At 36.3% G+C, this 72,089-nt stretch overlaps 3 protein-coding genes, 2 long non-coding RNA genes and 1 pseudogene across 5 annotated transcripts; 1 reads left to right on the top strand and 5 right to left on the bottom strand.

The window, feature by feature from the left end:
• The first annotated feature begins 18,687 nt into the window (after positions 1-18,687).
• LOC115228619 (tigger transposable element-derived protein 6-like) lies at positions 18,688-19,266 on the top strand. The gene has a single exon (XM_029799175.1). It carries the CDS (start codon positions 18,688-18,690, stop codon positions 19,264-19,266), a length of 579 nt encoding a protein of 192 aa, XP_029655035.1.
• A 12,884-nt stretch (positions 19,267-32,150) lies between these two features.
• On the bottom strand, positions 32,151-32,710 carry LOC115228618 (cingulin-like protein 1). The gene is made up of 2 exons (XM_029799174.1): positions 32,577-32,710; positions 32,151-32,546 (listed from the first exon to the last, which is right to left on the bottom strand). The coding sequence occupies exons 1-2, from the start codon at positions 32,577-32,579 to the stop codon at positions 32,151-32,153; spliced, it is 399 nt and encodes a 132-aa protein (XP_029655034.1). The 5' UTR covers positions 32,580-32,710.
• Positions 32,711-35,085: 2,375 nt separating this feature from the next.
• Positions 35,086-35,596, bottom strand: LOC115228624. Its single transcript, XR_003883231.1, has 3 exons — positions 35,321-35,596; positions 35,192-35,268; positions 35,086-35,161 (listed from the first exon to the last, which is right to left on the bottom strand). It is a non-coding gene; the product is annotated as an uncharacterized LOC115228624 (long non-coding RNA).
• Positions 35,597-36,488: 892 nt separating this feature from the next.
• On the bottom strand, positions 36,489-44,628 carry LOC118761224 (annotated as a pseudogene).
• A 7,545-nt stretch (positions 44,629-52,173) lies between these two features.
• LOC115228615 (sorting nexin-1-like) lies at positions 52,174-53,544 on the bottom strand. The gene is made up of 3 exons (XM_036498979.1): positions 53,503-53,544; positions 53,194-53,361; positions 52,174-52,454 (listed from the first exon to the last, which is right to left on the bottom strand). Exons 1-3 carry the CDS (start codon positions 53,542-53,544, stop codon positions 52,191-52,193), a joined length of 474 nt encoding a protein of 157 aa, XP_036354872.1. The 3' UTR covers positions 52,174-52,190.
• Positions 53,545-68,293: 14,749 nt separating this feature from the next.
• Positions 68,294-68,599, bottom strand: LOC115228623. Its single transcript, XR_003883230.1, has 2 exons — positions 68,463-68,599; positions 68,294-68,432 (listed from the first exon to the last, which is right to left on the bottom strand). It is a non-coding gene; the product is annotated as an uncharacterized LOC115228623 (long non-coding RNA).
• Positions 68,600-72,089: the final 3,490 nt, after the last annotated feature.

Here is a 72,089-nt window from a genome sequence, read left to right as displayed (position 1 = left end):
TTAGGATATGCCTACAGGATGCCCTCGTATTCTGAACAACACGAGCAACAGAGTAGCGAGTTATTTCTACTCTTTCGAGTGGACGAGATTGTTAGTAAGCATATCTCAGCGAATTGTGTTGTCCCCTTTGGGGACCACAGAGTGACTCGAAAGATATCTCAGTGGCAACTTGATGTGACGATAAGGGGTGAATCCCTATCGAGGACAGTATCCAAAAGCGGAGAAGTGAGTACATTCAGCCAGGAGCCTGAGTATGGCTGACAGGCGGAACGGAAACAAGCCAGTCTGTGTTTGTCGAGAAGTGGTTCCAACTCAGTTGAAGATCGACGGCAAAGAATTTTGTCCCAGTCTCGATGAGAAAAGACATCAGAAGGGACTTCAGAGAAATTGCGTTTCCAAAGAGCGAGGGCCGAATCAATATCAGAGTCCAACGATGATTCAGATTCAGATCCAAATCCATACTAGAACGGAGGCGAACAGTACTGCGAACAGTACAGCGAACAGTAATGGGTCCAAAGGATCACCCTGTTGGACGCCCACAAGAAAGAAATGAGAAAGAACCACTGGCGATTAACGTGATGGAAGCGAGTACGAAAGCGATATAAAGGGAAGCAAGTGTGGAACACGGTCTTGACAGACTTCCAACATATGACCACTGTCCAGAGAATTGAAAGCATTAGTTACATCCAGTTTCAATAAGGCAAGGGGAATATTGGAACGAGTAGAGAACGTGAATAAACAACGACAGGCATGGACAGACAGAAGACTCGCAGCCACCAAAAACACCCACACCCAACTGAATGGGCTGCAGTTGCTCGCCAATAGAAGGAATAACGGACTTGCAACAGTCTTTCGCAAATAAACGACGAAAGAAATTTCCAACAGCAATAGGCCTGATACCGCCATCTTTCTTGCCCAAGGCCGTAAGATTCGCGGCAAAGAACAGAATTCTAGTATGATCAGAAATTTTGCAGCTTAGGAATAAATTGCACAAATTAGTGCAAGCATTCAAGAGGCGATTCCCGGTATCCCCATTTGCGGAAATTAAGTCTCTCAAATGAATAAGGCGGAGACCGTCGATACTTCCACTACTGTTACCCCTAAAGGAGTTTAAGGAGTCCAGAAGTTGTTTGGAAGAAACAGAAAAGGGAAAACAGGACGATTGGGCCAAAGGTTACTGGTTTTCACATAGGGTGCTTTTCCTTAAGAATGCGAACAACATCGGAGGAGATTGTACGGACAGAATCAGAAAATGACAAAAGACGAACAGCCGCGCTGACATCATGCGACAATAAACAAGAGTTAATCCGAGACTGTAAACGTTTAGAACCGTCTTTCGACGAGGGCTTAGCGGTAGAAGGTAAATAAGAGGGGAACGGAGCGAAAGAGCCATTCATAAACTGACTCATATTCTTTTTCAAGAGAGAAACAAAGGAGCCACCTGCACCGAGGCCACGAGCAGGGGAGCCCAACGCAAAAGTTGGGAAAAGGAATAAACGACTCCAATTATGAAAGGTACCTAGATGTGACGATATGAGGGGACTTGAGATTATGTAATGAATTTCGTAATATATAAAGCAAATCGGGGAGGTAATAGATTTGAGGATATTGGGGTACTTTAGATTATATAATGAATTGCGAAATATATAATGCAATTCTGGGAGGTCCCTAGATGAAAGGATATAGGGGTACGTGATATTATATAATGAATAGCGTAATATATTATGCAATTATGGGAGTTCCCTAAATTTTAGGATATGTGGGTACTTGAGATTATATTATGAATTGCGTAGTATATTATGCAATTTGGGTCGGTCCCTCGATTTGAGGATATGCGGGAACATAAGATCATGTAATGAATTGGGTAAAATATTAGCAATTATAAGCGATCCCTAGATGTGACGATATTTGGGGTAATTGAGAATATGTAATGAATTGCGTAATTTATTAGTCAATGAATTGCGTAGTATATTATGCAATTTGGGTCGGTCCCTCGATTTGAAGATATGCGGGAACATAAGATTATGTAATGAATTGTGTAAAATATTATGCAATTATAGGTGATCCCTAGATGTGACAATATAAAGGTACATGAGATTATATAATGAATTGCGTAATATTTTATGCACTTATATGAATTCCCTAAAAGTGAGGATATGAGTGTACATGAGATTATGTAATGAATTCTACTATATTATGCCATTTCAGGAGTGTCGATATATGTGACGATATGGGGTTTCTTGAGATAATGTAATGAATTACGTAATATATAATGCAATTTTAAGAGGTACAGGATTTGAGGATATTAGAGTTCTTTAGATTATATTATGAATTACGTAATATATAATGCAATTCTGGAAGGTCCCTAGATGTTGGGATATGTGGGTACTTGAGATTATATTATGAATTGCGTAGTATATTATGCAATTTGGGTGGGTCCCTCGATTTGAGGATATGCGGGAACATTAGATTATGTAATGAATTAGGTAAAATATTATGCAATTATAGGCGATTCCTAGATGTGACGATATTTGGGTACTTGAGATTATGTAATGAATTGCGTAATATATTTGTCAATTTGGGTTCATCTCTTGATGTGACACTAGGGGGTACATGAGATTATATAATAAATTGCGCAATATATTATACAATTATAAGATGTCCCTAGATGTTGGGATATTTGGGTACTTGAGATCATATTATAATTGCATAGATATTATGCAATTTGAATCGGTCCCTCGATTTGAGAATATGCGGGTACATTATTGAGTAAGTATTGAATTGCCTAAGATATTATGCAATTTTGGGCGATCCCTAGATTTGGGATAATGGGGTACTTGAGATTATGTGATAAATTGCGTTATATATTATTCAATTTGGGTTTATCTCTTGAAGTGACGATAAGGGGGTACTTGAGATGATCTCATTAATTGTGTACTATATTATGCAATTATCTAAATACCAGATGTGAGGATATGACGTTTTTAAGATTATAAATTCAATTGCGTAATATATTAAGCAAATTCTGTGGTCCATAGATGTAAGGATATTAGGGTACTTGAGATTATGTAATGAATTGCGCAATATATTATTCAATTTGGGTTCATCTCTTGATGTGACAATAAGGGGGTACTTGAGATTATATTATGAATTGCGTAGTATATTATGCAATTTGGTCGGTCCCCCGATTTGAGGATATGCGGGAACATAAGATTATGTCATGAATTGGGTAAAATATTATGCAATTATAGGCGATCCCTAGATGTGACGATATTGGGTACTTGAGATTATGTAATGAATTGCGTAATATATTAGTCAATTTGGGTTCATCTCTTGATGTGACACTATGGGGGTACATTAGATTATATAATAAATTGCGCAATATATTATGCAATTATGGGATGTCCCTAGATGTTGGGATATTTGGGTACTTGAGATCATATTATAATTGCATAGATATTATGCAATTTGGATCGGTCCATCGATTTGAGAATATGCGGGTACATTATTGAGTAAGTATTGAATTGCCTAAGATATTATGCAATTTTGGGCGATCCCTAGATTTGTGATAATGGGGTACTTGAGATTATATGATAAATTGCGTTATATATTATTCAATTTGGGTTTATCTCTTGATGTGACGATATGGGGGTACTTGAGATGATGTAATTTATTGTGTATTATATTATGCAATTATGGAAATACCAGATGTGAGGATATGGCGTTTCTTAAGATTATAAATTCGATTGCGTAATATATTAAGCAAATTCGGTAGTCCATAAATTTAAGGATATTTGGGTACTTGAGATTATGTAATGAATTGCGTAATATATTATTCAATTTGGGTTCATCTCTTGATGTGACAATAAGGGGGTAATTGAGATTATATTATGAATTGTGTAATATATAATGCAATTCTCGGAGGTCCCTAGATGCAAGGATATAGGGGTATTTTCGATTATATTATGAATTGTGTAATATATAATGCAATTCTGGAAGGTCCCTAGATGTTGGGATATGTGGGTACTTGAGATTATATTATGAATTGCGTAGTATATTATGCAATTTGGGTGGGTCCCTCGATTTGAGGATATGCGGGAACATTAGATTATGTAATGAATTAGGTAAAATATTATGCAATTATAGGCGATTCCTAGATGTGACGATATTTGGGTACTTGAGATTATGTAATGAATTGCGTAATATATTTGTCAATTTGGGTTCATCTCTTGATGTGACACTAGGGGGTACATGAGATTATATAATAAATTGCGCAATATATTATGCAATTATGGGATGTCCCTAGATGTTGGGATATTTGGGTACTTGAGATCATATTATAATTGCATAGATATTATGCAATTTGAATCGGTCCCTCGATTTGAGAATATGCGGGTACATTAGAGTATGTATTGAATTGCTTAAGATATTATGCAATTTTGGGCGATCCCTAGATTTGGGATAATGGGGTACTTGAGATTATATGATAAATTGCGTTATATATTATTCAATTTGGGTTTATCTCTTGATGTGACGATATGGGGGTACTTGAGATGATGTAATTTATTGTGTATTATATTATGCAATTATGGAAATACCAGATGTGAGGATATGGCGTTTCTTAAGATTATAAATTCGATTGCGTAATATATTAAGCAAATTCGGTAGTCCATAAATTTAAGGATATTTGGGTACTTGAGATTATGTAATGAATTGCGTAATATATTATTCAATTTGGGTTCATCTCTTGATGTGACAATAAGGGGGTAATTGAGATTATATTATGAATTGTGTAATATATAATGCAATTCTCGGAGGTCCCTAGATGCAAGGATATAGGGGTATTTTCGATTATATTATGAATTGTGTAATATATAATGCAATTCTGGAAGATCCCAAGATGAAAGGATTTAGGGGTACTTGAGATCATATAATGAATTGCGTTATATATTATGCAATTATGGGATTTCCCTAAATTTTAGGATATGTGGGTACTTGAGATTATATTATGAATTGCGTAGTATATTATGCAATTTGGGTCGGTCCCTCGATTTGAGGATATGCGGGAACATAAGATTATGTAATGAATTGTTGTAAAATATTATGCAATTATAGGCGATCCCTAGATGTGACGATATTTGGGTAATTGAGAATATGTAATGAATGCGTAATTTATTAGTCAAATGAATTGCGTAGTATATTATGCAATTTGGGTCGGTCCCTCGATTTGAAGATATGCGGGAACATAAGATTATGTAATGAATTGTGTAAAATATTATGCATTATAGGTGATCCCTAGATGTGACAATATAAAGGTACATGAGATTATATAATGAATTGCGTAATATTTTATGCACTTATATGAATTCCCTAAAAGTGAGGATATGAGTGTACATGAGATTATGTAATGAATTCTACTATATTATGCCATTTCAGGAGTGTCGATATATGTGACGATATGGGGTTTCTTGAGATAATGTAATGAATTACGTAAATATAATGCAATTTTAAGAGGTACAGGATTTGAGGATATTAGAGTTCTTTAGATTATATTATGAATTACGTAATATATAATGCAATTCTGGAAGGTCCCTAGATGTTGGGATATGTGGGTACTTGAGATTATATTATGAATTGCGTAGTATATTTGAATTTGGGTGGGTCCCTCGATTTGAGGATATGCGGGAACATTAGATTATGTAATGAATTAGGTAAAATATTATGCAATTATAGGCGATTCCTAGATGTGACGATATTTGGGTACTTGAGATTATGTAATGAATTGCGTAATATATTTGTCAATTTGGGTTCATCTCTTGATGTGACACTAGGGGGTACATGAGATTATATAATAAATTGCGCAATATATTATGCAATTATGGGATGTCCCTAGATGTTGGGATATTTGGGTACTTGAGATCATATTATAATTGCATAGATATTATGCAATTTGAATCGGTCCCTCGATTTGAGAATATGCGGGTACATTATTGAGTAAGTATTGAATTGCCTAAGATATTATGCAATTTTGGGCGATCCCTAGATTGGGATAATGGGGGGGTTGAGATTATATGATAAATTGCGTTATATATTATTCAATTTGGGTTTATCTCTTGATGTGACGATATGGGGGTACTTGAGATGATGTGTAATTTATTGTGTATTATATTATGCAATTATGGAAATACCAGATGTGAGGATATGGCGTTTCTTAAGATTATAAATTCGATTGCGTAATATATTAAGCAAATTCGGTAGTCCATAAATTTAAGGATATTTGGGTACTTGAGATTATGTAATGAATTGCGTAATATATTATTCAATTTGGGTTCATCTCTTGATGTGACAATAAGGGGGTAATTGAGATTATATTATGAATTGTGTAATATATAATGCAATTCTCGGAGGTCCCTAGATGCAAGGATATAGGGGTATTTTCGATTATATTATGAATTGTGTAATATATAATGCAATTCTGGAAGATCCCAAGATGAAAGGATTTAGCGGTACTTGAGATCATATAATGAATTGCGTTATATATTATGCAATTATGGGATTTCCCTAAATTTTAGGATATGTGGGTACTTGAGATTATATTATGAATTGCGTAGTATATTATGCAATTTGGGTCGGTCCCTCGATTTGAGGATATGCGGGAACATAAGATTATGTAATGAATTGTGTAAAATATTATGCAATTATAGGCGATCCCTAGATGTGACGATATTTGGGTAATTGAGAATATGTAATGAATTGCGTAATTTATTAGTCAAATGAATTGCGTAGTATATTATGCAATTTGGGTCGGTCCCTCGATTTGAAGATATGCGGGAACATAAGATTATGTAATGAATTGTGTAAAATATTATGCAATTATAGGTGATCCCTAGATGTGACAATATAAAGGTACATGAGATTATATAATGAATTGCGTAATATTTTATGCACTTATATGAATTCCCTAAAAGTGAGGATATGAGTGTACATGAGATTATGTAATGAATTTTACTATATTATGCCATTTCAGGAGTGTCGATATATGTGACGATATGGGGTTTCTTGAGATAATGTAATGAATTACGTAATATATAATGCAATTTTAAGAGGTACAGGATTTGAGGATATTAGAGTTCTTTAGATTATATTATGAATTACGTAATATATAATGCAATTCTGGAAGGTCCCTGGATGTTGGGATATGTGGGTACTTGAGATTATATTATGAATTGCGTAGTATATTATGCAATTTGGGTGGGTCCCTCGATTTGAGTATATGCGGGAACATAAGATTATGTAATGAATTGGGTAAAATATTATGCAATTATAGGCGATCCCTAGATGTGACGATATTTGGGTACTTGAGATTATGTAATGAATTGCGTAATATATTAGTCAATTTGGGTTCATCTCTTGATGTGACACTATGGGGGTACTTGAGATTATATAATAAATAGCGCAATATATTATCCAATTATGGGATGTCCCTAGATGTTGGGATATTTGGGTACTTGAGATCATATTATGAATTGCATAGATATTATGCAATTTGGATCGGTCCCTCGATTTGAGGATATGGGGTACATTAGAGTATGTATTGAATTGCCTAAGATATTATGCAATTTTGGGCGATCCCTAGATTTGGGATAATGGGGTACTTGAGATTATGTGATAAATTGCGTTATATATTATTCAATTTGGGTTTATCTCTTGAAGTGACGATAAGCGGGTACTTGAGATGATCTCATTAATTGTGTACTATATTATGCAATTATCTAAATACCAGATGTGAGGATATGACGTTTTTAAGATTATAAATTCAATTGCGTAATATATTAAGCAAATTCTGTGGTCCATAGATGTAAGGATATTAGGGTACTTGAGATTATGTAATGAATTGCGCAATATATTATTCAATTTGGGTTCATCTCTTGATGTGACAATAAGGGGGTACTTGAGATTATATTATGAATTGCGTAGTATATTTTGCAATTTGGTCGGTCCCCCGATTTGAGGATATGCGGGAACATAAGATTATGTCATGAATTGGGTAAAATATTATGCAATTATAGGCGATCCCTAGATGTGACGATATTTGGGTACTTGAGATTATGTAATGAATTGCGTAATATATTAGTCAATTTGGGTTCATCTCTTGATGTGACACTATGGGGGTACATTAGATTATATAATAAATTGCGCAATATATTATGCAATTATGGGATGTCCCTAGATGTTGGGATATTTGGGTACTTGAGATCATATTATAATTGCATAGATATTATGCAATTTGGATCGGTCCATCGATTTGAGAATATGCGGGTACATTATTGAGTAAGTATTGAATTGCCTAAGATATTATGCAATTTTGGGCGATCCCTAGATTTGTGATAATGGGGTACTACTGAGATTATATGATAAATTGCTTTATATATTATTCAATTGGGTTTATCTCTTGATGTGACGATAGGGGTACTTGAGATGATGTAATTTATTGTGTATTATATTATGCAATTATGGAAATACCAGATGTGAGGATATGGCGTTTCTTAAGATTATAAATTCGATTGCGTAATATATTAAGCAAATTCGGTAGTCCATAAATTTAAGGATATTTGGGTACTTGAGATTATGTAATGAATTGCGTAATATATTATTCAATTTGGGTTCATCTCTTGATGTGACAATAAGGGGGTATTTTCGATTATATTATGAATTGTGTAATATATAATGCAATTCTGGAAGATCCCAAGATGAAAGGATTTAGCGGTACTTGAGATCATATAATGAATTGCGTTATATATTATGCAATTATGGGATTTCCCTAAATTTTAGGATATGTGGGTACTTGAGATTACATTATGAATTGCGTAGTATATTATGCAATTTGGGTCGGTCCCTCGATTTGAGGATATGCGGGAACATAAGATTATGTAATGAATTGTGTAAAATATTATGCAATTATAGGCGATCCCTAGATGTGACGATATTTGGGTAATTGAGAATATGTAATGAATTGCGTAATTTATTAGTCAAATGAATTGCGTAGTATATTATGCAATTTGGGTCGGTCCCTCGATTTGAAGATATGCGGGAACATAAGATTATGTAATGAATTGTGTAAAATATTATGCAATTATAGGTGATCCCTAGATGTGACAATATAAAGGTACATGAGATTATATAATGAATTGCGTAATATTTTATGCACTTATATGAATTCCCTAAAAGTGAGGATATGAGTGTACATGAGATTATGTAATGAATTCTACTATATTATGCCATTTCAGGAGTGTCGATATATGTGACGATATGGGGTTTCTTGAGATAATGTAATGAATTACGTAATATATAATGCAATTTTAAGAGGTACAGGATTTGAGGATATTAGAGTTCTTTAGATTATATTATGAATTACGTAATATATAATGCAATTCTGGAAGGTCCCTAGATGTTGGGATATGTGGGTACTTGAGATTATATTATGAATTGCGTAGTATATTATGCAATTTGGGTGGGTCCCTCGATTTGAGGATATGCGGGAACATTAGATTATGTAATGAATTAGGTAAAATATTATGCAATTATAGGCGATTCCTAGATGTGACGATATTTGGGTACTTGAGATTATGTAATGAATTGCGTAATATATTAGTCAATTTGGGTTCATCTCTTGATGTGACACTATGGGGGTACATGAGATTATATAATAAATTGCGCAATATATTATGCAATTATGGGATGTCCCTAGATGTTGGGATATTTGGGTACTTGAGATCATATTATGAATTGCATAGATATTATGCAATTTGGGTGGGTCCCTCGATTTGAGGATATGCGGGAACATTAGATTATGTAATGAATTAGGTAAAATATTATGCAATTATAGGCGATTCCTAGATGTGACGATATTTGGGTACTTGAGATTATGTAATGAATTGCGTAATATATTAGTCAATTTGGGTTCATCTCTTGATGTGACACTAGGGGGTACATGAGATTATATAATAAATTGCGCAATATATTATGCAATTATGGGATGTCCCTAGATGTTGGGATATTTGGGTACTTGAGATTATATTATGAATTGCGTAGTATATTATGCAATTTGGGTCGGTCCCTCGATTTGAGGATAAGCGGGAACATAAGATTATGTAATGAATTGTGTAAAATATTATGCAATTATAGGCGATCCCTAGATGTGACGATATTTGGGTAATTGAGAATATGTAATGAATTGCGTAATTTATTAGTCAAATGAATTGCGTAGTATATTATGCAATTTGGGTCGGTCCCTCGATTTGAAGATATGCGGGAACATAAGATTATGTAATGAATTGTGTAAAATATTATGCAATTATAGGTGATCCCTAGATGTGACAATAAAGGTACATGAGATTATATAATGAATTGCGTAATATTTTATGCACTTATATGAATTCCCTAAAAGTGAGGATATGAGTGTACATGAGATTATGTAATGAATTCTACTATATTATGCCATTTCAGGAGTGTCGATATATGTGACGATATGGGGTTTCTTGAGATAATGTAATGAATTACGTAATATATATGCAATTTTAAGAGGTACAGGATTTGAGGATATTAGAGTTCTTAGATTATATTATGAATTACGTAATATATAATGCAATTCTGGAAGGTCCCTGGATGTTGGGATATGTGGGTACTTGAGATTATATTATGAATTGCGTAGTATATTATGCAATTTGGGGGGTCCCTCGATTTGAGTATATGCGGGAACATAAGATTATGTAATGAATTGGGTAAAATATTATGCAATTATAGGCGATCCCTAGATGTGACGATATTTGGGTACTTGAGATTATGTAATGAATTGCGTAATATATTAGTCAATTTGGGTTCATCTCTTGATGTGACACTATGGGGGTACTTGAGATTATATAATAAATTGCGCAATATATTATGCAATTATGGGATGTCCCTAGATGTTGGGATATTTGGGTACTTGAGATCATATTATGAATTGCATAGATATTATGCAATTTGGATCGGTCCCTCGATTTGAGGATATGGGGTACATTAGAGTATGTATTGAATTGCCTAAGATATTATGCAATTTTGGGCGATCCCTAGATTTGGGATAATGGGGTACTTGAGATTATGTGATAAATTGCGTTATATATTATTCAATTTGGGTTTATCTCTTGAAGTGACGATAAAAGGGTACTTGAGATGATCTCATTAATTGTGTACTATATTATGCCAATTATCTAAATACCAGATGTGAGGATATGACGTTTTTAAGATTATAAATTCAATTGCGTAATATATTAAGCAAATTCTGTGGTCCATAGGTAAGGATATTAGGGTACTTGAGATTATGTAATGAATTGCGCAATATATTATTCAATTTGGGTTCATCTCTTGATGTGACAATAAGGGGGTACTTGAGATTATATTATGAATTGCGTAGTATATTTTGCAATTTGGTCGGTCCCCCGATTTGAGGATATGCGGGAACATAAGATTATGTCATGAATTGGGTAAAAATATATGCAATTATAGGCGATCCCTAGATGTGACGATATTTGGGTACTTGAGATTATGTAATGAATTGCGTAATATATTAGTCAATTTGGGTTCATCTCTTGATGTGACACTATGGGGGTACATTAGATTATATAATAAATTGCGCAATATATTATGCAATTATGGGATGTCCCTAGATGTTGGGATATTTGGGTACTTGAGATCATATTATAATTGCATAGATATTATGCAATTTGGATCGGTCCATCGATTTGAGAATATGCGGGTACATTATTGAGTAAGTATTGAATTGCCTAAGATATTATGCAATTTTGGGCGATCTCTAGATTTGTGATAATGGGGTACTTGAGATTATATGATAAATTGCTTTATATATTATTCAATTTGGGTTTATCTCTTGATGTGACGATATGGGGGTACTTGAGATGATGTAATTTATTGTGTATTATATTATGCAATTATGGAAATACCAGATGTGAGGATATGGCGTTTCTTAAGATTATAAATTCGATTGCGTAATATATTAAGCAAATTCGGTAGTCCATAAATTTAAGGATATTTGGGTACTTGAGATTATGTAATGAATTGCGTAATATATTATTCAATTGGGTTCATCTCTTGATGTGACAATAAGGGGGTAATTGAGATTATATTATGAATTGTGTAATATATAATGCAATTCTCGGAGGTCCCTAGATGCAAGGATATAGGGGTATTTTCGATTATATTATGAATTGTGTAATATATAATGCAATTCTGGAAGATCCCAAGATGAAAGGATTTAGGGGTACTTGAGATCATATAATGAATTGCGTAATATATTATGCAATTATGGGATTTCCCTAAATTTTAGGATATGTGGGTACTTGAGATTATATTATGAATTGCGTAGTATATTATGCAATTTGGGTCGGTCCCTCGATTTGAGGATATGCGGGAACATAAGATCATGTAATGAATTGGGTAAAATATTATGCAATTATAGGCGATCCCTAGATGTGACGATATTTGGGTAATTGAGAATATGTAATGAATTGCGTAATTTATTAGTCAAATGAATTGCGTAGTATATTATGCAATTTGGGTCGGTCCCTCGATTTGAAGATATGCGGGAACATAAGATTATGTAATGAATTGTGTAAAATATTATGCAGCATTCCAGAGGGTAACCTTCATGCCCACACAAAAATAGTAATTAAATAGTATTTTATAATTTTTACAAAATAAATAAATATCTATATAATAAAAAATAATAAATTAGTTTTAAAATTGCATTCTATGTTGTTTTATGCCAAAAGACTCTAGATTGGAAAAAAATAGTTGATAATTTGGAAAAAAAAATTTTAAAATCGGTTTAGCAAATAAAAATAACCCACCAAGTAAATTTTTATGAAAAAAAATTGCGATTTAATGAAGTGAAGAGGGACGTGGCGGACTTCGCAGCGTATACCACGAGCCGGTTGTCCGTCAGCCATAGGTTCAATCGATAGTATCCGTCTTGATCGTCGTGTCCATGCGTGTTTAGAGTCAGTCTACTAAACAAAGTGGATCTTCAACTTCTTATATCTCACATGCACCTAATTGTGGCGACGCAGGTAATTGCTGTTCAAAATTCTGCCACATTTTGTAGCAAAATGATCCACAGTTTTTTTGGCGGAATTTCAATGGTTGTAACTACTACCTCCGCTGTCAAAGTTGCGGTCCTGAATCATACACAGCATTCCCTCTACCTTGGAGAGTTGTTCCCATGTGATAACAACAAAGACAATTCTTCAAATCCAGGTCTAAATCATCATTGCAATTAAATCAAATAGAGGAAAAGGGGTTTCTTTGTATCTGCTTAATTAAGTATTTTCCTTGTACATCCTTCAAAACGTTCTGTTTAAGGCTTTCTGGAATGGCCAATCATACTTTCTTCATATGAATTCTTGATAGTGGCCATGTTTTTTTCATGTGTATACAATGGCGCATCAAAACCTTGCGCATATTCTTTTAATATTCTCAAATTTGTCCGATGTAATAATTACAAAACGACATTGGATGCTCGACAGCCTTGAAAAAATTTGGAGAATTCAGTTTTATTTTGTCTCCAGAGAAGTTGAAATTGATAATTTTTCGACAGACTTTCAGATAATAAAATCCAAGTCAGACAACAAGTTGGGTTCCTGGAAACACGGAGATGAACGGAGTAAGTAGGTGAGATGCAGGATAGAAAGATAGTTTTTAATGAGAAATAGCTCACGTGTGCATCGAGGTCGAAGATTCGTTTCAGGGTCAGAACTAACTTACCTCTCTTATCCCCGATTGCAGTGAATATTCCTCCACCGGAGATTGGCGAACCAAAGATAATCAGATCTTTCAGATCTGTAAATCTGTGACCGACGACCTTTTTAGAAAGAGAAGCGAAGGCCTGATCGAATAGAGAGTAGTCAGGGGAAAGGCGAGTGAACTCCGACTTGGAACCATTGAGGGATAGACCTCAGACGCTGAGATTAGCAAATTTTTACAAAATAAAATCGACGTTGCGTTGCCTCTCACGATAGCAACAGAGATCAACTGGAGAAGCCACTGGGTCTCACGTATGTCGTGGGTTTTTAGTGTGGCTAAGCATCCAAGCTTCTTTAGGAAGCGAAGCTATTTCCCACTTATTCCTCCAGTTGTTCTTAAAAAATTTTGGTTCTTACAAAAATTTGGTTCTTAAAAAATAAAATAAGAAGCTCTTGGAGGGAAAATATTGAGAAAAGAATTACTAAATTCAACGAGAACCTCACTCTTATTGCTAATTTCTCCAGTCTGAAATCCAAAGTGAAAAAAATACGGCCCTGGACTTTATGTGCTCCTTTGGATATAAGAAGTCGAGAAAGGGAGAAATCACCAGAATATGTACGTTAATTGAAGATAGAATAAAAATCATGGACAAAAGGATTTCGATTTATGAGTCACGGAAATCATTTAGAAGAGACAATTTTTGTTTTGAACTCAACAGAAGGAGGCTTTACCGAAACCTGAATGCTGGAGAAGATAATAAATATACGTTGCCGGAAGGTGAATGTTTGTCATTTTGGGAGAAGATATGGAAAAAAAGATGAAAATCATATTGTTACTGATGTTGTTGGAAAACGCATAACTGGCATAGAACAATCCCCAGTTGACATCAAACCAGACTTTATCAAAAGTATTATTAACTATGCGCCAAACTTGGAGACTTCTGGATGCGATGGAGTATACTGCTTTTTATTAAGAAGTTTGAATCCCTCCATAATTATTTATGTGATGAAATTTTGAAGATTATTAGTAGAGATTACTGTCCTGGTTAGTGGTTTTACACTGGGGTTACATTTCTCATCCCAAATAAAGCTTGTTGTGAATCACCTAATGACTTGCGTCCGATTACATGCATGCCTATACTATACAAACTTGTTACAAAATGTGTCAACACTAAACTTACAGACTACATTGAAGCTTTTGATCTTGTTTCGGATAACCAACTGGGAGCTAGAAGACATCCCCAGGGTGCAAAAGAACAGGCTTTAATAAACCAGTGCATTAACAATCACTATGGAAATAACTTATTTGCGACATGGATTGATATAAAGAAAGCATTTGATTCTGTTAACCATGAATTTTTTTCGCTGGTATTGGATTATTCTGGACTCCCTGAGTGGATTGTAAAGTTTATTAAAAGTTTGATAAGTAAATGGAAAGTGATTCTGAATCTCAACGTAAATAGAATCGGAACAGTGAAATTAGAAAGAGGAATTCTTCAAGGAGATTCACTATCTCCCCAACTTTTTACGCTGGTAATGGATCCGTTACTAAATCAGAAGTTTCCTAAAATCTGTATTGACCAAAATGGCCCGTCTCAAATAACATACTCAACTAATCATCTGCTATTTATTGATGATTTGAAAATACCTGCTGAGAAAGAAGATACGATCATGAAGATGATGGATAGTATTGATGAATACTTCAGTGTTGTTGGTCTCAGGAGGAATTCTGAAAAATCTGCAACCAATCTGAATTATGTTTTTTTTCACTCTTAGAACTAATGGTTGTTAAGGTCAATAAGAAGAAGAACTGATGGCGATCCTGTTTCCCCTCACTATTGCTTGGGACGCGTTCTGGAGGAGCCATCTCGTCTCCAGAGGATTCCTTTCTTTTCTAGCGCGATCAGTTTTGCAGAGAAGAAAAAGTGACGGACTAGCTCTGGAAGATCTCCCAAAAGCATTCTGTTGATGAGAGAACAGATCGACGAAAGAAGCCGTGATCCCGAGTTTCCAGTGTCCGGCGAGATTAAGTCCTTAAGATGTCCTGGTCGCAGCCCGTCTAGACCCGCCCCGCTGCTTGGAGCGAAGGATAAAATTCCGGCTTTAATGTCATCGTCCGAGACAGACAATGGCTGAAGAATCCCTGGGAGAGGTGGATTTCGTGAGTCGCTTGGAGCGGCCGGATGTCGATCCAGGAGAGCTTCATGAGTCTCAATTGAAGGCTTCAGGAATGGACTATCACTGGAGAGCACTCTCAATGCCGAGCGTATTCCCCCTTCCAATAATTTAGAATGAATGGTCCTCCGTAAGTGTATCTCTTCAGAAAATGTATCCTTTGGTATCTTTCGATGACTCTTCACAGTAGCCGGTTGTAATGTTCTTCTTATTGACCTTAACAACCATTAGTTCTAAGAGTGAAAAAAAAATCTGAATTATGTTAAAGAAACTATAGAAGCCTTGACGGATATGATGGATATCGATATCTGGGAGTCCTGGAGGATAAAGGAAGAAATGTATTGAAGCGTGAAGTTATGAAAAAAATTGCAGAAAATGTAAAGAGGGGAATTGAAAGCTTAGTGAACACGAAGCTAAATGCAGTGAATCTATTCAAGGCGATTAATGAATATTCTCTATCACTTTACAATTACTATATTGGACTAATTGACATTGAGCCACACGAGTTTCAAGCCATTGATACCGAAGTTCGAAGGATTCTATCTAATTTACATGTTCATCTGAAACCTGCAAATAAGGAAAGATTATATATAAGCAGATCTAGCCTTGGAAGAGGACTTAATTCAATTGTCCATAAAAGTGAATGCATGTTATACCAATTTTTGACTGATCTTGAAAGAAAGTCTACAATGTGTCTCAGAAAGTCTGGAATCTTGCGGGTCTTGAAAAGAAAGAAAACACATATGGCCACTATCGCAAGATTTCTTACCTTCAAATACAATATTGAAGATCCTTCAGAGTTGAATATAAACATAATCAAGGAAAATCAACAAAAGAATCTAATGAAGATTATTAAATCGAAGATTTTGCATTCCGTACTTTTCAAATGTTGTGAGGATCAGAATGTTGACATCAATATGTTTACGGAATAGCTAGTGAATGGAAACAACAGTCCGAGATCAGAAGCAATGTATTGTATTATTCAGGATCGAAATATATTTTTCAACGATAACGGAGGGATGTGCAATCATTGTAATCAAGCTAAAAAATCTGTTGATCACATGGCTACAAGATGTAGCAGAATGCTGAACAGTGATCATACCAGAAGACATAATGAAGTTATAAGATGCATCCATTTGCATCTCTGCCGCCAAAATGGAATCAGGAAAACCAAAAGGTTAAAGTCACACACAGTCCAGTCGGTTAGCTCGAATCATAAAGTGGAGATAAGAGTGGACACCACCTTGCAGACAGATGTTCATGTAAAAAACAATAGACCAGATATCTTTGTCCTTGATAAAACGAAAAACGAAATCACTCTAATTGAAGTCGGAATTACTTCTCACGCCATGTTAAAGCAAGTGGAAGTAGAAAAACTACATAACTCAGTTTTTGGAACACTTTGTAGGATCTCTGCCTAGAATATTTATTTTATTTATTAAAGACCAAAGACGGGTAAGCCAGTTAATTACAATAATCCCCGTGATCGCCGATCCAAACGAGGGAGATCCTACTGAAAGGTTCGATCCTGCCCGCATGATCGGCCTGAGGCGACGATGTCCCAGGGTCGATGATGAGATCTAGAAGTCCTTTTTCGGTAGGCATTAAGTGCCTCCTGAGCGTTGCCATATCCGAATGGAATTTTCCAACTGACATGGTGAACCCCATAACGCCACGCTAAGACCGGAAGGTAAGAGATCCCCATTTCCAACTGTGTCGTGCCAGAAGTACTCGTTGCCTCACGGGCAGGGGAAAGATAACGAGAATTGACCCCAGGATGAAAACTGCCTCCTTCGGAATCGAACTCACGACTGTCCAAATCCATAGCTTAGTCTTCAACCAAGGGGGCTAATAAATACAGTAGACTATCCATTTAACAAAAAAAAATTTAACGAAAATATTCATTTTACGAAATTCAAAATATTTTTTACGTTTTTCCTTAGATAAATTAAAAAATAAAATTTTTTGTTCTTTGTATTAGTGAATATTTAAATATATTTAACGAATATTTAAATAACAAAATTAAAATTTTTACTAAAATTTTAAAATAATTTTTTCTCGCTATTTCTTCGTAGTAAACCATGTGTGCAAGGCTGAACAATATGAAGAAAAAAAGAAAAACTTATCAAATTCAACAAAAACTGGAAGTTATTGATTTCAAGAAGAATAATCCTGCTGTTACTAAAGAAAATTTGGCTCAGCGGTTTAATATGCCTATTGGAGTGATCAATTCAACGTTGAAGAAAATGCAATTGTATGGATCAAGGCGTCACAAACAAAAAAAGAATATTACATTTAAAAGTTGTACTGATAAGATATATGAACCACTATATGCATGGATTCAGAACAAACGTTTCTGTAATCACACCATAACTAATGTAATGGTACGCGAAATAGCACTCAAAATTGCTCAACGATTTTATATTGAAAATTTCAAAGCATCTCACCCATGGATTTCACGCTTTAAGGAAGAGTATAAAATAAAAACACTCACGATTTCTGGAGAAGAACAATTAGTGGATCCCGTTTTGCTTATAGATTCATATGAACGCTTTGCAGCCATGTTAAAAAAATATGGATCGAAAAATTTTTACAACTGCGATGAAACTGCCCTTTTTTCAAATGTACTCCAAAAAAAACATTAGTTCTTGACTCCGAATCAAGGGCTTCAGGAAAATTTTCTAAAGAACGAATAACATTGTTATTATGCACAAATATGGAAGGAGATAAAGAGCATCCGTTGGTAATCGGAAAATTCAAAAATCCTCATGGTTTTAAAAATATTAATATGAATAATCTTGGGATTCAATATGCAAATAGCAATAAATCTTGGATGAACAGTTTAATTTTTAAAAACTGGGTTGAACGGTTAAATTCCAAAATGAGTGTGGAAAATAGAAAGATTTTGCTTCTTTTAGATAATGCGCCAGTTCACTATTTTGATGGTGAATTCAGTAATATCGAATTGTATTTTCTTCCTCCAAAGACAACATCTAAGATTCAACCAATTGATCAAGGGATTGTGCATTCATTTAAATCGTTGTATAAAAAAGGAATGACTAGAAATTTGAGTATGGGAACAAATATAGGAACATTGTCATATACAGATAAACTTACCAAATTCAAATTAGTGAATGCTCTACCTTTAATTATTGAGGCTTGGAACGAAGTCACAGTGGACACTATCAAAAATTGCTTTAACAAGGCATTAAATAATTGGGCGAAGATAGATGAAAAAATACTTGAAGAATCCACTGACGAAAAAGGTATTAAATTTAAATCACCTTACAATTAAAGATAATAAAAGTGAAATTATGATTGAGTTTCCTGTCTGTGCACCTGTCGTCTGCGAAGAAAACGCGTATCTTGATACAATACAATGTGAGGAAGAAAATGAGCATGAAGAAATAGATAGCACAAATGACAATCCCATTGGTTATGCAGATGCACTTAAATATTTGGAAAATCTTGAAAAATATTTTTTGCAAAAATCTGGTGAACATATTCACCTAATTACAAATTTGAAAAATATATTGGCAAAAATTAAAAAGAAGGAACCTAAAATTACCGATTACATGACACATTTTTAATTAAACAGTTTTTTCGTTAAATTCATTTAACGAATGCTCAATTTTCATTTTCGTTAAATGAATAGTCTACTGTAATTCCTTTTAAATGAAAACCTCGATTTGGAACAAAATTTATTATTATTATTTATTTCTAGTCATTAAAAAAATTAATTAATTTGGATTAAAAAAAACTCCACGCTAAATCATTATGGGTCTCAGTTACGAGAAAAAGGTTGAAATTGCTCGACAACTAAAAAGTCATTCACACAGAGTACTTGCTCAAAAATATGAAACGAGCATTGGCACAATTGCTCGAATAAAAAAACGATTACGCCGCAAATAACCTGTGTGAACATTATTCCAAATTTTCGGACTGAAACAAAAACTGACGATATTTTTAAAACATTGGATAGTAAAGTTCTCGACGTTTTTCAACAATTACGGCTCCAAAATATTCCAGTTTCAGGTCCTCTTATCAAAAAATTGGTAATTTTACTTTTTCTCACATTGTTTTAAGGTTTGAAAATTGCGCGTAAATTCAACATTACAAGCTTTAAAGTATCGAATGGTTGGTTAATGAATTTTAAAAAAAGACATGAACTCAAATTCAAAATCCTTAGCGGCGAAAAAAACTCATGTAATCGTGATGGAATTCAATCATTTTTAAAAGTTTTCCATGAAAAAATTGATCAATTTGGAAAAAATAATATCTTTAACATTGATGAAACTTGTCTTTTTATAAAAAAGACCCCAAAAAAATCATTCGTACAAAAAAATAAAAAAGCGTCAGGGTCTAAAATAAATAAGGAAAAAATTTCTTTACTCTTTTGCTGCAGTTATTCAGGCCAAAAATTTGATCCTTTAATAATCGGGAAATTTAAAAATCCCAGATGTTTCAGAAATTTTAACCCTGAGGATTATGGTGCTATGTACTCATCTTCCAAAAATGCCTGGATGACAAGAGATATTTTTATTCAATGGTTATTCTTAGTGAATGAACGAATGAAAATGGAAAAGAGAAAAATTTTAATAATTCTTGATAACGCTTCGTGTCATGAAAATAAATCGCTCTCAAATATCGAATTGCTGTTTTTACCCAAAAATACAACTCCAATTCTTCAACCATTGGATAATGGGATAATCAAAACTTTTAAAGATAATTATTCGAAGGCGTTAATTGAATTTATTTGTTGTATAGATGAAGAAGATTTTTACTGCGACTTACTTAAAAAAAATTAATTTACGCCAATCATTGATAATAGTATCGAAATCGTGGCAAAATGTATCCTCCGAAATAATTAAAAATTGTTGGGATAATACTTTCGGCAATGAAATATTTGTTGTTTCTGATAATCTGACGGATGATGTTATAGAACAAGTTGTAGACGAAGTGTTGGAAAATACGGAAAGCAGCGATAATGAAAAAATTTTTTACAGTGGTATGCGAAATAAACAGACTACGGTCAAAGAAGTAGTAACAAAAGTGAATGAATTGGAAGAATCAGTTCTAGACATAGCTCAAATTTTGTTAAATGATTTTTACTGTTTCAGACAAAATTTGTTCAGTAGTTTGAAGAAAAATCATGGTTATGGAAAAAGGATCGATGACTATTTTTCAATAAATAATAATATTTAATACTTTTTTGCATTAATTAAATTATTAAATTTATATTGATATTAATTTTTTGACAAAACCTCAGTTTTTGGAACACTTAGTGTTCCAATTCAAGGTCGGACTGTAATAAGGATATAATTTAGACATTGACGACAAATATTTAAGTAATCGAGTTAAAAATATTGAAAATAATAAGTCAATTAGAAAGGCGCATTACAAATATTTGAAAACATCATCCTAAATCTTAAGAACAGTAAATCACTTCCATTAACTCGTCTTGCCGAGAAACACGTTCAATAACATCCCTAACGGACGAATTGTGAACCTGACCCGCCAGAATATACTCGTCTAAGAGATAATGAGCTTGTTGGAGATTATAGATCATGTCTATTTCGCATACCTAGAATAATAAATAAGTAAGCAACTGATCCAAAGAATTTATCGAGTATTTCCACGTATCTGTGAATGATGTCCAAAATTAGCATTTCATTGTCCTCTGCGTCATTAATTGTTGCAAAATATAGGCTGCCATATCTGTCATTCAGTAAATCCAGACAAAACCGTTTGAATGCTAGTTTGTAGTCATTAATAGTTGCAAAATTCCAATCCGGGTTCGACTTAAGTATCAGAGAAATCAAATTCTTTTTTAGTTTAGTTTTCTCGAAATCCGAGTACGCTCCGTACCATTTCTGTAGGCGTATACGGCCTTGCCGATTGAATAGGAGCAACAGTTTAATTGCCATTACAAACTAAATATTTAAGTTGAATTATTTTATTATGTATAACTGTATTAATTATAATTTTTTTTAATAATCAGTCGCTCACAGTAAAGAACTACAATGTTTTGTCCAACGTTTGCTACTAGGATTTGAAGATTAACAAAAAATTAAAAAGCAAACAAATTAAAAAAGTAAACTAACTCGCATATGTTGGGAATTAATCCATATAAATAGTTTATTTATCGTCGAAACAGCCGCACTACAATAAAAAGAAAACTTGCAAGACAAAAGAAACCTCTTAATCTTGAAAAATTCTGTAGCTGACGTAAGCGAAATCCTAATCACTTACGGGCCTCTGGTTTTTTCAATGTGCTAGTTTTTGTTATAAAGCAGCTATGGAAGGGATTTAATTACCTCGAAGGATAAAAAATGACATCCTTTGGAATACCTTGTTGCTGTCGCGACAGTCATAGGTCTTGATGGAGATCCATTCTTGATCTTTAACAAAATCGCTCATGCACGGCAATTTTAATGCCGAGGGGAACAGCGTAGATATCTGTCTAGATTGCGTTCCAAAAATACGATTTTCTACCCTTGAAAAGCAAGCTTTCCATCCTATAAGGCTATTCTTGTGCCCAGGGTCGAGAAGATACCCAGGAAAAACGCATGAAAAAGTGCCAGTTTGTACAAAGTTGATCAGCTCACAGAGTATAGGAGCCACACAAAACTAGCGAATTTAGGAATTCTTGCAAGAATTACTCTTTTCTGATGGAACAACAATGGGATTATAGAAATTCCGGTAAAACAGCAAAAATCTAAATAGGACACTAAAGACCTCATAGTTTACTATAGAGTCTATATCAGCGGTTCTCAAATGCGGCCCCCAGGATTTTTTTGCGGCCCCTCTAGAGTAACTAACTTTTTTAATTTTTTAATAATGTTTTAATTTAATTATTCATTCTTAAGGTTAAACATATCCATAATTGGTGATTTCATTAATCAATTTGAAGCACGTTTTGGGGTACATTTATATAAATTTAATTTTTAGAATTTTAAAGAATTCCTTCCTTTAATGAAAATATTCGCAGCTCCATTCAGCGTGGAAATTAAGGATGCGCCTGCAAAGTTTCAACTAGAACTCATTAATTTACAACATGATATAGAACTTGCGACATTGTTCAAAAATGCGTCCATTATTAATTTTTACGAATTAATTCCTCAAGACAAATTCAAAAATATAACACACAATGCATATATGAATCTACATATTTATGCAAATCAATATTTAGTAAAATGGAAAATATAAAAATATATAAAATATTTTTTGTGCGGCCCGCGAAGCTAATCTTAATTATCGATTTGGCCCTTGAGCTAAAAAGGTTGAGAACCCCTGGTCTATATGGTTAATTATTGCACAAGTTTTGGCTAAATACATAAGAATAGGAGATTTCCGAGAAAATAAATTAAACAACGAGTGTCAAAAAATAAAACAAGATAGACTGTGAGAATTAAAAAAATCAAAAAAGAAAAAGGAAAATATATATAAGATTTGAAAGGAAAATATATAAATACATCCTGAAAAAATTCTTTTAGAAGTAACGACGCGAATTGAAAGGTTAGCAAATACAAAACTGAAAGCAATTAATGAATATGCTCTCTCACTGTACAACTATTACATTGGATTAGTCGATATCGAGCTATTTGAATACGAAATGGTGGGCGATAGAAAATATATAAAAGATTTGATGACAAAGAGGGCAACATAAGTCAATAAAGTCAATTTCAATTCAGAGTTAGAATTTAATCCAAAAATACTGATTAATTAAAAAATGTTCAAAAATGGTTTCTATATAAATTTTGTAGGTCAATTTTGTCAATTTTTGGATTTTTTAGGTCAATATTTTTAATTAGGTCAATGTTGAAATATAAATTTAAATAATAGAATCACAATTAAAATATATTTAGTTAATAAAATAAAAAAGTCCGGGAGGAAAGACGGCCTCGATCTGCGAGCATTGCCAGAGAACGGTTAGATCCCGGCTAAACGGATAGCTTGCGCGTTGTCGCGCATGATCATAACCAAGATCCTTTGTCTCATCCAAGAGGATTCGCGGGCATTCATATTCCTTCGAGCGATAAGGAGGCCGACGTCCTTCAAGAACTATACCTTTCCAACTTCAATATGGGAATTTCCAAATTCAATATGGGATTTCCAAGTTCAAAGTGGGATTTTCCAAATTCAATATGGGATTTCCAAGTTCAAAGTGGGATTTTCCAAATTCAATATGGGATTTCCAAGTTCAATGTGGGATTTTCCAAATTCAATATGGGATTTCCAAGTTAATTTTAAAATATTTGAAAAAAAATCATGACTCATTTATATCAAACGAAAAAATTAAAATGTTACGTCCTTGTAATTTAATAAAGAAGGCAATAGTCCTTGGATTCGTCCATAAAAAGAATCGGAATTTCCATTGCTTGATAACCAAGCAGCTTTTCACAAAATCTTTTGCGCTTCTCTTTGTTCTGCATTGAGTTGCTTTTTTCAGGTTCGAATCATATGTTTTTTATGGTATACATAAGCGAATCAAGATGCAGGCGAACGCACTCACCTGACACTTTTATTCCGTACTTATCTTGGATCTCTGCAGCCAATTGTTTGCAAGTAATTTTCGGATTTGACTCGACCATTTCTTGCATATAATCTCGTACGGTATTTGAAATTTTTGAATATCGAAAACCACCTCTTAAATCATCCTTAAAGCTTTCTTTTATCCACCTGTATGCATTTGTTCTTTTTATTCCGAGAGAACATGTAACTTGATTCCAATCCCCATCATTTTCGTAAACGGTCAACAAATTTTTTTCTTTTTTCAGCTAATTCTTTCTTTTTATTAACGTACATTTTGTAATGTAAGGCGATTTTAAAATAATAAATAAATTCAATAACCGACTTGAAAATCCTTGAACTTGAAAATCTCATATTGAATTTGGAAAATCCCACTTTGAACTTGGAAATCCCATATTGAATTTGGAAAATCCCACTTTGAACTTGGAAATCCCATATTGAATTTGGAAAATCCCACTTTAAACTTGGAAATCCCATATTGAATTTGGAAATTCCCATATTGAACTTGGAAAGGTATAGAAGGCTCCGGAGGTCTTTAATTGTTGTTGTAGCGTAACTCCGATCTCACATTAGATTATGAGACCAGCAGCTTGCAGAAACAACAGCGTCCTCCCAGGTTGCTCTTATAGGACCTCCGGGTGAATGACAAATTTTTTGCGGAGCGAAGGAAGTGCATTTAAATAATTGACTGCTGCGTTAGTCGAACGAAAGTTGATAATGTCGAAATCATTCAGTGATTTTTCTAGAGCAAGACGGTAGTCGTCCCAGGAAGCTTTTTTGTAATTCATATAACTACGGCGTTGAATGTCGATGTTGGATTTTAGGGCATTCTCAATAATAATAATCGGGTTGTGATCAGAATTTAGGTGTTAAATGACCTTCCAATAAGTAACAGGGGCCAGAATTGGAGTACACAGCGAGATGTCAGGAGAGGAAATTGCGTTGCCTTTTCTTGACGGTGTTCTGGTGTGAGATGAGGGATTGTTGAGGATGACTAAACCATCAAATTGGTCGAATAGTAGAAATCCTCTTGAGTTGAGAGATTGATTTTTTAGCAATAACGGGCTCTTTGTGTTCATATTACCACAAATAATGACATTCCTGAGGGACTGGAGGTTTTGAATAGAAGGGGTCCATCCATGAGGACATGACGAGTGAGGAGGTACGTACATATTGATGAGTCTCCTGGTTGATGACCCTGTAGAGACAGTTATAGCTGTCATTTCAATCACTGGATCGTTGTCAATTTGCGAGTAAGCTTGGGAGGTACAGTTAATGAACGGGATGGATTTTCTGATAAGAGTTAGTAAACCACCCCCATTTACGGAGCCCGGTCCTGTCCCGACGGATGTAAGAATAACCAGGGAAATCTGGCAAGCAATTTTTGGCCGAGAGCTTCGTTTCTTGCACCAAAGCAAAGTCCACGTCGTGCTTCTCCTGGAAGGAACAAAGTTTAGCAGTCTTATGACCAATCCCATTGATGTTGATCTGCAAGATACGTAATAGGTTCTTCTTGATGGGGCCAGGATTTGGTTCAATGTCTCCGGAAAGGAAAAGGGCAAGTTTGATAAGCAAAGAGGTCCTTGGGAGCAACGATTTCGCGCCTGTTCTGCTGCCACCGACGTCGTGGAATCGATCCGATCCGACAGGGTCGTATAGAACTATCATCTGTCACTTTCGCACACAATATGATTATTAACTCCGTGGTTAACTTACAAATACTTTAAACGATACCCTAAACTTATTTCCTTATGTTTTTTTGGGAATATTATGTCACATGGGTGATCAGACCCCTATGGGCAACCTGGCCTTTACGTGTTACCATGGCAACTACATAGCAAATATTTACTAACAGGCCAACTAATATAAAGACAAACGATCGTACTAATGATTGAACTTTAAATTTTTGATAAAATGATGTTTTATATTTGAACCATGGTTGCTTTAAAATAGTAAAATTATTTACAACATTAGCAAATTATAATGTGAATTATTTTTATTTTTGATAATATAAATTGCAACATTAGTAAATTATAATTTACATCAAATTTTTTGCAAAGTTTGTAACAACTTTAACTCTAACCTTAACCCAAACCCTAACGTTGGCAAGTGACAACATAAATATATTCAAAATCTAACCCTAACCTTAACGTTGGCAAGTGACAACATAAATATTCAAAATCTAACCCTAACGTTGGCAAGTGACAACATAAATATTCAAAATCTAACCCTAACCCAAACCCTAACGTAACCCTAACTCGAAATTAAATGATGTTTCTGCTGACGATTCTTCAGACATTTTTGACAAAAATTGGAAGCCTTTTTGGCCAACCGGTGTTTGCTTCGAGCATTCATATCCTCCGGAATATCCCGATTAACGCTTCCTTAATTTGATTGTATTCGTTAATATTTCTGACGTAACCCTTAAACCCAGACATCACAAAGGTGAGTAACCACGTTGTTAAAATTAATAATACTTTTGGGTAAGCCATTTTTAAAAGATAATTCAAATGTAATTTTAAATTAGAATAATTGATTAATCTACACTCTTCCATATATATTGCTATATTCAATATTTAATACCTTTTCTGCGTTTTCCATAGAAACACGTAAAAGGACTGGCTGCCCATAGCGACATAGTCGCCCATGTGACATATTAAATTAAATTTTCACTGCTACGCCTAAAAAGTCTCATTTAGAAGATCTAATCTTGATACTTGAATAATAAACCATTCAGTAAAAGACCAAGCAATAAACCAAATAAAGAAAAAACGCACAACATTGTTAAGATTTAGATGGCTTGTCTCTATCAGTCAAATCCTTAGGATTAATGATAGTGACACTGTCGGGCAACAATTTTTTAGGTCCCTTAACGCCAGTCGGGTCATGTGGCTTCATAATAGTGACTTGTATACCGATGACACCTAAAAATATGAATAGTAACTACCTGATTTCATCTGAATCCCTGTCACAGCTTTGTCCAAATAATAGTTAGGAGCATCCCCGGAGTGAATCAAATAACCGTCCACGAATTTAGAACACCTGCCCTCTGTCCGCGAAGTTTTCCTGACACTTTGACCTCAACTCCGTTTGCACCCGCCCCCATGCACAACTTAATAGTCGAATGGGCTGCTCTCCTTACCGCCAACCCACTTATCAGTTTGTAACGGATGGACTCCACCTGTGCCAAAGCACTAAGCCCTTTATCTTGAAGTCGTTCAACAGATATCTTGACTCACTAACATATATAATACTTCGATTTGATCTGTGGGGAATCCAAAGCGAGAAGATATCAGTCCTTTCAGTTCTCTAATCTTGAGTCCCCGATCAGCAGCAATTTGCTGAGGGCGTGTCGCCATCAGGACAATTTCAATCTTCTTTGGATGATGACGAATGGAAACATCCGATAATCCCTCTTCACGGAATATTCGCATCATTGTTGACTTTAGTTCAGTTCTTAGTAGACCTTCGGCCACAAACTAGTAATATTAAAAATATTTGAAACTCGTTTCTTAATCGAGAGATTGTCTTGTCCGTACATACCACTAAAACAGCACGTTAAAAATTATTTAAATGTTGAAATATAATTAATTTAAACTTTAATTATAATAACAATAAAAAAGTTATTGTGCATGAACAGACTGACAAATGAATGTGCTAGTAAAATTGTGAGTGGCCAAGTAGCGTCGAGTGTATGTGCCGTAATACGGGAATTAGTTGAGAACAGCATTGATGCAAAGTCCACCACGATTGGTTAGACTCGTCTAATTACCAGACATTTTGTTGTCCAATGGTGGAAGTCGTTCTATTGAAGTATGGGATGATGGAGAAGGCATTGGAGAGAACTCATTTGACCTGTTGTGTATATATTTGTGTTATATTTGGGTGTGGGACATGGGCACACCTCGAAAACTGGAATGTCTTCTTTCGGATACAGGGGAAATGCACTCTCCTGCATATCCCAACTCAGCAAGTACTTTGAGTTAATTTAAGGCAGATCGATAACAGTTGTCAGTCGTACAGTCGATATGGCTATGGCCCACAGACTGAAAATGACTGGCCATTCCAGATTAATAGATCAAACTTCCCGTCAAGTATTTTTTCCTGAATAACCCAAGATTGGAACGACTGTGACTGTCGAGGACTTATTCGACGGGACGATGCCTGTAAGGAGAAGAGAATTGATAAGGACGTGGTCTCGTGGAGTTTCTTCGATTGTATCATCCCTCCATCCACACTTGCTGGCATTTCCTAAAATTAAATTCACTTTGCGAACTACTAATCGTCAAGTATTGTTGCAGTCGACTGGAGGGACTCTCAATGATGTTGTCTCCTATTTATTTGGTGATAAGATTTGCTCTTCTCTCGCTCGCTTTGATTTCTCAGATCCACGTTTTGAGTTTTGGCTATTCTTTATCCCAGATTTTCTGGACTTGTTTCTCGTCCTTCCTCTCATTCGTGTCGGACTGACAAACAATTTATTTTCGTGAATAATCACCCCACTCATCTACCTAAGGTTTAGTCATTTTGTATTTTCAGGTTCGGAATGTTATCAACGAATGCTTCAAACTCGCCAATGGCACTAAGAAGCCTTTTTTCGTAATTAACATATCATGCACTCTTTCTGACCGACTATTCATTCCTTTTGAGGAGGATTTGGTCTTATCCCTTAAATGTGTTCTTACCCAAACGTTCAACACTACCCAACACGTCCAAACTCTCTCCACTCGACCTCGACTTGTGTCGGTCTCTACACCTTCCACCGAGACATGTCGACTTACTCGCGATGATCTGTGCAGATTGAGTGTTGTGGGGCAGTTCAATGCTTCATTCATTGTCGTGTGCCTTCCCCCAACACACTTATTTATCATTGATCAGCACGCAGCTGACGAGAAATATAGATTTGAGCAACTAATGTCCTCCCCGGATACGTCTTCACAGCCTCTCATTTGGTTCTTTTCTTTAATTATAATTGCAGTCCACAACAAATTCATCTAAGCCCGATCGAGAGACACAATCTGGTTGACAGTATGGAAATGTTCCAATCCTGTGGCTTTGATTTTATAATTTCCGATGGTTTTGAGTTATTGTTTATTTCAGAGAGTGTATATATCAGCCGTGTCCCGTCCCTTTGTGTCGATTCTGCGATTTTTGGTAGTTAAATAGAAGCTGATTCGTAGATGTGTCTGAAATGTTACGTGTGGGTGGAATGGACGAGAGACTGCGAACACACATGGCCACACGGGCGTGTCGTAGTGCAGTATGTGCCGGAATGAGCTTAACCGCGGGCAAAATGCGTGAGATTGTTCACAATTTGACTCTTCTTGAGCAGCCTTGGGTTGGTGAAATGTTGTCTATATGGCAGAATTGTCCTCACGGTAGGCCCACAATTAAACATTTGAATATATTATGTTGATTCATGGTTTATAATTTTTTTCATTTGTAATATGAATTTAAGTTAAAATAAAGGGGTTATTTGATTAGCTTGGTTATTGGCAGATAGCCGGGACATTACCACTGACAATAGCCAGGGAGAATATTTGGCTAGATACGTGTGCCGGTAACCCTTTCCATAAGTGACCCGATGTGTCGGAGAATTCTGGAACTTTGTCCTTTATGGCAGCTTCTGCCCCTCTCAGATATAGGGGATTCAATGAAGATCAAGTTTTCCTTAGAGAAGAAGGTGGATCCTGTTGTCAAATTTTTTGAAAATGAATTCGTTTGTGTTGATGTTCACGATTTTTCATTTCCCGGAGTTGAATTGGTGACTAAGGGCTCGGAAACTCAACACGAGCGTTGTAAGGATTGTTTTCGGAGGTTTTCCAATTGGACCGTTTTTCAGATACTATAAATTATGATCCTTTTTACAGGATCTTAAAGTTTGTCAATTGCGAGAAAGAATAGGAATGGCGCGAGAAGGTAGCCTTGATGGACAGCATTTGTGGACTCGGTCATGGATGTTTCAAAAATGAGCGCAGAAGGCTTAGAGTAGCCCAGGTAGACGATGGGCTGGATACGTTAGATTTTTTGGCGGAGACTTTGGGCATATTTCGCCAGATAAGATCTTGTTAGAAATTCCAGCGAAATTTTCGAGCAAGTTAGTCTCATTTTTCGCGACCGCCGTGCATATTAGATTACGGATGTGACTCGGTTTTGGTTTCTTAAACTGTGACGAAAAGACTTTAGGCTCTTGCATACATCTGCGGTGGAGGCCGTCAGTGGTAAGACATTAGGGGGATGGAAAACATGTTAGTCCTCAGGGGGTCCGGGGTGTTTTGGCACCAATGCGGAAAAAGTCGCAGGGTGATGCAAAAGGCTTCCCATATCCGAGGATGTAGCGCGAACAGCTGCCTTGACGTCTTCCTCAATGAGTTTTGTCCGTAATTGTAGCTGAATACTTTCAGTTTCAGGTGCCTTAAAAGACCTTTTTTTAGTTGTTAGGGCTCTCTCGTCAGATAAGTAAAGGAAATATTTCAAATTAAACATAAATTAAGGGATCTGCACGTTCATGATTTAAATCGGAGCCCCCAATGATAGAACAGAAATAATTTAGCTCATGAAAAAACATTGGAGCTGTCCTTTGTGAAAATTTCAATCAGCAAGTATCCTGCCCGCCTTAAATTATTTTACAAAGATATATTTCCATTATCTCATAAAGGAGACATATAGCAGAAGATCCCTAGCCTTCAGCGTTCTGGTGTCGAATGCAGGACACGTTTATAATTTACACTAGTTTTGCACTTTATAATTAATTTTTGTACTTTTACTTTGTACTTTATACTTAATTTATTCAAAAATATTAATCAATTTTTATTATTTAAAATTCGATTTTCTTAAAGAATAATACTCCGTTTGTGCATAAACATATTTTTTGTAGTTCTATATATTTTAATGTTTGTTTTTTAATCAGAATAGGGGTGTTAATTACAGTAATTCGAATGCAATTTCGTCTTGAAAATTTTTTAACGATATAATTATCTATTAATGATACCCAAGCAAGGAGCTGACATGGTAACCCATATTTGTTAAAGACATGTGTAAAAACATAGCACCAGTTTATGATCTCACTGTCATTACATTTTTTGAGTATGGTTTGTAATTCAGGAATTAAGTGTATGATTGGAGATATGGAGCACTAAAAATGATCAGTATGAGAGAGTGGTTAATAATGTTTATTATGAAATGCCAGTAAACAACGCGAAAACTAAATTAACTAACGAAGCTCGAAAGCTTCGATATGTTTGCGAGTATTATTCGAACGGATCATCTGGAGAGTTTTGTATTTGTCCCGTCCTTGACGAATGTTTGCCCGATAAATCACGTCATTGGGTGTCTCCCTGCTTTCGATCTTGGTTCTTTCCAGAAGAGAAGTGAAATTCTAAATATTAGATAATTATCTCTTAACGTCCATTTCATTGTTAACTTTTATTTGGGCTGGTTCTCTATCTTGTTCATACCGAGGAAGAGAAGAAATTGCATCCACATCAAATACAACCTCGACTAAAATACATCAAACAGGTCGATCACCATCTTCAGACTCCATACGGCTTATTGGGGCCTCGGCTGCTACAACATCGGCAACTTCTAACTGGACATTATTCTGCTCAACAAGATCTACAGAGGACCAAGACTTTGGTGCCTCCGGTTCTAAATTTGATAGAAAATAGCATTACCATCAATATTCTTTAGTTGTTCAAGAATTGCCGCTCTATTCTCCTCCAAATCATTCATTAATTGTGTCCTTTGCTCTATTTCCTGTGCTTGTTGGCGCCTGGCCTCCAACATTCGTTCTTCTTGCATACTCAACTCGAGTTTGAGGCGAGTAGCCTCCTCCATGTCTCGCCTCATTTGTTCTTCTTGTATTAGACGAATTTTAGTTCTCGGGATAGCATGCGTCGAATACCTTTCCTCTTCAAGTATTGTCTTCTGGTCTCGTTCTGTCGCTTCCAATAGACTTCTTGCCCTGTTCAACTCCTCTTCCAAATCCGAGATCTGATTCTGCATGTTATCCACCTCAATCTTCTTTTTTTCGAGATCTTGTTCCTAAGAAAGCAATTCAGGCATGTTTACAACCATGATGAGACGAACATCTGAAGCCACAGAGGAGGACTTGGTCACGTCCCTAAGCAGACGTTCAAGTTCTGTTTTCTCCTCAATCAAAAGTTTTAGTTTGGCAGATAAATTGTCGATTTGAGGAGTGACATCGTAGTACTCTGAGAATGAGAAAAATAGTGAGTACTGTTGGACAGATTCCGTTCAGTCGCCTTCAACTCTTCTTCTAACCTGAGCTGCTCCTCTCTTTTCCTTTCTGTTATAGTCTGCCTTTCGAGAGTTTGACAAAGTTCCTCTTGTAACTGATCTCGTTGCTGGCGAATGGATTCATATTCTTTTCTCCTTTGTTCTTGGTCTACAAAAATATTGGACTGACTGACCTGACGTGAACTGATTCTCGAGTTTTGCGATTTGATTTTGTATCACTTCCAAGGAATCACTACGCGGTCTTGCTGTTCCAAGAGCAGCCTCCGCCTGTACATCACTACAAAAACTATGTTCACTCCACTCACAGTTCTCCGTATTCACGTGATTGTAACAAATCATTTGCCCTCTCCAATTGTTGTGACATTTTCTCAATCTGCATTGACTTCTCTTCCAAAAGGCGAGTCGTCTCATCAAGGTCTCCCTTCTGACGGGGAGTCATTTGGCTCAACTGAAACTCCATCTCCCTCTTTTCTAGAGTGATTCGATCGAGCTGCTCAGAAAGTGTCTGGATTTGGTTTCTCATTTCAGGCAAGTCTGATATATTCAGGATATATTACCCGATTGGTCAAAATTCTCATAAGTACTAAGTCGGGTACTCATTGATCTGATCCTTTCCTCCATTTCCATAATCTGCTTGTACTTGAGTCCCATCACTTCTCTACAATTGGCAATGAATTCTGACTTTTGTCGGCGGAGAATCTCCTCCTCGGAGTAGGCCTGTTTCTTCAACAATTTGATAAACTCTGAATCATCTTTCCTGTTCTGTATGTAGAGAGTCCTGTATTCCATGATCATGTCAGTCAGCATCGTCCCGTCGTCAGCATTTTCCAACCATATAGTAAAAGTCTGCTCACGCCTACACTCTTACCGAATCACTCGAATTTCCTCCACTGAAGACAATCTTGACTCTCTTATTCTTTCGATTAACCGACTTGACCTCTCCGTAGGGGAAGGTAGCGATGATGTCAATTCTACAGTAGCAAAAGTAGCCTACTTGTTGTCGTAATTATACACATGCATTCCGTATGGAGTCAATCCGAAATACATTTTGGTACCGTTTTTATTGGTTATCGGCACGTATTCCACTCCAAACATGTCCACGTCCTGACAGTACTTCAAGTACTCAGCGGCTGGATTGATTTGTCGTTCGTTCTGGACACTGCGAATAAGGTCCGTCCAGACATACTAATCGTCGCTCATCTGCTGGTGGAACAAAACCAATTTGTCCTGCCAGGCGCTCATGGGCAGGTCGTACTGTTCGAACATTCTACCAATAATGTCACTATCGCCACCTCTCGGGGATGTAATTCTCGACGGATACATAATTCCCAGTGTGCCTCATTGAGTTATAAAGTCCGCAGTCATTCAAAACTGCCATCGATGACAGCAGGAGGCACCTCTCCGGTGGAGTATAAAGCACTCCATCTCTTACTAACTGTTTCACGTTGTTGTAGAAAAAATCCTAGCCATGACAAAGGAGGACCTACTATCATTGACTGTGTGATTAGTCCAGTGACTGTATTCTCTGGGTACAAGTACACGCATATATTACATTCAACGCTCCCTGATGACTTTCCCAAAGGCTGTTTAGATAACTATCAACGTCTATCAGACAATTAGACCTTTGTTGATTTCCTAATGTAGTAATAACCTTCACCGTTCCTTCTCGGATAGCTTAGAGTCAGATACCAAGGTTCACGGAGATTAAAGGCAGTGCAGACCTAAAAAATGTTTTTAACAAATAAAATGCCATTTCAACGACATTACGTCCCAATTGATTGACCTTCACACAAAATTCCATCTGTGATGTTTCATTTTTCAGCAAAAGAGAGATCTAAGAGTACAGCTTGGTCACCAAGTGACATATTAAGAAAGTAAAGCACAACCTTCTTGACCATATTTGCCAGATAATGCCGATTCTTTCATATTTTTAATAATATATGAATGCTAATGCGCAATAATATTGTCGTGGTTACAATGTTGTTTCAGTCAAATTAAACCTAAATCGATATACAAACATGTATAATAGACATGAGACGTTTATGTGTTTCGACAGTACCATCAAGTGTCCATTACCCTCTGCAGGGTTTGGATCAAAAGTGTAGAATTTTTTAGATCAAAAGCGTAGAAATGCGGTTAAAAGGAATTTCAGGAATGTCGAGGTATTATTGAATGAAAAAAACCAAATTATTAGAACATTAATTATCTCTCAGAACTTTCGGGATTAATATACGAAATATCATCCCACGGGTGGCGATAAAGGTCCTGTCTAAGTATCTTCTGGTCAATGTGGTGTCCTACAAATAGTTGTTTATTGTAAACCTATAAGTCCAATTGATCGACCGAGCACGAATATCGCATTAAGCACTCCCGCGTTTATGAAATGGTGTACTTGCTCACTATAAGATGATCATTCAAGACCAATCAACGCAGTGAAGCACGTAGTCAGTAAATCAACGAAGCAGGCCCCAATGCATCCGTCGATGTTAAGAATAAGAGTTGGTCTCTATGAAAATAAATCGATGAACAATTAACATAATAACAAAAGATTAATGTACCTTAGAAGTAGTTATCACCTCAACCGCTAACGCAAAGTCTAAAACAGAGGTGTTGTCAAAATGCTCCTTTACGTAGGAAATCAGTATTTTAACTCTCTTATCCGGATTTCCCACCTGCTATCGACAAATCCAAACAACTGATTTGACTCTGTGCCCAATGCCCATTATGTACTGATTCTGCTTTCGTTTTTTTTTAACAAATTCATCCGGAGACATTCCCGCATTTACTGCGTCAAAGAATGCTCTCCCGGCAGCATCAACCGCACCTCCAAACCTGTCGCCCTTCAAGTAAAGCAAGGAACACGTACTATTGTTAGGAGACCGGAACAGAGGGAGGAAACAAGGTCTTTTCCTGCACGGGAGGCGACGATTGTATTCATGGCAGCAGACACAGCGGGTCCATGGTCAGCTACCAACACTAAGGACATTTCAATAAATTCGGTGACACTAGGAGGCAGTCTGATGATTTTATTCACATAAAACTACAGTTTTTTGAACCATAAAAGAGAAAGAACTCCCCCAATGCCCATGTTGTGTGTAAGGACACTACTTATGGGGATCCCGGCGTATAACAGCTCTCCTCCTCTTTCATCGCATATGCTAGAAGTAACTGTCGAGGGTTTACGAATCAGACCCAATTCCTAAAATTGATTTGTCCTTTAATGAAACCCTCGCCCAGTGATAGTCCATGGGGACTGGAGGAGGTGCCACATCCTTGACGGGGATTATATTTCCATTCTTAACGTTTTCATTATAAACTTCACTGAGGACTCTCAAAAAGGAAAAAAAACCTTATTAGTTCGAAAAGACCGTCGAAGCTCTGTGGGACGTGCGCACCGGATTCCGCCAGAGCTCTATTTTTGGCATCAGCAGTTTCACGGATTGAATTTGCAAAGGACCCGGCGTGCCCGAATTGAACCTGAAGGGAAGAATGTCAAAACAACGTCAGTAGAAAAGTGAGTCGAACACGTGCCGATGCACCAGGCAACCAATGGTTTGTTGACTTTCCCGTTCAGTAGTGCCTCACAAATTCGATATTCTTCCACCCCACCGACTTCTCCCAACAGAACAATCATTTTAATGGCTGGGTCAGACTGAAAGCGAAGTATGTGGTCAATGAAAGTAGTGCAAGGGTATCTGCAAAGTCAGACTGACAAATAGCCTGTCTCCTCCGATGGCACTCCCTCGTTAACCCCATCAGTAGTGCGGGAGATTATATTGTTCAGTTCATTAGACATTCCCCCAGATTTTGAGACGTAGGCAACACTTCCAGAACGATACAATTTAGAGGAGAGAATGTTTTCCATCATCCCTCCAGTATTGCCAATCTTAAAACATCCTGCTTTGATTCCACCGACCGTCGCAGGCCCAATGATGGTTACATGTCCTCGTTCCTCTGCTTCCTTTATGAGGAGACGGGTCATATTCTCGGGAATGCCCTCAGCAATAATGGCAATGACTCGAATCTATTGATGGGCGAAAGAAAAAAACTCGCTGGCACTCCATCACTTCCATTGTCACGCTGTAGGCAGTTCTGAGGGAAGCAAAATTCACAAAAACGTCACAGTCAGTGTGCTTTGTCAGAGATTGTGACAATTTTGAGTATACGGGGATGAGAATTTCGTTCTGTCCCCAGTAGAATCGATGTTGATAGTCCTCTCTACGTATGATGCACACCAAATACGCGAAAGGGTTAACCACTGCGGCCACCGAGGGGACAGTCCTTGAACAGGAGTAGTCAAAGTCCAGCATGCTCTGGATTGCTGAATGCTGCATCCCCCACACTATTGATCGTGTTTTGCAGCTAAAAAGTGGACGATCATCCCCCTCAATAATCTCCACTTTTTCCAACGAAGTATGGTTATTCATAGCCTTCTTGAATCCGTTGTTGATGAGAAAATTGGCAGTTGTGAAAGACTCACCCATCGAGTTGGCCACATTTCCACCCAAGGCCATCCCAACAATGCTTGTCATGTGTGTCTCAGGGCCAAATACATTGAAAGGCAAGTCAATTCGGTTTCCTGAGACATCAATAGTCAGTCAATACCCAATTCGACCATATTCCTGAGTCCTTCCTGATAGTTGGGGCCTCCCCTCCGCACAAAGACAGAGATGTCTTTTAACTCACGTCCATTCTCCTCTAACGCCCGAATAATTCCCTAAGCAGTCATCAACATTTCCCACTTTAAATGTGTCTCCGACATTGGTGAAATTTGCTATTCCACCCCCGATGAGCAATACCTTATTCTTGGCAGTTGATTTAATCATCATCCTTGTGATGGCATTGGTATATTCATATGTCTGCTGCTCTGAGGGAGCACCGGAATACTCTCCATAATTGGCCAACTCTGCGACTCCCCCCTGATCACAAATCGTGTCCCTACAATTGGCAGACTTCTGACTACGCGAATATGACTGAGGCCCCTCCACCAGCTACTAACGTCCATATTCGTCCGTTCGGGTTTATTATTGTCAGTTTTAGTGACGCCCCTGACGAGGCATTCATTTTGGCCACAAATTCCTCCTGGAAATGAACAGTAGTAGATCATACCTGAGGTAACATGTCACGTCCAAAAGGTGGAGGGAATGTAGTCTCCCCCCATAACTCCTTTTTTAAATACTTCGCACATTCGTCCAGTTTTCCTGCAGCATCAAGAGCATGTATTTTCCGTCCATCCACAATCACTGATATATATTAAATATAACAACCCAGTGGGTTTATTTCGAAATATGTGAAATACAGTTCTTTGTATATTTTATACAAATCAGAAATGAAATTAATAAGAATACTGGGACTGATATAATCAATTATTACTCTTTGATCGTAGAACAACTTAGCTGACTGAGAAGAGTATCCTTGATATCATTACCACACGGATCAGTGCCCACAGGAACGTCCAATCTAAGTGCCTTGGCATCTACATCCCCCACGTCCACTCCCCCCTCGCAGTGGAACATTATTGTGTCGTAATATCTGGACGAGTATATGCACAAGTAGTATTCCTCTCCCTTGCAGGACTAATAACCTAAATATTACAGTTTTGTGTGGAATAAATGGCTCTATCAGAAAGTTTTTGAGTTTTCCCGTTGTATTCCCGATCTGAAATAATCAAATACTTCTAAACCGTTATTTCAGATGCCATCTGCCCTTTAATCCACTCGATGGTCTGTTCAAAGTTAAGATTCAAGCCTATAAGCCCTAATTTTCCTCTTCTTTTGATTCCCTGATCTACTTTAACGACTAATTTCTAGGAAATCAAATAAATCGTTTAATTACAGAATTAATAAGCCAAGGCTGTTCTTTGCTGTCTAGTAATAACTGTTCAACGGATGAGAATGAGTAATATTCTGTTTTTATAAAGTTCGAGTCCGAGATATGTCTGTTGAGCAAATATTTGGCTTTTGCTTCACTTATTTGTTTGGCAGACATTCAGCAGATCTCACACCGCTCGATAAATTATATTTATTTCGATATTAAGCCAGCGGAAAATTGATGTTTTGATAAATAAATAATTTTATAAATATAAATTCGGAAATGAATTTATGGGTTTCAAATAGTCAAAACAGTCATCTATGTACTATCCCATCATTAAACAACACTACCTACTGTTCTCTCAAAAGACTTTCAGCGCATTAAAAGACAGCTAAAAATGGAGACGACCTTGATACTCTCGGGATTATAGCACGCAGCTGTGCATCCTATAAAAATATGATCAATACAACAGTCTCATTTGTATTATATGTAGGGACTTAATTACTTATTACATTACATTATGTTTCTATGATAGTGCAAGTGATATAATAATCACTGGAATTTTAAATGATAAAATTCTTAAAATGGCGTGAGATAAACGTTTTGGCACTTAACTGGAACTTCGTAAATAGTATTCCGTAGTCTTTAACCAGTCCTTTCATAATGAAAATGGCCTTATATACGACTTCAAAAATTGGTTTTCACACTTTCAAAGAGATGCAAGATTTTCTTGAATTTAACGATTTTTGATTTAATTTTACTGCGAGCGTCTTGAAAGGATAACAACTTTACCTTTTAGGGGCGGTCTCTGGTTAGGGATACCACCTGCTTCGACTCGTTTTTGGCGACGATGCTACTTTAAGACATGCAGCAACTTGGGCTTTGCCAGTGCTCATGCAGAAGGATCAAAGATGACTAAATAGCTGTGTATTTGGGTCGCTTTTGAATCTGCACTTCTTAACTTCGAAACCTCAGGAATCTTCTGCAAGGTTCGACTTAACTCTTCACTGACATTGTTAAAAGAATCTCCTCAAAAACAAACGATCGAAGGGAAACGAGGTGCCTTTTTCAGCAAATCTCGGTTGCTGTGCTCCGTAGAAATCGCCATTGATACGCAGTGCGGCGTCGTTAAGCTCATCCTTAAGCTTTCGACTATCTTTTCAGCCACTTACCCTAGCTAGCATCGAACTTCGTTCTTGCTTTATTTATTAAAAAAATTTCAGGAATAAATAAATTTTATGGAAAATGTAAGAAATAAAAGGAAATAGAGAATTATTAACATAATAAGGAATAACGCTCGAACTGTACAAGCAAATAAAAGGGATTTATCACCAAATTAGTATGTCTTTAACATCGCCCCTGCCTGTCAGTACCTCGAAGGGAAAGAGGCGGGCTTGCCTATCTGAATCACTTTGCGAATAGAAGAAGCTTAATTATTTAATTAATTTATATCTTGATTTGGATTTTAATTGTCATAAATAATTTAATTAGATAATGTCCTCATAATACGCTCGGCCAGCCTCAGGAATATCAAAGCCATTCCCACTGATCACAGCGATCGACAGACGTTCCAAAAGCCAAGATGACTCTCTGAAATTGTGTCTTATCTTTGATATCCTTCGACCGAACGCCTTTTGTCATTGACAAAGGAACACAATGTTGTCGATGTGGGCTGTTGAGGCTCGCATTGAGGAATTCTAATCCACGCATTTCAAAATGATACCTGATGGAAAGAATCCTGGTTTCCTAGTGAAGGTGGTCGATGGGCGTTGATGGGTAACATCTAGTAACTCTACAGAGCTCAAAAGAGGCGCTGAAGTTTTTGTAAGTTCGCGAGGGATAAATTTCAAGACCGGCATGGGTTGGCATAATTCAGAGATGTTATAAAATATCGATTTGTCGATGTTGGTCACCTCCTCGTGGCGACATTCGGATGCTATGCTTAGAAACAAAAATACCCACGCTTTCCGTCCCATCGGACTCTCTCTTTCAAGGTGGTCTCTTGGCAGCAATTGAAAACGTATTTAAAAAATATTTAGTAGACATTTGGTTTGATTTCTTGAGCCGATTTCTTTCCTTGGCCAGGTCGGATCTCCTTCGGCTACAAGCAGCGTGAGGTGGACGTTTTGATATAGCCATTGGTTTCGCTTTCAGAATAATCTTCGAGAAGAAGCCAATGTCCTTGTCAAGCTTTAGTCTCGTGTTTAATATCTCTTGGAACCATGGCCAGTTCGCCGCTTTGTAATTGTATGAAATGGGAACTTTCCTGGTGAAAAATTCTCTTTTCATCTTCACCGCGATCGGGTTGTGGTCGCTTCTCATTTAATAGAGGACTGACCACTCCGTAGACGATGCGACGGATGAAGAGCATAGAGTTACATCGGGTTACGTAGGTTTATCAGTCACTCTGAGTGGAGTCCTTGTGTTCCTCGATGGGTCGTTCAGGATTGTTGAGGAGTCCAATTGGGAAAGTAAAGATTTCCCTTTCGTATCCACCAACTGAGTTGAAAGCCAAAGGGGGTGTTTTGCATTGAGGTCTTCGCATAAGATGATTCCGTTGATGCGTGCCAGATTTGAGAGAGTTTGAACGACCCGAAACATCTGACATTAAATGGAAAACCAAAATAAACTCAGCTGAAAAAGATCTCATCCACAAAGATCGAGTCAAACTCGCAAGATTTCGCTGTAGGCATCACCCTTTATTTCTTGACTATCAAAACAAACTGGATAAGGACGTCGATCCGTTCTGTTTAATCTGCCATGACGGACGACACACAGTAACGCACGTCGTCCTGGATTGCAAAAACCTCACCGCTATAAGAAGATCATATAAGATTAACTCCCTCCTTAACTTATGGTGTGACCCTAAGAGATCTGTCGGTTTTCTTCGTGCCGCATTCCTCTCAATTTCAGCGGTGAATGGGGTTAAATAAATGGAAAACACAAATAGATTTTGAAAAGATGTTGTAAGATCAATAAAACTTAAAAAATGAATATTGATAAATTGCGTTATCGCTTAAATAGTCCTGTTAATAATGTTAAACGTCTAGACTAAATCTAATCAGACTAGTAATAGGTCACTTGCTTATTATACCTTTGGAAAAATTTTATAATCATTATGATAATGGTAATAAACTTAAAATATCAACGTCAGGAAGTGAGCGGCCAAGCACAGACGGCCAAGTTTTTTAAGATGAGCAAGCTCGATCTGCGAGCGCGACGGGGCAGGAGTTAGATTGCTCGCGCGTTGCCGCGCACGATTGCGAGCAAGATCCTCTGCCTCACCCAAGAGGATTCGCAAGCATCCATTTTCTTCCGAGCAATGATGATTCCTTGATCTTTCATGAAGCATGAGGTGAGCGGACCGGAAGCGCCTGATGTCTCAAAAGCCAAAGGCACAAAAGAATGCGGCGTGGCAAGATTCTTGTACTTTTCGACTTTGCGGACTTCAGCCAAAGCAGCAACCGAGTCGGAAGAAGAATCTATTCCATTTTTCAAGAAGACACACCGACTAATGGTATAAATTTTTTCTATATAATTTTTTAAGCAATAGTTACAATGCAATTAACAAAAAAATCTAGCTATTAGGTACCGGCTCGCAGGATTGAGAGACAATTCCCGCGTAAAACAATTAGCGAAATTCTCTGAATGAGGAATATAAATTTTCTGGGATCTCTGGAGCGATGGGTGCACAGACGGCCAAGTTTCTTAAGATGAGCAAGCGTCTTGGCCCCAAAAACACAGGAAGTCTCGACGGTAATTGCCCAAAAGCAAAATCAATCGCGCAAATTCTCGTATTTTGTCAGTTTCGTGAATTCCGCCTTCTCGGCCGACGAACCGGATCGACAAGCCGTGGAATTCAAGGCTCCCTTGGCGAAAGAGTCGGCATAGGTAACGTCCTAAACAAGCTGCTTTCCGGATTCAAAAGCGAAAGCTTTGTGAATTAGATTGTTAAGTTCAGTGTGCCGAGGAAATCGGCCGGCACTCATTCGACAAGACAGAGGATGTAGCCCAAAGGCGCCAACTGTATCCCGTCAACTTTATGGTATAAATTGTTTTATTTGCTATGAAGCCTATATTTTCGCAAACTAGACTATTTTACTGAAAATGAAACGTACTGTATTTTTTCAAAAATAAGAAAAAAAAGGCATTAAAAATACAACATTAAGTTTAATAAATATTGAAATCAAAAATTTCAGTTATAATTATTTCTAACAAATGGAGGCAAACAAGAATCTTCATTATGTTCTTTGACACCAATCCAGTCACGGAATTTCTGTGGAATGGGAGCTGAGGAAATATTACTAAAATATTAACTTGTTGATTGAGGGTGATTATAAGCGACTTGTTTGCTTCGACGTTTTCTCGTTTGGATTGTATCTTTCTTTAGGACAAGTGGTCTATCTATCTACAAATTTACAAATTATCTTTTGACATTGTGAAGTTTTTTGTACAGCCCACACGCGTTGCACACGCATTCGCCAGAAGTGGATCGTCTCCATAAACTAGTTTTTGAAGTCCCGCAGTTAGAACACACAGAATTTGACTTTTTTCCAGGTCTTCGTTTTGTTTGTGCAGAATATAGACTGACATTATATTCTCCTGAGTTGTGACACGGAAAAGATATTTGACAGTATATACACGTAGTTTCGTTTCCATTGAGAACTCTTTCCTTTTTACATAAACTGCAGGTCGACTGGTTTTGAGGGAAGTAGTAATGATTGCCTGCGTTTAATTTTAATCAAATTTGAACGATAATTTTGATAAGGATTAAGCCACAACTCATTTCCCTTCATAGTCGTAGCAATATTTGGCGAGCAATCATAAATCGAATTCCAAGAGTAGTTTTCCTGTGGTCCGAAATGTGAAAAGAATCCTCGGGATGCTTCATAATTGGGAATATTTAACATATTCTAGGATTAAAAGAATTAACTTACTGGCTCGTTTTGATATGTTTTAGTATCAGTGAAATTAAAAATTTGGTGATATTGTCTGTTGTAGTCCATGTAGAAAGCAGAATTCCCCAAAACTTCGTGTTGTCCAAAATAGGACTGAGTGTTGTTGATAGTCAGTGGTTCGTATTCAAATTGGGACTGGTGGGGCAGCTCCGAGTTGTTAAATTTAGTCAAATCAAACGAGGCCTATTTTGAACGTGTTGATAATGATTAGGTGCTTAAACAGATATACTCACAGATTTATCAGTCATCAAATATTATCGCTACGCGTTGTAATTATATAAGAGTCGGACAAACGCCAATGTCTTTAATCTCACGACTTTGACCACCAGAAAAAGTAATGTGTTCGATGTAACAGTGCTAAGACATGTACTTTGAGAAAAATTAGCCCTTATCACCAATTCGTGATATTTCAGAAATTGTGCTACGCTAATGGCAGACTGGATTAAATGTGACAACCAGTTGCCCAAATGAAAGTGATAAATAAGTAATTAAGCAACCAAGTGACACAGAACGGAAGCTTAGAGAGGAATAATTCGACTCAATGAGTTATTACGAGGATTCGTCTTCCCCGACGATCCCTAAGGCAATAATTCCAAAAAATTCACAAGCCTTCAAGAAACTCAAAACGAGAGTCTGTTGAAATAAGATGACCTGAATACATTGAGAAATACAAAATACACAAATCCTTTATTCGCATTACTTTCTTCTTTTCCATGCCCATATAAAATGCGGTTTCTCTTACAAGATCAGAAACAAATAGTTCCTTAAGGTATTAAGGCATAATACTGCAGATTTGGCCACGACAGCTACTGCATCTGAGGACAACATGGAAACTTCAGGGTCGGCTTTTATTATCTTGCTTACCGTTCCTACTCTGAAGCGCAAATTGGATGAATGATTTTTGTCGTTGGCTGTGTCTATATTATTGACCAGAATGAGTACCAGATATCATTGCGAAATCATATAAAAATATTATTAAATTATTTTAATTAATTAAATTAATTATAATTTTGTGTGCGAATCCATTTTGGAGCTATTTGATAAGACTGATTGTCTTACCGAATTGGTAGTTTTAACATCATGACGTCTTCGAACATTTATCCGTTGTCAAATTCCCAAAGATCTTTAATGTTATGTTTGACCAATCTTTTTTTAACTCATGTTGAGTATATTGTAACGAAAACCAAAGCCCAAATTCACGCGTGCTAGTTTAGGGTCGTCTTTTAGACAATCTAGGGAGGTTCTAGTACAAGTTTAAAAATAACTGATCTGCATATCATAAAATTATGCTTTCTTTCGATCAATTTCTCAGCTCTGATACTTTTTTATTCAATCTGGAGATGGATTCCCTTCGGTCCTGGAGCCGGTTGGGTTAGACCGTGGTGACGGAAAACGTCCCGCTGGGTCTACGCTATTCCCGTTCAAGGGGGGACTCACTCTCGATGGGACGTCACCTGTGTCGACTCGTTTTCCTCGTCATCTCTCATCGACTCTGCCTCCCGCCCTGGCTCAGCCTCCGCACATGCCGAAACGAAAAAACTCGCAAAGTACGCCTCATTGGAGAACACCTGCCTTTTCGTCCCCCTAGTTTTCGAGACGAGTGGGATAATCGGCCCAAAAGCCCTGGAGTCCCTTTCGGAGATTGGTTTGATGATCTTGAGGAAGAGTCACGATAGACGTGAGTCTAGCTGGCTTTTTCAGCGCATTTCGCGGAAACTGCCTGTCTATTCGCTCGTCCTCTCAATCAAAGAATTAACGACTGTTTATTAGAAAAATTCTGACTATTAAAAAAATCTGAAGATAAGTTAGATTTCTTTGCCTCCAAACTTTCTTGATAATCGAAAATTAAATTCTTGTTTTTAACAAGGAATTTTTATTCATCCGAGAAATAAATATCAACAATTGACAAATGGCTTTAAAATGCTTACCATTGGTCATAAGCTTTACTTTGAATCTCCAAAAAAACCTGACCAACGCTTTACATTAAAAAATACATATTCTTTTATAGATATAAAAAATAAAATGACGGCTATAACTAGGAAAGTTTTCCAAACTATACCCAAAAAGACTTTATATGTGAGTATGCGTTGTTCCGAAGACTTTCTTATAATTTTCCGGCTTAATTTAGTTGTGTCCAGAAATTAAATTTGAAAACCAAGATTCTCTTTTTTACTTACAACGATATAAATCGTTCTCAAAGACTACGGAATTGTGATATGGACACTTTATTATGTGACGTAGTAGCAAAACTCTGTTCTCTAAAAAATTATTGTATTAATATAAAGAAAAGTTTCTCCTAGAAAACGTTAATTAAAAAAAGTTGCTATTGACAATAGAAAGAAAAAAAACAAATAGAAAAGTTTCAGTGATTTCTAATTTAATGAATAATTAAATCAAGTCAAGATAATGAGAACTCTGGACAAACACTGCAAGACGGAAAACCAATCTTTGAATGGCGAAATGATCCTAAAAATGGAAAAAGGACATACATTGGCATTTGCAAAAAGAAGTGGAACTTTGTACAAATTTGAGAAATTTTCCAGGAAAGTAGTATTTGTATCTGTTTCCTCTAAATTGTCTGCAAATATATTTTTATTGTTCGTGTACAGTTAAGAGCAATAAAAGCTGTATCTATCAATATTTGTTCTTCCCTCAATCGATTATAGTGTGTAACGGCCTCGTCCAAGTTATGAAAAGTGGATAAATCAATCAAGTATATGATGTGAGTGACCTCATCAAGTGAATCATAATCTATATCAACCGAACTCGTTACAGACATTCTGTCATATTAATAAATTATTTTTTTACATTGTCAAGTTTAGTTGTTTCCCATACTCCCGATGCATTTCCAAAAGAATTTCTTTTCGGTTTAAACAGCCGGAACAAAAAAACTATAAATGACAAACTCATAAATGAACCAACAGTCTCATTAAATTGTTTTATAACGTGGTAAAAATTATTAATTAAATCCACACTAGTAAATTAATCAAAGTGAAAAAATATCTTATGAAAAAGTTAAAACGGAAAACTCTTTGGGAGATCCTAAGGACATCCCAAATAATCAATTTCTCGAAAGGAAGGCACCTTACATGAAAGTTTCGAATGAGAAACTCATGGAAGGAAAAATTGCTAAGAAACAGACAGTCCTGAATGTCTCTGATGTTGGTGTACAGACGGACGCTGAGTTCCCCGATGCAGGGAACAATGGAGTGCCGATGACTGTCGAGTTTGGCATGCAGACAGACCCGATCTGTGTTCCACAGAAAGTGAGCAATGTGAAAACGGGCCCCTTAACAAAAACGACCAGAAGGAAGCCAAAGTCAAATGAATCTCCGGACTTGATAGAGGAGCAAGCCTTCGAAATGGCTGGAAAGCATACAATGGATACGTCTCTTTTAACCAAGGTGGCGGCGCTCCCACGGGAGGTCAGTCGCCGAAGGCGGAAGGATTGATCGTAATAACGATCACAAATGCCCGCTCGCTTGCGAGACGGGCATCGGAGCTGAGGCTCCTGCTGGCCACAGCGAAATCTCACATATTGATTATCAATGAGTCTAAGCTGAAGGAAGCTACGAGGGTGGAATTCGAAGGCTATAAGTCTATTAATATACCATGGAAAATAAACTCAGTGGCGGGAACAGGAACCTCAGTCTACTACAGGGCGAACCTTAAGGTAAGAAACATCAGAATTGTGGAGGAGTCACTCTGTGAACTTATTGTGCTCGAGTTGCACACGACTGCTGGCTGGCTAACCGTCGAGGGAATTTACTCAAAGTCGCTAAGGCGCTATTCAAACGTTATTGGGACGTTCTTTGAGGAAAATTGCCTGTCAATCCTAGCAGGAGATCTTAATGCCAAAAATGTGAGTTATGGATGTGAAACTACGAATATGGATGGGACTGTCCTTGAAGACTTGGCCAGTAGCTTGGGTTTTTCGGTATTTACATCGAAAGAACTGAATCATTATGCAGACAGAGGATGGCTGATCGCTTGGGTCTCTTTCTATGCTCGGCATCAATTAGTCCTTTATGTTACATACCGAGGTTGGAAGCGGACATTGGCTCTGACCACGTGCCGCAAACGATGTTGATAAAGATGACTATGAATGTTGCGGAGGACCTGTTCATTGGTTACAACCTCGTGAATATGAACTGGAGTTTATTCGAATCATATATGCGGGATTCTCTTCGAAATGTTGTGTTCCATCCTCTGAGAGGCAGAGATGATATTGACAATCTCGATGATCACCTTAGATCGTCAATCATAAAATTCCTGGATGTTCATGCATTAAAAAATGTATGGAAACCCAAAGGAACGCAAAAGCGGATGAATTCGAAACTTGTCACTCTGATCAGAACGAAAGGTACTCTGGAAAATCGCAGGAAAAGATGCCGGGTTGAGTCAATCAAATGCCGCCTGAAATTGGAGATCGACAAGATAAAATCTACTATTGCAAAAATGGCCAAGACTGAGGTCGAAAGTAAATGGAGGTCTGAATGCAGAAAACTGGATAAGCGAAACCCTAATTTCTGGAAAGCATATCAACGCCTTACCAGAAATGATGCCAAAGGATTTGAAATTTCACTAAAAGAACCAGACGGGAAATATATCTCCTCTGATCGTATCCCGGAAGTACTCAGGAACCAACTCAGTCAGGTTCAAGAGGTCGAATCTACCGTTCCACGAGGGACTTATGACCGAATTGTGAAGAAGCTTGGCTCTTCGCAATTATCGGAGGGACCATTATGTGGGGCGATAACACAGGAAGAGGTTGAAAGGGCAATTGCTGGGTTGAAGAACAAGGCGCCTGGCTTCGACTACATCCCTCAGAAGTTGTTAAAGAAGGCCCCTGAAATCTTGATACGAGCACTGACTATGTTGTTTCACGCCAGCTGGACGTTCGGACACCTTCCATCGGCGTGGAAGCATACGATTGTTCGAATGATTCCAAAATCTGGTAAATCGACACTGCTGGCACAGAACTACCGGCCAATTAGCCTCATTTGTGTTTTCTCTAAGACAATGGAAAAGATTGTCTTTAACAGACTCTCTGGTCATATAGAATCACAAAATTTGCTTTTACCCGAACAATGGGGATTTTGTGAAGGAAGATCCACAGGGGACTGCCTCAGGGAGTTAGAGCACCAATTATCCCGTGCTGACAGAAATAAAGCATGGCTAACTGTGGTGTGTCTAGACCTGGCCAAAGCCTTCGATAGCGTGTGGCACCTGGGCCTACTCTCCAGAGTCCATGACACCGGAGCCGGGATAAAGACCTATCGATGGCTGGAAAGCTTCTTGTCAGGAAGACAATCATTTGTCCGCTGTGGAAACCGCCTATCGGGGTGTGTGGAACTTAGAAGGGGAGTCCCGCAGGGATCTATCTTGAGTCCACTTCTGTTCAACCTCTTCTTGTCGGACATTCCTCTGCCGTCGACACGTACTGGCAAGCTCGTCATCTATGCTGACGATATCCTGGTCATGGATACCTCGAAAAGGATATCGCAGTCTTGGAGACGACTTAAATCATACATTGCAACGCTAAAGATGTGGACTATAGAGAAGGGTTTGACCCTAGCACCGGAGAAGAGCATTATTTCATGGTTGCGGAGAGGGAGTCGCTATGTGGAGTCGTGTGCATATGCGATGAGTAGTTATGTGATGGATCTCTCGAAAAGCAAAAATCTTTATTACCTGGGAGCAACAACCATCAACTGTCGTGGCTCGTACGCAGATCATATAGCAAATCAGAGAAAGAGGAGTGTGAGGATCCTCAAAAGCTTAACCAGGTTCCATCTGAATCCGGAAACGTACATCTACGTATACAAAACGTGTGTGCAGCCAGTCCTCACATATGGCTACGAGGGCTGGTACGGTACGGAGGAGAGTGACTATCTGATCGAACAGTTTGGAAAAGACAAGACGTTTCACTATGAAACTGGCTTACGGAGTACAACTTGACGGAAGGTTAAAAGACTCACAAGAATCCTCTGTGCCCACGATCCGGATGGTCTTGGAGAATTGTTGTCAACTATGACTACAATTGGGGATACGCATGGAAAGAGACACTTCGGTGCCTTGTTTTTATCTCCCCGTTAATGATTTCTTCCTTGTTTTTCTTTTCGGTCAATAAATACTATTCTATTCTATTCTTATGATAATTTTGGTTACAGTTTCCTCCTCTTTGCTTCCGATCCGTTTCCTTTTGCCAGATTCGTGGACAGGGATACACCGTCTATATTCTCGACAGGTTCCTCTGATGTCTCTTGGTGGCTGCTTTTTCCACTTAGTCGTTCATTGATTGCATAATTCGCCTCCGTAGCTAAGATTTTGTATTCCAGACGTGTCCTCTCCAGTGTTTTTTTAATCTGAACATGAGCACGTGTTGAATATTGGACTTTTAAGGAGTTTTCATTAAAGACAGTTGACTGAACAGAGTGGGTCTTCAACTTCCTAGACTGTTTTATTCCTTCCAAAACTCATTAGTGCCGATGTGGGTAGACATGGAAAAGGCATATATGACTCGGTTGACCATGCCTACCTTGTTGAGTGTCTTAGAAGTCTCAAGTTGCCTTCGTGGTTTATTGAATTTGTTGCAACTGTGATGGACAAGTGAAACGTGCTTCTACACTACAACAAATGCAATATAGGCAATATGTCCCTGCCGCTGTTTGTCCTCTGCTTAGACCACTGAATAGAGTCCTCACTGTCCGATTCGAACAAATTTTGACGAGTGGAACGTACTTCTACACTACAACAAATGCAATATAGGCGAGGTTAAGCTAGAGAGGGGAATACTACAGAGCGAATATGTCCCTGCTGCTGTTTGTCCTCTGCCTAGACCGCTGAGTAGAGTCCTCACTGTCCGATTCGAACAAATGTCGATCGAACATGAAAGAGGGTGTTTTAGGACCAACCATCTCATGTTCATAGACGACATTAAACTGTTCGCTCGGTCTTCAGAGATCCTCCACTCGATGGACAACGCCTTGAAAGGTTTTATAAAGGTCGTGGGTCTGAAGTACAACGAGTCGGCAACTAACACCCTTGTGTGTGGTGACCTAGTCAAAATCTTGGAAGAGCACCAAAAATATAAATATCTTTGCGTGGTTGAGAGCCCGGCCTCATTAATCACACCAAAAATGAAAGTTTGTAATGAAAGGTGTTCGTAGTATGGAAGCAATGTAAAGCAATGTACTCGCTTCTATGCATGAAACTTATTTCATGTTTTGAACGAGTACGCGATCTCATAGCTAAATTACTACGTTGGCCTGATCAAATTCTACTCGAGTGAGTGCGATGATATGGACTTTATTGTCCGAAGAGTACTACGAGAGAATCACGTCCACGTGTTGGCAAGCAATAAGGAGAGATTAAACTTGTCTCGCGGTAACCAGGACGTGGACTGAGTAACGTCGTACATTCTTACTAGGATGCACGACGCCTTGAGGAGTGGGTCGAGTGTATCCCTAAAGAAGGCTCCCATTTTAGCTGTTGAAAAAGCGCGTGGTACACACCCCTGTCAGCTAAGTATAATCTGGGTGCTACCCAAGTTAATGTGAAGAAGTTTATCAAACTTCAGAGGGAGATTCTAATAAAAAAATAAACTTAAAAGTCCTTCAGAAGACTCTCTTTAGCAGCCTGGACAACTCGCACATTGACGTATAGTAGTCATCAACGTGGCTGAAATATATGAATAACTTTTCCAGATCTGAAGGGTTATTCTCATATTTGCAAGATAGAAACGTTTTTAATAGTTAACGGAAACAGTGTAACCACTGTAAAAGTAAGGCGATGACCGTTGACCAGTTAGCCACGAAGTGCAGGAATACGCTTTACCATGATTGCATATGGAGGCATAACGAGGTGGTGAGATACCTCCATCTTCTGTTCTGCAATAAGTATGGCTTGAGACGAAATTTTGGTTCATGATAAGGTTCCCGGGGAGATCGTTATCGTGGAAATGGGCATCAAGTGCTTAGATTGTTCGCAGACAGTAAAAGTGGAGAAAAGAAGAAACTATGACCTCCTAGCAAACGAGCTAGGGGTGATGCATCAGTGCAAAGTCCATGTCATTCCGTGTGATGAAATTTGGATTGCACTTTTTCGAAGGTCTACAAGCCAGAAAAAAGGATGAAGAATGGTAGGTGGTGCGTGGAGTGCCATCCTCTGTTCATTTCTAAGGCTCTTGACTTAGTTAGGTAATTAATTAGTTAATTAGTTTCAAAAATATTAGTGAACCTCGGTTTATGAGCCACGAATTGGCTCAAACCGAGGTCTGACTGTATTAAGAAACGACTTCGATTCAAATAACAGAAAGTTTCCATTACATGAAGGAATATCTGCGAAAACATACCGTCACAAAAAATGGTCATTTCTATTCTGTCAAAGATGAAGAAATTAAGGAATGACTCACAAATATACACATTTCAAGATTATATACAAAGATCAAGATTTTGCAAAGGTAAATTAAAAAATAATGATTTTCTGAGTACAAACAAAATAAAACTAAGCATTTTTCGGTGCTCAAAAGAGGCTAGACTATGAATTTTTATCTAAATATTTGTAAAACGGGACTGAAAGAAATAAGAGAAATGTCTACGTAATAAACGAAACATCAAGTAATAAAGAAAAATCTGATTAGTAATGTATGTGTTAATTAAAGTTCATCAATAACATCCTGGAACCCCTCCCAAATAGAAGTAATTTTGGTCTGGTTGGAGAGAAGAGAGCGTAAATATTCGACCATTGAACCACGAAAGTACCCATCATTTTTTTTATCAAATATGGCCATTTCCTTTTTAATGTTATTCGATATTGAATCAAAGTCACGCTGAGCTATGTTTTTAGCTGTTTTAGCCTGCAATGAACACTCTAGGTTACCTCTTCCAACTCGTCTTTGGCTCTTTCCAGTTTGTCCAGTCTATTGAGAGTCTCTGCCTTGCTCAGCTGATCCGTCTTTTTAACCAAATTAGCATTGGCAGTAGTTAATGCCTTGAACAAGTGAGTCCTCTGATTAAAAGATTTCTGAGGATTAGACAAAAGAAATGCCTTGATGGCTTCGATAAGAGAGATATAGGTATTGTACGACTCGGCAAAATATAGGTCAGTCATAAACTGGTCTTCATAAACTCGACTTAACTGATGCTCAGTGTCCGACAGGGAGGAAAAGGCACGAGAGAGTACGTATGATTCGTCCATATTACTCAACAGAGATATCGCAGAGGCAGCTGATTCGAGGGAAGAAGAAATTTCTGAGACTAGGCAAAAGGACTAACCCTTCCGATATGTAGAAAGATGATGAATATGTCCATAGAGACCTTTAAGGTCAGTCTCTACTGCGTTAATTCGATTGAGAGTGTCAATAAACCACTGGGAATGTTACAAAGCAGAGTACTTGGTCGGGTTCTGGTTCCTTAAATCTCTTGAGCTCCACTGCCGAGGCCATTCTCCCTACAAACTTGAGGAGCCCTGTCCCAGAGACTGCTTTGGGAGTCTTCGGAAGGGGATCCTTTCTGCTGAGAAATTCAATGACAAGGGAGTCCTTGTGCAGAAAATGATGCGAACACAGCAATTTAAGAAATCTATTTATCACAACACCCCTCACTGTTCAAGAGAAGCCCTTCTCTTGGCCAGAAATGAAATATTCTCCATTTTCTGACTGCCTGCCGAGTAAAAATAGGATTGAAACTTGTGGCGTCTTTCTCTGGGGGCAAAGGCAAAAAAAATCCGTAGTGGGAAACCTTTTCGTGGAGTCGTTCGTAGAGACCAATAAAGTCACTGAATCTACGTTCTACTGTGATTTCCCCACTCAGTTCTGGTAGGTCGAACTGTTTTTTAATTACGAATAATTACTTTGGAAGTTATGACAAAAAGTACATAGGAATTCATCCCTTCTCCCACTTTGTGGTAGCTCACTATGCTTGTCTCTACTGGAAAAGACTCGATCTATGTATTAGATGTGACAATACATCAATTCCATTCTCTTCTGAGTAATCCACAATATCGGACATTCCGACCTCAAATAAATGTATTTTATTAATATGTTTTATTGTTTTAATTTACTATTTATTTATTAATTCTTTTAATTAATCTTTTATTAAAATAATTTAATACTTATTGTCCGTAAAGAGCTTTTCTCCTGCTTTATAAAGACCGAGTTAAGTTTGGCATGCTTATCAGAATGAGATTAGGGTTCAGAGTAAAGTACTGACATTAATTAACATTGTGTAATAGGCATAATCATTAAGATTCAATAATATGCAGGAAGTAAATGAATTAAGCAGTTCGAAGAATAAAACAAAGTTTATTCTGCTTCTCGGATATTTCAATACGCACTGCCTCCTCAAAGACTTTCTTAATCCCCACAAACGTACAAGCAGAACACTCGGAGTAATCCCGGGGTGGTATAATCGAGAATGCCCTGTTGCCTCCCTCAAAAGAAACAGATGTGAAAGTCTTCAAATCGACCTTATTGCAGACGAGAATGATGGGATCACCTGGACAATAGCGAGATGACTAGATTAGGACAGACGCATCAACTTCCTTTTTTAACTTTGTAATCGCGTTCTTAAAGAGGTCGGGCTCTCGACCGAAAATCTAAGAATGATGACATCCGTGTCTTAATTAAAGCGGTCCTAGTCTCCGTGTCGTATTTATTTTAAACGTAAAATATTACAGTCCGACCTCGATTTGGAACAGACCTCGGGGCTGGAACACCTCAGTTTTTGGAACAACCTCAGTTTTTGGAACACTTTGTAGGATCTCTGCCTAGAATAAATAATTCCTTTTAAATGAAAACATCGATTTGGAACAAAATTTATTATTATTATTTATTTCTAGTCATTAAAAAAATTAATTAATTTGGATTAAAAAAACTCCACGCTAAATCATTATGGGTCTCAGTTACGAGAAAAAGTTTGAAATTGCTCGACAACTAAAAAGTCATTCACACAGAGTACTTTCTCAAAAATATGAAACGAGCATTGGCACAATTGCTTGAATAAAAAACGATTACGCCGCAAATAACCTGTGGGAACATTATTCCAAATTTTCGGACTGAAACAAAAACTGACGATATTTTTAAAACATTGGATAGTAAAGTTATCGACGTTTTTCAACAATTACGGCTCCAAAATATTCCAGTTTCGGTCCTCTTATCAAAAAAATTGGTAATTTTACTTTTTCTCACATTGTTTTAAGGTTTGAAAATTGCGGGTAAATTGAACATTACAAGCTTTAAAGTATCGAATGGTTGGTTAATGAATTTTAAAAAAAGACATGAACTGAAATTCAAAATCCTTAGCGGCGAAAAAAACTCATGTAATCGTGATGGAATTCAATCATTTTTAAAAATTTTCCATGAAAAAATTCATCAATTTGGAAAAAATAATATCTTTAACATTGATGAAACTTGTCTTTTTATAAAAAAGACCCCAAAAAAATCATTCGTACAAAAAAATAAAAAAGCGTCAGGTTCTAAAATAAATAAGGAAAAAATTTCTTTGCTCTTTTGCTGCAGTTATTCAGGCCAAAAATTTGATCCTTTAATAATCGGGAAATTTAAAAATCCCAGATGTTTCAGAAATTTTAACCCTGAGGATTATGGTGCTATGTACTCATCTTCCAAAAATGCCTGGATGACAAGAGATATTTTTATTCAATGGTTATTCTTAGTGAATGAACGAATGAAAATGGAAAAGAGAAAAATTTTAATAATTCTTGATAACGCTTCGTGTCATGAAAATAAATCGCTCTCAAATATCGAATTGCTGTTTTTACCCAAAAATACAACTCTAATTCTTCAACCATTGGATAATGGGATAATCAAAGCTTTTAAAGATAATTATTCGAAGGCGTTAATTGAATTTATTTGTTGTATAGATGAAGAAGATTTTTACTGCGACTTACTTAAAAAAATTAATTTACGCCAATCATTGATGATAGTATCGAAATCGTGGCAAAATGTATCCTCCGAAATAATTAAAAATTGTTGGGATAATGCTTTCGGCAATGAAATATTTGTTGTTTCTGATAATCTGACGGATGATGTTATAGAACAAGTTGTAGACGAAGTGTTGGAAAATACGGAAAGCCACGATAATGAAGAAATTTTTTACAGTGGTATGCAAAATAAACAGACTACGGTCAAAGAAGTAGTAACAAAAGTGAATGAATTGGAAGAATCAGTTCTAGACATAGCTCCAATTTTGTTAAATGATTTTTACTGTTTCAGACAAAATTTGTTCAGTAGTTTGAAGAAAAATTATAGTTATGGAAAAAGGATCGATGACTATTTTCAATAAATAATAATATTTAAGACTTTTTTGCATTAATTAAATTATTAAATGTATATTGATATTAATTTTTTGACAAAACCTCAGTTTTTGGAAAAACCTCAGTTTTTGGAACACTTAGTGTTCCAATTCAAGGTCGGACTGTAGTAAACAATTCAATGTTTAAAGTGACCCTATTAATTGGAGTAAAATTTAGAATTAATGTTACATTAATTACTTCTCTCCTATTTTTAGCTTTTCTGCCACAACCATCATGGGAATTGATATGTCAAGAGCCTTTGACTCCATCGGTCGAGACCTGCTCATGAAGTTCCAGCAGAACTTCCAGACGAAGATGACATCAGAATGATAAAAGTGTTACTGTTCGCCTTGGAACAACATCGTCTAGCTCCTTCTCGACAAATGTGTGAGGAGATAATCAATCACTTAACTAATTTATGCTGATGACGTCGACTTTGTGTCACCGACAAATCATCGCTCCAAAAACTATCGTAGATTGCACCGGGAAAACTTGGGAATTATCTTAAAAGTCAAATTTTCAGACTAGATGTTTCTTTTTCTACTTGCCTAATTGGCTTAAGATCGGAATGACAAACCGACCCTTCAGTTCTGAAGGCATTTTTTGAAGATTTGTTCTTGATGCTGTCTCGTGAGCTTATTTTTTACGTTGTACCATAAATAGAAGAACTATACTCTTCTGTTAAAAAATTTTCAATATTCAAGTTTATGTTAGTATTAAATATATAATTTTATAACCATAAATAAAGTGCTTCATTGATGGGCTTGGTCGTCAAAACCGACAACAAAATACCCGAGTTTTTAAATATTTAAACAAACATAGAAAAAAATTATCGAACGAATTTCCTCTCTTTACTGAACAGGAACATATTTCGTCCGGAAATATATTCCAAGTAAGATCGGACTGGGTATAGTGACAGCGTCGTCGTGACCTGTCAGTTTTCAATTCGTTACTTATCACCAAACAAAATCCATATAATATTAAGCTCGAGGATGACGGACCCTTTGGAAACGACGAGACGAGAAATTTTGTGTTAATCAGCCTCAGCAAAGTCAACGTGACGTCCCTCGATTGCTGTGTTTGTCGACGAATATTGACGATATACGACTCATATCCTCTTATTGATGGTCTGTTATTCCTCTCTTCTGTCCAACATTCCCAAAATGGAATATTTGTATTTGCCATTCAGTATTTCAGGTCGACCATTCCTCAGGCACTCTAATTATGAGTGCTATTTGTCTTTGGTGCTTAACAAACTCGAATTTGCTAAGGTGCCTAAAGTGTTCCCAACCGTGGTCAGGGGACAACTACATGATTGGCACTCTCAATGAGTACGACATATTCAGTGCCCTTCCCTGCTGTCAATTCATGCTTAGATGCAAGGTTGCTTTATTTTTAAATTGCAGAAGTGTGATGCACAGATATCTACTGATTTGAACAGATTTTTCTGTTGGTACAGTCGGAGAATGAAGTGTCCAAAATGTAGCTCTGACAACTACCACTTTCAGCACGAAATATCTCACGTCTATCGAATTCAGTTAAGATAACATTTATTTTCCTTATTCCTTTACTCATAGAAAGTTCTTATTTAGAGTTTATCTATAGAGACTGCTTCGTCAATATCGATTCTCTTAATGACCTGCAATAAAGCCTTGTTTTAAGGAAATGACCTGTTAGACCAATTTTTTACGTTATGAAATTTACGAATGTGTAAGATTTGGTTAGGAAAAAACGCCTCCATACTATTTCAAACATCAAGTAGTCATTTGATTCCAGTACTGTGTTTCTTTAAAATATGACCAACCTTCAAGAAGTTGAATTTCCAATATAGAAATTGAATTCCCTGTCATGTTTTGGCACAAGAGATCAACTTGAAGAAGTGTGAAATAATAAATTTGAACATCAACGATAGAGGCTTTGTATCTGAAGAAAAGCTTTTTAGAGCTTTGTGGTCAATGTTCCTTTGTAATATGTTTTTCGCGAAAATATTGAATGATCATTTTTGATGTATAATTTTGAGCGTTGTCATGTTGAAAAATATAATCAACAGTCTCCATTTTTTGTGCAGAATGTGCCAAATTATTGGTCAAAATGAATTGATATTTTGAAGAATTAAGCGTCTTGTCTACAAATACCAAATTGCCTACCCCATGTTAAGAAAAACAATCAAACACCACCTTTCCCTAATTTTTATTACATTACAATTTACCTTTCCCAAAGTTGACGGTTGGAGTAATATTTTCGGATTTATTTATTTCAAATTTTCTTCTATACACAATTTTTCCTTTTTCGGTCAGTAATAATTCAAAAATATATTCATCAGAAAAGATTATTGATCTAAAATCATGGTTTGAAATTTGAAGAATTCTTTTGACGATCTCAAATCTGGAAACCATGTGTTTTTTTGTTAGAAATGGTTTTACTTTGCAATTCTTCTGAAAATTTTTATTTAAATTTCGCGTTATAGTTTGTTATACGATCCAGTTTTATTGTACTTTTTGATAAAATTTACGACTGTTGAATATGCACCTTGATTTCTTTCTAATTTTAATATAGGACATATTTAAATCGTATAGCGAAATTATTTTCCCTTTCAGGGCGACGCTGCCGAATCTGTTAAACTCTAAATACTAGCATAATTTTACGGTTTAAATTTTATAACCAATTTCAATGTCACTAACATAATTTCCGACATGTCAAAAACTAAAAAAACCCTGGACTAGATACGATAAACCCGGAATTACTAAAATATGGCCGTGAAACCCTTTTTGAAAAAATCGCTACATTACTAAATGAAATCTTTCAACTAACACAACTTTACCCCTGGGGACTGAATTACTAATACCTATACCAAAACCGAATAAACCAAAAGGACCGGTTGAAAACCTACAACCAATTATATTATGTCACCGGTTTTATAGCCCACTGGGTTGGATAACCCACCTACTGCCATATTTTATATTATTAAATTCTCTACGGAAAGTCTTAGCTAACATTGTATTGGAACGAATAAAAGGACCAGTCTATGAATACCTACCCAATAGTCAAAGTGGGTTCAGAGAAGGAAGATCAACAGCTGATGCTGTATGGAGTCACAGGTGGAGATGTGTAACACATCAAAGATATTACAATGCCACTCACATTTTGGGAATAGATCTATCAAAAACCTTTGACTTGGTTAACAAGAACAAACTGATGACAGTGCTGGAAGGGATTATTGACGAATTGAATCTAAGAATGACCGAAGTTCTTCTATCTAATACAGAGCTCCTTGTGAGAGTTAGAAAAACCTACTCAAGGAAATTTGAAACAAACACAGGCATTCCTCAGGGAAACTCCCTATCTCCGCTACTATTCACAATATACCTGGAGGCCGCTATGAGCAAACTGAAACTATTATACCAAGGAAAAATAGAAGTGATGGACTGTACAATAAGTGTGACTCTACGCCAATAGGTCGCGACATCATTAGCTCTCGTCGGAGAATTTTTGGGCACGTCCTGAGGTTAGACCCGACATCCCCCTCGAACATCGCAATGGAGGATTACTACCCCTTCTTTAACGTAGGTCGTTTCTGTGTGATACCGACAACTACCCTCCCGATGGTTTAATAAAACGATCTGAAAAGCGTAAAGAAAAGATTAATCTGAATTTTCTGAAGAACCTAGCTAAGAACAGGAAAGCTTGGAGCAATCTATAGTGTTGGTAAAAAAACCGGTTTTATAGTTACTAACTTTTTTTTGGCGGATAGCATTCAATTTTCCAACTGAATTGAACTCTTTGGAGTTGATTAGATTTATAATTTTTTTATTTATAAAAAGTTCATTAATCGTTTAAAATTTTGAAGATTTTAATTTACCAGCACTGTAATTAGTTCTCCAATGTCTTTTACTGCAAATGCGGAGTTATACAAAATATAGCTCCCGTGAAAGTGCTAATAACAATAATAATTTTTCTAGTTCAACTAAATCTACGAAACGAATTCATATTAAAATTATTTTGTTCGAAACATAGCACGTCGACTTCCTTCTTAAAATAGAATCTTGTAAGTTTTTAATTTCAATTTAAAATCGGCATATCAAAAGAAGGTAGATTAAACTATTTTAAATTATTTATACAAAAATATAGTTCATTTTAAGGAAATAAAGTTGCCGGCAAAATGTTTTCCTTAATCTGTTTGAATATCATGCTGGTCTCTCGACATTCATAGGTCTTGGCTGAGATCCGAAAAAAACAGCACGTGTAGGCTGTCGATGACACCGCTGGTCTTAAAGGTAAAGAGAAAAAAAGAGAAAGAAGTTTTGTAATGCACTTTCTGTTTTCATCTGATAGGCAGCCCATCGTGCTCGTTTGTAGTTAATAGTTGAGTTGCGGTTTTTGTCCATTTGAGAAAGGAGGTTGATAATGATTATGAGTGGATTATGGTCAGATAGAAAGTCGTAGATCACTGTCCATGATTTACGAGATGAGATCGTGAGTTAGCATAGTGTCAGATTGGGTGATGTGTTTTGATCATTTGGCGTTGACCCGCATCTTCTGTAAAGGCGGGGGATGTTAAAAATGACAAGGTTTTCCATTTTGACTTATAGTTATATACTCCTTAGATCTTCGGTCATTTGATAAATATTTTCTACTCAAAATTATTAAAAATTCTGATATCTGGATCGTTAATCAATTTGTTTTCAAAATAAAAAAGATAGTTGATAGAAAAGAATTTGGCAATATCTTAAAAGATCATGTCTTATCTGAAAAGCGGTTATTTGACATTTCGAATCTTATCGGGGGGTTTGGACCAATAGATTGTTTCCAGTCTGAACTAAAAATTTACATTATTATAAGTAGCAAAAAACTAAATAAATCTGATTATTGAATTAAAAATATTTCTAAATTGGACACCGTTGGTGGTTTAGTTTAATCTACACAAATATGGGCAACTTTGTAAAAAGACAAATTTCTGCTTTTCCCGTCTTGGAAATGGTACTCAGACCAGTGCGTTTCTATGTGTTTTCAAAAAAGCATTTAATTAGAACTCTTCTAAAGCTTAGTATTTTTTAAAGAGGTGCAGTAGCATCCTCACTATATTTAAGTAAACTAGTCGTGTTTTCTCTTAAGCTATCTCAGAGTAAACTCCCCTGGTCAAATTCATCTGTCTCTGAATTGAATGGTACCAACCTTCGCTTGTCTCAAATTACGTCCGAGCTCGCGAGAACACATGAATGACACATGGACCAGAGGTTGCATCATGTGTAGTTGAAAATCTTTACAGGTAAAACTATCAGACGTTTTCTTATTTTATTTATTTAGGACCAAAAACACCGTCATAACCATAATTAACTATTTCGGGTGATCCCAGCCTCTTTTAGAAATCTTTAATTATTTTAAATGATAAAAAGTTCTAACTAAAAAATCCAGACCTGTCAAGTAAATTCAGACCAATATAAGTGATACCAAGATTATAATTTCTGAAAGTTTTAATAATCAAGAGGAGCAAAGCCAAAAAACAAATTTTAAAAATAAAAATGATAAGATATTTATTCCAATTTCTAAAATTTCATTTTAACTCGAGCCAACCGTAGAATATTTTTTTATTGTGATTTAAAATTCTAAAAAAATTTCTCTAATTTTTTAAAAAAACAATTTTATTTATGAAAAATAAACTACATTGTTAAGGAATGGAATAAAGAGCACGGTCAAACGACACATGCGGTTAGACGCTTAATGGAGTATGCATTCCCGCGAACGATAGCTATTCCGATTTGTTGGAGCAACCATAAAACTTCCCGAGCACACCTCAATGTGTTTATTTTCTCAGGTTTCCTTTCGGGGAGTCAGAATTGCAAAACCACCTCCGAGCTAAAAGTGGTGGAATGTTCTGTTTTTCTGAACGCCTCTTTCTACTTGACTTTCATACGGTTTTTTTCCTCCTCAAAAATTGTATCCACGTCTCCAAACTATTATACTTTTTGAGATGCTCACCCTGCAATTTACAAGATGAAATATTGCTTCTATAAATTAGAAATTATATTAACTAAATCAAAAGAATCTATAGTCTGGATGAAATATTTATTTGTAATCTTTATTTGTATAATTTATTAAACTTAGTTACATGTGTTTAAGCATAATTTAACAGGCATACGATGACCTATGTCGTGTCTCAGCTGGCATGATACATTGTTTGGTTAAAAAAAACATTGGAGAGCATAATCATAAAATACAAATTTAGTTTTAAAAATATGTCTCACTCACCTAACACATTTGACGAAGAACGCAAATCAGTGGAAAAACGGTGAGATTCTATATTTGATGACGATGAACAAAACAACCCCATAGGGAGACAAAATAATGGGACATAATTTTTGGAGTAAACGTGACATTAAAGATTTTTCTGGGATTCAAATAATATCACATTTAATGTTATGTTTCCTTTTTATTGATCTAAAAAAACAAAAGATTATTGTCAAATAACCACAAAAAATGGTCTTTAGTTAACGATAATTTGATCACATTCTTGTCTATCCGCAAGTCTTAAAAATATTGATTAGAGGCAAATGCACTTTTATTTTAATTTGACGATAAGGCGTTGCTACCGAGTATAAACACGGAAAAAATTCCATTTCCGTGATACTAATGAAAGCTTAATAGAGAGAAAATGTAGATAATATACTTTGCAATCAATACGTCTATCGACTGATTAGCGTCTATTGATATTTTGCCGTTCCACTAAGCCTACAAAAATACTTTCTGGCCGTAATCTTGTTTTATAATCTCCCACTTACTTACCAGAAATGATTCCATTTATCTCAAACCATAGGAAGCAAGCGGGAATGGATTCTTATTTACAAGTACCTCCACATCTAAATGACGGCTCGTGCACTAAAATTTTAACGATTGTACGAAACGAGTCGATTCCGTGTTTTCAAGTAAATGGGGAAAAGAGACTAGTTCTCTCAGTATTTCTCAATACTGTTCTTAAAGACATTTCCCTTAAAAAAATCAACGAGACCTGTCAAAAAATGAATGTCGTATGTGGAAGATGCAATGTACTACAACTAATGGCACTCAAAAATTCAAAAACAATTCCTATAGAAGCTCCTGGCTGCGGTTTAATAAATCTTTCCGAGGCTGAGCGTCTGTGCCAATTGCTTCTTCCAGAAAATCTACCAAAATATGAGTTTCCTTTGTCGAAACAGGCTACATTAATTCATCACTACTGTTTTGGAAGATCAAATGGATTTTTTGAACAAAAATTGTACAACACTGAGTCCGACAAGTGCATAATATGCCAGGAATGTTTCGGGATGTTAAACCCCGAGGAGTTTGTCATGCACACGCATGACGTTAAAATAAGATCCGTAAAGCATTGGGGACTTGAACGATCCAAATGGCGTCATTTTATATTTGCGTCTAACAACTCAGATCCCTTTTGTGTACAAATTATTGAAGATATGAAGAATAAGTTTATACATAATTCTGTAGATTATATTTTCTATATTTTTTAGGATGATGAAATTTCAAAAGATGTCTTTATGAGGAAAGAAGTGCCAATTCGAGAGACTGATCTTAGGGCTTGGCCTCATATCACATTTGTTAGGTAAGTAAAAACTTTGATTTATATAACCCAAAATGGCTTAAAATAAGAGTATTATTTATAAGTAATATCACTAACATATTAATGTTTCTTTATTTCACAAACTAATTGACAACATTTAGTGAACCCGTTAATGATAATTACGAGAAAATTGAAGAAGAATCAAAATCAATTAAGTAAAATATTTACATTATTTTAATCAAAATGTTAATTGAATCTAATTATAGATCCGAATCCGAATTGACATCCGAGAAACTCTTATTGGAAGTGGACGAGCTCGGTTTTTTCATGGGAATAATTTAATTTAGTAAATAAAGAGAACAGTGTCATAGACTCGACTACAATCTTTCAGAAACTCAGTAAAGAAAATGAAAAAGAAAAATTTGTTTTAAGTTCAGAACAAATTAAAACCATTTCGAAACTTTTTGATAATCAAATTAGCCAAATAAAATCAGAAATGACAAGGAAGCATACATTTGAAGTAAATTTAATTAATATTAAATGACAAGTACAACCTAATAAAAAATGAACTCCTTAAAATATCAGAAGAAAAAAAAACATTATCAGTTAAAGTTAAAAAACTTAAAAATCAAAATATTTTTCTGCGTAAAAAAATTAAGAAATTTAACATGTAATAAAAATTAAATATATTTTAGATCTTTAGGAATTAAAAATAATTCTCCAAAAGATATTCAAAACTCTGAAGTAAATTTTACATAGAGTATATCCGATACACATTCCTAAAATATATTTTTAACATTATATTATATAATTAATTTTATGAAAACTAATTTTAAATTATCTTTCAAAATTGATTACCTTGGCTTTTTATCATGATTTTATCAATAGTTTATACACGCGAATGCATTTTTTTTAAATCAACCATTTTGTGAGTTTTAAAGTTATTATATTATATAAAGAAGTTTTATAGTCAAAGACAGATTTGAAAAAAATCAACGTTTTTGCGTGTTTATGCGTGCTTTGTTTGTTAATGGTTCGCGGTTTCTTGGTAACTAAGTAATTGAGATTGACAATTTTTGTCATAAATTATAATATCCCTATTAACGTTTATTCTTTAATTAATTTTGTTTTTGAAAATTGTTTGTTTTTGCGATTCTTTTTGTTTTAAGGAATCCATGTTTTCAAGTTTTCGATAAAAAATTAAATTAAACTTTTTAGAATAATTTTCGCACTTTCCAGTAGATTCATCATTAATTTGTTTGCAAAAATATACAATTTATTGAAAATTTGTGATTTTTATTAATCTTTTTTGCTATTTATTTTTAAGCTAAAAATAGCCAAATATGAAAATCCTGGACAACGGTATTGTTTCATCCCTATCGCTGTGGAGAAATCTGGGGCAACAGGCCTTTAACGACTTCTTTGATCAAAGAAGTCTAAGGAAAAGTCGCTATGTGAGAGGGGAGCCCCGGGAAGTGTCATGGTTGTTCAAACAAATCGGAATAGGCGTCATCCGCAGTAATGCACATTCCATCATGCATGCCACCGCAAATACCTTTTAACCGTGTCCTTTTTACTTTTTATCTTATAATATAAATACACGTGTAAAAAATTTTTAAAGTTTATTTATAAAACTGACTCGGAACAAAACCAATTAATAAATCTTTTATGTCCAATAATGTCCAATAATGTATATAAGAAGTACAATAACATTTTGTAATTAAATCAAATAAATATGTGTCACAGACCGCAGTCATCCAAAATAAATAATATAATAAAAATTTAATCATATTTTTTTAACACCTTGGATTTTAGAGCAGCATAATATTTTATTGGATCATAGATTTTCATTGCTTACTTACTTGCTTCCGTTTTTTCCAATATATTAGATAAAACGATACCTTTGCTCGTTTTATATTTTTTGCGAGATCTAGTTTTGAAAACTGACCATATTCCATATTTTTAGCAATTTTAATTTTTGTTACATAATTAATCTTTCCGATTGTGGTCGAGAAAACTGGAGGAATAAGTGGGAAATCGCTTCGCTTCCTAAAGAAGCTTGGATGCTTAGCCACACTAAAAAGCCACGACATACGTGAGACCCAGTGGCTTCTCCAGTTGATCTCTGTTGCTATCGTGAGAGGCAACGCAACGTCGATAATGTCGGCGGGGTCCACTTCGGATGAATTGCTTTGTTAACTTCTAGTTGATGTAATTATTATTTAACCATAAAACTTTACTGATTAATCTTTGATTTTTTTATGAACCATATAAAAATCAAAATAAATATGTCAAATAATAATATATAAGAAGTACAAGCAAACCGGGGTCATCCAAAATAAATAATATAATAAAAAATTGAATCTTTTATTTTGGAAAAATTTGCTAATCTCTGCGTCTGAGGTCTATCCCTCAATGGTTCCAAGTCGGAGTTCACTCGCCTTTCCCCTGACTACTCTCTATTCGATCAGCCCTTCGCATCTCTTTCTAAAAAGGTTGTCGGTCACAGATTTACAAATCTGAAAGATCTGATTATCCTTGGTTTGCCAATCTCCGGTGGAGGAATATCCACTGCAATCGGGGATAAGAGAGGTAAGTTAGTTCTGACCCTGGAACGAATCTTCGACCTCGATGCACACGTGAGCTATTTCTCATTAAAAACTATCTTTCTATCCTGCATCTCATCTACTTACTCCGTTCATCTCCGTGTTTCCAGGAACCCAACTTGTTGTCTGACTTGGATTTTATTATCTGAAAGTCTGTCGAAAAATTATCATTTTCAACTTCTCTGGAGACAAAATAAAACTGAATTCTCCAAATTTTTTCAAGGCTGCCGAGCATGCATTGTCGTTTTGTAGCTATTACATCGGACGAATTTGAGAATATTAAAAGAATATGCGCAAGGTTTTGATGCGCCATTGAATACACATGAAAGAAAGCATGGCGACTATCAAAAATTCCTATGCAGAAAGTATCAATTGGCAACTCCGGAAAGCCTTAAACAGAACGTTTTGAAGGATGTACAACGAAAATACTTAATTAAGCAGATACAAAGAAACCCCCTTTACTCTATTTGGTTTAATTGCAATAATGATTTAGATGTGGATTTGAAGGAATTGTCTTTGTTGTTATCACATGGGAACAACTCTCCAAGGTAGAGGGAATGCTGTGTATGATTCAGGACGGCAACTTTGACAGCGGAGGTAGTAGTTACAACCATTGAAATGCCGTCAAAAAAACTGTGGATTATTTTGCTACAAAATGTGGCAGAATGTTGAACAGCGATTACCTGCGTCGCCACAATTAGGTGGTAAGGTGTATGTGAGATATAGGAAGTTGAAGACCCACTTTGTTTAGTAGACTGTCTCTAATGAGATGGTCGAAAAACGCATGGACATGACGATCAAGACGGATACTAAAGCTAATAATAAATCGGACATTTTTGTCTACAACAAGGTTCAGAATATCATTACTTACGCTCGTCAAAGTTGGGATTACTTCTCAACAATCTTTAAAGCATGTGAAAGTTAAAAAATTACACAAATACGATCTTTTTGCAAGTGATTTAAAGTTAATCCACAATCAAAAAGTGAACGTCGTACCACTAGTTCTCACATGGAATAGAATAATATCCGAATTTTACAAGCACTATTAAAACTCCGTAAAAGTCAAAAATTCGATTCGTGTTTATGTCCAGACGATCGTGATTAAAAAGACATTAGAGAGCATGCTTCCGAAACACAAACTTTCAGCTACGGGGGCAAATCACGGAACAAATATTTTAGTGGATGTTAGAACAATCAATGAGCGACTGAATGGAAGAAGTACCCACCACGAGACATCAGTAGAACCAGATCCTGAGAGAAGGCGGAGAATCGGAAGCAGTGGGAGGAAGCTGGAATCTCTCCAGTCCGTTTTTGGGTCTGGTTTCCCATTTGTTTTGAAACCCCGAAATCCTGTCTGAGACGGACCACATCCAGGATACATGCTTGTCAAATTCTCGGTCGATTACAAATTCCAGTCCGTAGTGAATACATGTCGTTAGGAGGGTAATAAGTGTGTAATCTGCTATCTTAGAGCTTTAATATTCTGTTATTTTCGTCTCATGCGACACCTTGTGATGTTCCAGAACTCTTGCGAGTTGAAGTTTTTTGTACATGGGATTGAGTCGTGGGCTAGCGGATATCAAGTGTGAAAAATATATTTGTGCAAAAGAGAACGTTAACACCTCACATTCCGGATACAAAGGTACTGATCAGATCAAGACTGTAACATAAATTATATCTTAATAATATTAAATTTTATTCTTTAAAATTATTATTATTAATTACTAATAAATGATTTTGTTTTACTTTGTTGTGGCACATGGCTGTTCCTCAATCTCTAGTTGTACAGGAAGACAATTCTAAGGAATACGAGAAAGTAGACCGTCAAAAAGTACTAAATTGAGTAATAGACAAGATTTGTCCCCACCTAATCCGCATATTCTGTAACATTGGTGGACATCACGATTTGAGTAGTTTTCGTAACAACGAACTGCCAAATGGAGAATTCCAAATATACACATGGTATGTCTATGAGTGGCAACCATAGGATGGACGCCTCTCTCCGAGAACTATGTTGTCTGATTAGACAGGTCAAGCCGGAAATAAAGCGACGTGGCACAGTAGTTAACTTTAGCGAGGTCTACCCCGATAAAAGAAGCAACAAATTCTTGCGTAGAGATATCGGCACGCTAATTGTGGGGGAGAAGACGTCAGATGATGACATCACTCTCGATTCCCGTAGATTTAGAGTGGGGGACTACCTCAGTGTGTCAATCTGCCCTCCTAATATTCAATCTCGCCGTAGGAATAATTATTACTGACCTGTTTTTTCACTCTTTCAATTAATCATTGTTTCCTAGTTAAGTGCAGATATTTAAAAATAAAGAAACACGTGTTATAAATCAAGTGAGTAAATCTTCGTATCCCTGATCTATTAGGGCATTTTTAATATTTTGTAACAAATGTTCTTTAGCTGAAGCAGGAACGATCTCTAAATGGGGTAATCGACTCATCTACTCACGATGAGCAATTGGAGTGAGTCTATTTGTCACATCCTCTAAATTTAGGCTTTCTACACCTTCGCATTGTATAAGTTCATTGCAGTGTTTTTGAAGGGATTCATTCCACCCGGTTGATGCAAGATCTTGTTTAAGTTGCTCCTTTATTCTGAATTTAGTGCATATAATGTTTACCTTGCCATTTGTCCACTATTATTAAGAACGGTCAATATCTTTGCACGTAAAGCTAGTTCGTCCATTAAATTGAATATTTTATCATTTTATAGGAATACAAAAAATAATTAATCCTTTAAATTTTGGTAGAATGTTTTAATAATAATTTTTTAACTAATTTGAACATTTTTTAATGTTAACCGTACAATGGTTTAGTCGGGCAAATGTCTAAAAAGGTTATATAAATTTAAATCAAATCCTTTGGAAAATACAAATTGCGAGTGGTATTATGTCACATGGGCGACTATGTCGCTATGGGCAGCCAGTCCTTTTACGTGTTTTCTATGGAACCCGCAGAAAAGGTTTAATATTTAATATAGCAATGTTATATATGGAAGAGTGTAGATTAATCAATTATTCTAATTTTAAAATTACATTTGAATTATCTTTTAAAATGGCTTACCCAAAAGTATATTAATTTAAACAGCGTGTTACTCACACTTTGTGATGTCTGGTTTAAGGGTTACGTCAGAAATATTACGAATACAATCAAATTAAGGAGCGTTAATCGGGATATTCCGGAGGATATGAATGCTCGAAGCAAACACCGGTTGGCCAAAAAGGCTTCCATTTTTGTCAAAAATGTCTGAAGAATCGTCAGCAGAAAACATCATTTAATTTCAGTTAGGGTTAGATTTTGAATATTTATGTGTCACTTGCCAACGTTAAGTTAGGGTTAGATTTGAATATATTTTTTTGTCACTTGCCAACGTTAGGGTTTGGGTTAAGGTTAGAGTTAAAGTTGTTACAAACTTGTCAAAAAAATTTGATGTAAATTATAATTTACTAATGTTTGCAATTTATATTATCCAAATACAAAAATAATTCAATTATAATTTGCTAATGTTGTAAATAATTTTACTATTTTAAAGCAACCATGGTTCAAATATAAAACATCATTTTATCAAAAATTTAAAGTTCAATCATTAGTACGAATCGTTTGTCTTTATATTAGTTGGCCTGTTAGTAAAATATTTGCTATTAGTTGCCATGGTAACACGTAAGGCCAGGTTGCCCATAGGGGTCTGATCACCAGTGACATATTAACATTCATTTTCACTCGGCACAGATAACCTACGAAGAATTTACCCAGAAGCCTAGGCCAAAGAGTAGGTGGAGGAAAAACATTGTCGCAAAGATAGCTGCAAGACAGGCCGAGCTAGAAGCGTTCACTGGAGGATGAAATCAAAAGTAAGATTCCACCTTGGCGAGTACTGTACATCGTCGAGCACGACCTGCCAAATGGAAACTTAATGAGTTGAGGCGTGTCCAGGCAAATAGAGAGGAATTGATTCTTGTTTATCAAAAGAAGCTCTCAACTCATGAATCTCGGTGTCAACACAGTTAGGTACTCGAAGGAATTGCCAGGGAGTTTAGGAAGAGGCATTCATGAACAAATACCTTGCGAGAGTCCACGGAAACTCACTACAGTCTAACCTCTTTTTGGGGCACCTAGTGCCCCAAAAACAGGGGTTTCCCCAGATAGAGGAGTTTTCTAATATTAACGAAAAAAACTAACGTTTTGTTAATTTAAAACCAAAAGATGTTTATTTTTAATTTCATTTAACAATTTTAGTCTTTACTTGTCGGGAAATGATCCGTTATTTTCGCTCCGAATTGGTACTTTTGAATTAATCGATCCATTGTCAAATTAATCGATCCAAAACGACCTTGTCGAGAAATGAATGTTTATCACTATTATCGGGTTCTCTGAAGCCCTCAGAACCTTCACATCCATCAAAATTACATCCATCAAAACAACAGAAACACGTTATTATTAGTTATTATAAAATAAAATTCAAAAATTATAACTAAAAAATATATATAATGTCACCGTCCAGATAGGTCGGGGCGCCAGATCGGTTATGTATAAAATTTTTAATAAAAACTACCTTTCGGAAGTTATTTTCTTTTTCTGTTCATTCTTTTGTTGATTTTAATATTATTTTTGCCAAAATATTGAAGTTACTGAGTTCATAAAAAACCAACATCCAGTCATTTCCAGATAATTACTGTATTGATTTTGCATTTTATTTAAAAACGCTTTAACCAAGGTTAGCCAAACAATTCTCAACACTAAAGTTTATTAGAAAAATCCATTTTTAATTTTTAAAAATGTTGTAAATTTCTATTTTTATCATTAAAACTCTAAAATACAATCCGGCCTACGGCCGGATAATTCAATGTGAATATTTTTCCCTATGCGGCCTTCGGCCGCGTCGAATTTGTAACAATGGCACAATTATTTCACATTTAAATAAATATGAAACGAGAAAAAACACAGAACGAACCCCATGAATATTTGCAGTTAAAGTTTTTTTACTCTCCTAATATGTATCCTTTGATCTTTTTCATCCTCTTAATTAATTATCGTTACGAGTTCTCGACCCCTATTTTTCACAATATATTTTTGTGCAGATATTTCGTCGTATAATGGGTATTTTCTATAACCCGGGTTTGCATCGCTATCATGCCGTATTAATACTTTATCGCCACTTTTCACTTCATCATATTTCCATTTTCAAAGCCACATCAGTGCGTATGGCACCATAAATTGTGAATGTCAATAAACTGTACAACCTATCACGTTCAAAGTGATTAAGATTGTGTTGAACCTAATTTAAATAGACAAATATACTACTTCAATGAATTTTAACTTAAGTTCAGCGTCTTCGATACAAAAGAAACGCAACTTTGAGCCATTTTTAGAAATGTAGGTGTTGTTCTCCTTGAAACTAAATTTTTGGCATATCTCCGTATTCGTGCCCTTTCTTCCGAACTCAAGGAATCATCAAGGTGGCCTGATTCCAAATACTCCCTAATTTTTTCGAGGGTGTCTCGAGTTAATTCAACTAAAACCATTGATTAATGCTAATCTTTTCAACTTTTTAGAACTTTTTTATTAATAAGATTTTATTTTTTTATTATCAATATTTTTTTGCAATGAAATGTTTCATAGGAAAAATATTTGTTTTGTATTTAGATAATTGACCTGACCGATCTGGCGCCCCGGCCGGTCTGGACGGTGACATATAATATTAAATGCCCCATAACGGGGTTTATCTTATAAAGAATAAACAGAAAAACTCCTAATAGAAATTCAAATTGCCCCAAAACCCGAGGGTGCCGTCCGGGGTCGCCCCAATAAGGGGTTGCACTGTAGTGTCGATGTGGGTAGATGTGACGATATATAACGTTGTTGACCATGCCTTCCTAGTTGAGTGCCTGCGAAGACTCAATTTGCCTTTGTGATTTATCAAATTTGTTGGAACTGAATGTGCATCTACACTACAACAAATGCAATATAGGCGGGGTTAAGTCAGAGAGCGGCATATTTAGGGCGACAGCATGTCTTCATTGCTGTTTATCCTTTGCCTTGAACCGCTGATTAGAATTCTCACTGCCCGATATGAATA

Source organism: Octopus sinensis, unplaced genomic scaffold, assembly GCF_006345805.1.
Source record: "Octopus sinensis unplaced genomic scaffold, ASM634580v1 Contig10832, whole genome shotgun sequence".
Classification (NCBI taxonomy): domain Eukaryota; kingdom Metazoa; phylum Mollusca; class Cephalopoda; order Octopoda; family Octopodidae; genus Octopus; species Octopus sinensis.
The sequence above is the reverse complement of the archived record's forward strand: the minus strand, read 5'-3'. Positions and strand labels throughout refer to the sequence as shown.

Coding starts and splice junctions, on each gene's coding strand:
- LOC115228619 (XM_029799175.1), top strand. CDS start 18,688: ATGGAAGGAGATAAAGAGCATCCGTTGGTAATCGGAAAATTCAAAAAT.
- LOC115228615 (XM_036498979.1), bottom strand. CDS start 53,544: ATGTCCGATATTGTGGATTACTCAGAAGAGAATGGAATTGAT. Junction 53,362..53,502: donor CAGAAGAGAATGGAATTGAT/GTATTGTCACAT, acceptor ATTAAAAAACAG/TTCGACCTACCAGAACTGAG. Junction 52,455..53,193: donor CTATTTTTACTCGGCAGGCA/GTCAGAAAATGG, acceptor GACTCTCAATAG/ACTGGACAAACTGGAAAGAG.